Raw genomic sequence first — 63,677 nt, forward strand, 5'->3', positions numbered from 1 at the left:
TAAATTAGCAAACATTTGTAAAAACCTGTTTTTGCTTTGCCGTTATGGGGTACTGTGTGTTGATTGATGAGGGGGGAAAATAATTTAATCAATTTTAGAATAAGGCTGTAACAACAAAATGTAGAAAAGTCAAGGGGTCTGAATAGTTTCCGAATACACTGTATACAATATTCTGCCTATATGAACAAATACAATATTTCTAGCCATACTTGATTTAATGAAAAGCAGTAAACATACACATTTAATAACAGACTCATGAACACAATCACGCAATAAACATACACATTGTTTCACATTCTTTAATAAAAGACTTATAAAAAACAAACAAGCAATAGGCTACAGCTCGCTTCCGATTCCATGGCGCTTCACAGCTGCCCCAGGAAACTCAACCTACCGTAGCCTCATGCGGACGAAAGAGTAGCGAGGAAGGAATTCACTGCTGCTGCAATGTAAGCAGTAAGATACACGTTGTGGCAGTACTTTGTGATTTTTCAGACATTTGGAGCCGTAGTAGACTACTACAGTGTGAGAGTTCCATGGTTTTACAGGTGTGACTACAGTGCTTCTTGTGCGTTGTCAGTTATCTGCAATAATGTTTCCAGAGCCACTGTGGAAGTGGAATTTAATTGAATGCTGTAAGTTTTGTTTAATTTGTCTCATATGTGAGATATATGGTCAACTTTGTCATTTCTAGCTAATCATTTACTTATATTAGTGTGGTTGTGGTGGTTTTCGGCCAACAGAGGGGGCCGTTCGCTCTAGTGGTTGCTTCAGTTCACGGGCTCTCACTGCTGTAGTTCTCACGCTATGTTGTCAGTTGAATGAGTGACAAGCCAGCAGTGGCTGTACTAAGAGCAACCAGATATAAACTCATTGATTTCCAAGGTGAGTGAGTTGTAAAGCACATAATAAGAAACAAAGTTAAGAGGAGTGTAGTTATGTTACTGTTGTATTGTTTTCGTAATATTTTCATAGTTAACCCTTTGACACATACAATCACGTATTTGTGATCATTGTTGAGTGGTCCCTGCGGCGTATGATCTCAAATACGTGATTGGAACTGAAGCAACAGAACGTATGACGCAACAAATGCGTCTAAACAACATTGTTGTCTGAACAGCATCTAAATATTTTTTTGTACTGATGGAAAATAAAGGTCTTCAACTTTATTCCTCAATTTTACCATTGTAAAAGATAAATGCGAACCTCATCATCCAAGCATCACACGGAACACATCCACAGCCAAAATCATTCAGTAAACCAGTCTAAATAACAGGTTGTGCTGACAAAAAACAAAACATAAGTTAGCGACCTAACAGCTAGACTAGTTTACAATGTACCACATCTCTGGTGAGCACAAAAGACTAATGTAATGTTGTTTAGAAAATAAATGCGTATCAGCGAAGCTAACAGCAGCAACATTCTTTATGATGGCAGCCATGTTTGTTTACATTTGCGAAAACTCCATAATCACAGAATGTGAATTCACTATAATGCCGCATTCAAAACAACTGGGAAATCGGAAATCTCCAACTTCCGACTTCAGTGTATTGAAAACCACTAGGAACTCAGAAAATAATGAGCTCCGACTGGGAAAAATAGATTTGAACGGTCGTCCAACTCGGAATTACAACTCAGAGCTCTGACTTTCCGACGGGAACATCACTGATGTCATGATTTTACCTTGTATTTTTCCGATTTCCAAGTTGTTTTGAACAAATAAACAAAGTCAAAGATGGCTGCTCCCATTGCCCGGAAATATCAACTTAGTTTGGCCACTTTTCAGCATATTACAAATCTGCATGAGCTTGTTATAGCGTATGCACGAACCGGAGCACATGACTTGACAAGTTGTTTACAGTTTTTGACCAATCTCAAAGCAAAAAAATGTTATCGCCTCACAGATCATCACCCAAATACAAGCCTACTGCCTAGCCATAGCGTGAACAGGGTTGACAGATTTGGTTGAAACCATTTTAGTGGGGTTTGTGGGGGGTGTTCATTTAATTTGTGGGGGGTTTTCAGGTGCATGGGGGAGTAGAAATGGGGGAAGGTATCGTGGGAGGGATATAATGGAGGAAATATTACTATGATGGGGGATTTATCAATAAATGGGGGGCAAACACAGGATAAGTTTATAAACTAAATAAAATAAAGTATAAATATACTGTATAGTAAGTAATAATTGAAGTTTATATAAATGTAACCACGTTTTGGAAGGAGAGCGATAACTGGTCCACCCACGTAACATTCAGCCCCTTAGATGGCGCCAAAGCATAAACCTAGATAATCCTGTCTAGCTCCATAGTTTATGACAATCAATTATATCTACAACCTCGCTTCACTCATGCCATGGTCTCTGCATACAATATAGCTGATTACACACACGCAGCATTCAATCTGATCACCTGCACAAACTACCTCACTTTGTTGCTTACATTACTTTACCCACCACCCTGTTCTCATTATCCTCCGCCTCGACCAGGCTAAAACCTATCCAAGCCATAATACTCATCGCATTTGATGAGAAATATCTTCCTCGCTTGGTGACGAAGCAGTCATCTGTAGGCTACATATCCAGTGGTGATAATACATTGACATGGTGATGAAATGTAGCCACAGCTATAGCCTAGTTTTTCCAGGGGAGAATAAATTAAATTAATTTTAAAAAATGAAGAAAAGGTATTTAGGATGCCGGCCTTAGCAATGGTAGACATATGTAATATACGCTCATACCCCTCTCTCACTTTTTGTATGCCACTATTGTATCAAATACATCAGATTTCGCGCTTTAGGTTTCCCGCCCTATCTCACATGTGCAGCCCCTCAGACAGGCTAATACCAAACCCTCTTTCAGATAATAATACATGTAATATAGATGATAATAATAATTATACAATGATCAAAAATACTATAGATACTCCTACTATAGGAAGAAAGTTTTATAAAGCCTCATATGAATCAGACATTGCGGTATTGATACAATGTGGGGTGTGGAGAATAGCGACAAAATGCAACAATCAAATTCTAGAACAGAAGCATAGAATTCTGGTACCACGTGCTAAAAGAACATGGTACCAGTGACAAACTTAGTGTCACTGACATTAGAGGGGAGAGGTCTGTGCAGATTCACACAGCAGAGGTCACTATTCGGAAGGAGTCCCGTATCAGTGGGCAGATAGGGGAGGGAAGGCAGAGGGACAGGCTCTCATACACCAACCTCATGCACCAGATAAACGGGGGGCTCTGCAAGGGTCACACAGAACCAGACATCATTGAAGCAGTCATCAAAGCCATCAGCCCAGGGTTGAAGGTGAGGGACATGTTAGAGATCAAGTGTAACCTCATACTTCCAAAACTCAGAACGATCTTAAAAGGGCCCTACAATGAGGAAGACATTGTAGGGCCACAACTTCTGATCTATGTCAGAAGTTGCTTAGCATCTCCCAAGAATCCAGAGAGTCAGAACAAAACTTTCTGTTCAAGGCCATAGAACTAAAAGACAGGCTGCTATTTGCATCAAGGGAAAAGGATTGAGAGGAGCAGTACAGCCCAGATCTGATTAGGAAGAAGTTCCTGAGGTCAGGGTTGTTGTTTGGCAGTTTCAGATCAAGCCTTTCCTGGATGACCTGACAGTCAACGATGAGATGCTCATTAGAGAACAGGGGAATGAGGCTGCAAGCTTGGAGTCAGAGAAACAGAACAAGCTAAAGAAAGCAACAGTCAAGAGAACCCGAGTGAAAGAGCTATAAACTGGTTCGAAAGGCGAGCACACCCACATTCAGCAGGTGACCTCCCCAAGACCCAGCAGCCCACAGCCCACCAGAGGTGCCATTGACTGGAGAGCAGAGGAGAGACCATCAGCAGCCAACCACACACCACTGACCGAGCTCCACACCATTGTGAGGGAGCTGAAAAAGGAGATGGCTGAGATGAGGAAGATGTGGATGGCATCCATTACCACCATTGACACCAAAGAAGCCTACCAGAGACAGCCAGTGGCAGAGAGAGGGACACGGAGGAAAGGCTGCAGGACAGGCCAGGACGAGGGAAAAGGAGACAGCTGTAGACAATGCTTCAAGTGTGGCCAGACCGGTCATATATCCTGTGGGTGTCCAGCCTCCAGCCACTTGTAGGGAAACAGGAGAGGGTTGCTGTCGAGTGACCAGTTATAACCCACCCAATAAAGTCCAGTCGCTGTCACTGCTGCCTACAAGGAGAAGACAACAAGAACAGGCTGATGAAATGTAAGGGGTGCTCTGCAGCTGTGTACTGATCAAAAACATGTCAGAGGAACCACTGGGAGGAAGACCAGCCACTGTGTAGTGCAGTCAGTCATCTAGAACAAAAAGCACTAAAACACCAGACCCAAGAGGAATGTAAAGTCAACTACCTCTCCACAAAACAAAACACCAGACTTTTAAACCTAGTTGGTAAAAGGTGTATGGTGAAATGTCATTTCAACAACATACCTGTCTCAGCACTCTGGGATACAGGGGCACAGGCAAGCCTCATCAACGACGAATGGTGATGCCACTACCTGAATCACACCATCATCCGAGAGATAGATGAGCTACTAGGACCGGGATAGCTCACAGGTATGGCAGCCAATCAGACAATACCATTCATTGGTTGGATAGCTGTAGATTTCAGCTAAACAGTTCAGGTGTTTCCAGTCCCATTCTCCAAATGCCAGTTATTGTGTCCAGTAATCCTAATGTAGCAGAGGAACCTATCATAGGCTTCAATGTGATAGAGAAGGTAATCAAGGGTCAACAACAGCAGGGAACGAAATCAGACAATGTGTGCACAACCAATGTTGTAAGTGGGGCTAATGCATATCAGTCAGATAATGAGGGGGCCGTAGTGAAATATGGCAGACGGAAGACATTTCTTCCTCCAGGGCAAGCTATCACTCTTAGGTGTCGAACACACATACAGACCTACAGAGAATATGATGTTGGCCCTAATAGTAGCTCACTTCGTGTGCCTGAAGGTCTACACATAAAGGAAGTGCCGGTGTGCTAGTTTGGGAAACATACAGACTGTTAAAGTAGTGTACCCTGAAGCAGTGGAGCCAGTGGTGAAAAATCTGACACAGACACAGAAAAATTACACATACAGTACCAGTCAAACGTTTGGACACCTACTCATTCAATGCTTTTTCTTTATTTTTACTTATTTTCTACATTGTAGAATAATAGTGAAAACATCAAAACGACACATTTGAGATTCTTCAAAGTTGCCACCGTTTCTTCAAGCAGAGCCTCAAAAACCATGAAGCGCTATGATGAAACTGGCTATCATGAGGGCCGCCACAGGAAAGGAAGACCCAGAGTTACCTCTGCTGCAGAGGATATGTTCATTAGAGTTACCAGCCCAAATAAATGCTTCACAGAGTTCAGGTAACAGACATATCTCAACATCAACAGTTCAGAAGAGACTGCGTGATTCAGGGTCGAATTGCTGCAAAGAAACCACTACTAAAGGATACCACTAAGAAGAAGAGACTTGCTTGGGCCAAGAAACATGAGCAATGGACATTAGACCGACAGAAATCTGTCCTTTCGTCTGATGAGTCCAAATGTGAGATTTTTGGTTCCAACCTCCGTGTCATTGTGAGATGCAGAGTAGGTGAAGGGATGATCTCCCCATGTGTAGTTCCCACCAAGAAGCATGGAGGAGGAGTTGTGATGGTGTGGGGGTGCTTTGCTGGTGACACTGTCTGTGATGTATTTAGAATTCAAGGCACACTTAACCAGCATTTGTTTTTCAACAGGACAATGACCCAAAAGCACACCTCCAAGCTGTGTAAGGGCTATTTGACCAAAAAGAAGAGTGATGGAGTGCTGCATCAGATGACCTGGCTTCCACAATCACCTGACCTCTACCCAATTGAGATGGTTTGGGATGAGTTGGACCGCAGAGTGAAGGAAAAGCAGCCAACAAGTGCTCAGCATATGTGGGAACTCCTTCAAGACTGTTGGAAAAGCATTCCAGGTGAAGCTGGTTGAGAGAATGCCAAGAGTTTTCAAAGCTGTCATCAAGGCAAAGGGTGGCTACTTTGAAGAATCTAAAATCTAAAATATATTTTGTTTTGTTTAACACTAACACTTTTGTTTACTACATGATTCCACATGTGTTATTTCATAGTTTTGATGTCTTCATTAATATAGAAAATAGGTAAAAATTAAGAAGAACCCTTGAATGAGTAGGTGTGTCCAAACTTTTGACTGGTACTGTATTCCTTCACTCCAAATGCACATCACATTGAAAGACCCGACCCCTGTACATCTGTTCTAAAGCCAGCTCAGGATCTAATCAACAGTGGCTGTATTTTTTATTTTATCTTGGCAAGTCAGTTAAAAACAAATTCTTATTTTCAATGACAGCCTACCGGGGAGTAGTTTGTTAACTGTCTTGTTCAGGGGCAGAACAACATATTTTTACCTTGTCAGCTCGGGGATTCGATATTGCACCCTTTCGGTTATTAGTCCAAAGCTCTAACCACTAGGCTACCTGCCACCCCGTATCACAACATCAAAGTCACTCTACTCCTCACCCATTATCTGTGTCAGAAAGAAAGATGGGAGTTTAAGACTGTGCTGTGATTACAGAGAACTGAACCAGAAATCAGACTTTTCATTATACAACCTGCTTGCCGCTCCTCCCACTAACTCACCACCACTGCCTAAACCCAAAGGCTTCAAAGCAAAGGCAACAGCATCCAATGGACAGAGAAGCACCAGGATTTGTTAAACATCTTCGCCGACAGGCTGTCCAACCCTCCAATGTTAGCCTACCCAGACTTCAACCAGCTGACGCATCACAAGTAGGACTTGGGGCAGTCCTATACCAACGTCAAGAGGGCAAGATGAGAGTAATAGCCTATTGGTCCAGAACACTCACTCATCCAGAGAAGAACTACAATCTGCATTCGGGCAAGCTAGAGTTCTTGGCGCTGAGTGGGCTCTGTGAGCATTTCAGAGACTACCTATTCCATGCTCCTTCCTTTATGGTGTATACGGACAACAACCACCTCACATATGTGACCACCTCTAAGTTGAATGCAACAAGACAGAGGTGGGTTGCTGTATTGGCTGATTTCAACTTCAATGTAAAGAACAGACCTGGAAAGGCAAATGGAGGCGCAGATGGCCTATCAAGGATGCCATTGGATATGTTCATGACACAGTGTACAGAAGGAGTAAGTCAGGACACTCAGTGCCACAAAGCAGGGTATCCTAATGCAGCAGGAAGAGCCTACTCCACTGTTCAGCTCTATCACATTTAATGCCATCCAAGAGCAAGCAGAGAATGAGAGACTACTCAGCAAAGTACAGCCAATCTCCAGAGATGAAATACGGGAGGCTCAAAAGAAAAATCCAGTGATCGGAAAAGTGGAGTTCAAGATGAGAAACCAGAGACCTAGTGCAAATATCATTCATACAGAGGAGGGTGAAGTGAGAGCCTTGCTCAGAGAATGGGGAAAGCTAGAGATCAAACCAGATGGAACACTGCACAGGAGAAGTCATTACAGATGTCAACTCGTTCTTCCAAAACTCTACCATCCTCTCAGCGTCAAGGAACTGCATCAGGAAATGGGACATCTGGGCACAGAAAGAACATTGACCTTAATCAGACCCGGTTCTACTGGCCCAAAATGCAGCATGGTGTGGAACACTTCGTAAAAAATGAGTCTGAGGAAGAGGAAACCAAATAGACCAACACGAGCACACATGATGAGCATCAAAATGACTCATCTGTTTGAGTTAGGTTCTGTAGACTTCCTTCACCTGGAGACGTGCAAAGGAGGTTATGAGTACATACAGTTGAATTCTGAAGTTTACATACACTTAGGTTGGAGTCATTAAAACTCATTTTTCAACCACTCCACAAATTTCTTGTTAACCAACTATAGTTTTGGCAAGTCGGTTAGGACATCTACTTTGTGCATGACACAAGTAATTTTCCAACAATTGTTTACAGACAGATTATTTCACTTATAATTCAAGTTCAGTGGGTCAGAAGTTTACATACATTAAGTTGACTGTGCCTTTAAACAGCTTGGAAAATTCCAGAAAACGATGTCATGGCTTTAGAAGCTTCTGATTTCAAGGCCTACCTTCAAACTCAGTGCCTCTTTGCTTGACATCATGGGAAAATCAAAAGAAATCAGCCAAGACCTCAGAAAAAACATTGTAGACCTCCACAAGTCTGGTTCATCCTTGGGAGTAATTTCCAAATGCCTGAAGGTACCACGTTCATCTGTACAAACAATAGTACACAAGTATAAACAACATGGGACCACGCAGCTGTCATACCGTTCAGAGAGGAGATGTGTTCTGTCTCCTAGAGCTGAATGTACCTTGGTGCGAAAAGTGTAAATCAATCCCAGAACAACAGCAAAGGACCTTGTGAAAATGCTGGAGGAAACAGGTACAAAAGTATCTATATCCACAGTAAAACGAGTCCTATATCGACATAACCTGAAAGGCCGCTCAGCAAGGAAGCCACTCCTCCAAAACCGCCATAGAAAAAGCCAGACTACGGTTTGCAACTGCACATGGGGACAAAGATCGTACTTTTTGGAGAAATGTCCTCAGGTCTGATGAAACAAATATAGAACTGTTTGGCCATGATGACCATCGTTATGTTTGGAGGAAAAAGTGGGAGTCTTGCAAGCCGAAGAATACCATCCCAACCGTGAAGCATGGGGGTGGCAGCATCATGTTGTGGGGGTGCTTTGCTGCAGGAGGGACTGGTGCACTTCACAAAATAGATGGCATCACAAGGCAGGATAATTATGTGGATATATTGAAGCAACATCTCAAGACATCAGTCAGGAAGTTAAAGCTTGGTCGCAAAAGGGTCTTGATGAAGTATGAACCCAAGCATACTTCCAAAGTTGTGGCAAAATGGCTTAAGGACAACAAAGTCAAGGTATTGGAGTGGCCATCACAAAGCCCTGATCTCAATCCCATAGAAAATTTGTGGGCAGAACTGAAAAAGTGTGTGCGAGCAAGGAGGCCTACAAACCTGACTCAGTTACACCAGCTCTGTCAGGAGGAATGGGCTAAAATTCACCCAACTTATTGTGGGAAGTTTGTGGAAGGCTACCCGAAACGATTGACCCAAGTTAAACAATTTAAAGGCAATGCTACCAAATACTAATTTAGTTTTTTTTAAACTTCTGACCCACTGGGAATGTGATGAAAGAAATAAAAGCTGAAATAAATCATTCTCTCTACTATTATTCTGACATTTCACATTCTTAAAATAAAGTGGTGGTCCTAACTGACCTAAGACAGGGAATTTTTACTAGGATTAAATGTCAGGAATTGTGAAAAACTGAGTTTAAATGTTTTTGGCTAAGGTGTATGTAAACTTCCGACTTCAACTGTACTTGTTGTCATGGAACACTACACACGCTTTGCCCAAGCCTATGTAACCACAAAAAAGTCAGCCAAGACAGGTGCAGACAAACTGCTCAATGAAATTCTGTTTTCTTGGGAAAATATACCACGACCAGGGAAGAAAATGTGAAAAACAACTGTTACATCGACTGATCAGAGCTCTGTGGAATACGATGGTCACACACCACTCCGTTTCACCCACAGGGGAGTGGTCAAACAGAGAGATTTAATCATACCCTTCTCTCCATGCTCAGAACACTAAGAGAAAAACATAAGATTGACTAGAAAAGCTAGCCTCCACATTTCCCCATCAATCTCCTGTTTGGGATAAAAAGAGAGGACAATCCAGGCTCCTACAAGGACTATGTGGAGAAGTGGAAAAAGAGAATTACTGAGGCCTATAGAGATAGCATCCAAAAATGAAGTCAAGTCAGCTGACAGGAGAACGAAGCAGTACGACAAGAGAACCTATGGGTCAGAACTTCAAGAAGGCAGCAGGGTCCTTGTAAGGAACATGAGAGAAAGGGGAGGGCCAGGCAAAATCCACTCCTACTGGGGAGATTAAGTCTATGTCATCCAGGCCCGCAAAGGTAAAGACAGTCCAGTTTTCGAGGCCCGACAGTGGGAGAGGTAAGTTAAGAGTGCTCCATAGAAACCTGTTGTTGCCATGTGACTTTCTACCTGTAGCTGAAACCCCAGAACAACCTCAGAGCAACGACAGAGTAAAAAGACCGAGTAACGGAACAATGACACAGAACCATCAACACACAGACAGCAAGGAACATTCTGATGAGGAGTTCCAGGCAGGACTACTTACCTGGTCATCCACCGAGCCACCATGTCCACCCACACTAAACCACACAGCACATGAGTTCCATCCTCAGAGCACACCAGAAGTACAGGAGAGGTGTCAGTCGCCACAAATGGCTGAAGAGGAACAGGAGCGAACTCAGCTGGAGAAGGAGTGGGAAAGGGGAAACCTAGTCAGTTGCACAACTGAATGCATTCAACCGAAATGTGTCTTCCGCATTTAACCCAACCATAGACAAACATTGGTGGTAGAATGGCCTTACTGAACAGCTCAGTGACTTTCAACGTGGCACTGTCATAGGATGGCACTTTTCCAACAAGTCGTCTAGGAGCAATGGAGCAGTGGAAACGCGTTCTCTGGAGTGATAAATCACGTTTCACCATCTGGCAGTCCGACGGACAAATCTTGTTTTGGTGGATGCCAGGAGAACGCTACCTGTCCGAATGCATAGTGACAACTGTAAAGTTTGGTGAAGGAGGAATAATGTCTGGGCCTGTTTTTCATAGTTCGGGCTAGGCCCTTTAGTTCCAGTGAAGGAAAATCTTAACACTACAGCATACAATGACATTCTAGACGATTCTGTGCTTCCAACTATGTGGCAACAGTTTGGGGAAGGCCCTTTCTTGTATCAGCATGACAATGTCCCCGTGAACAAAGCGAGGTCCATACAGAAATGGTTTGTCGAGATCAGTGTGGGATAACTTGACTGGCCTGCACAGAGCCCTGACCTCAACCCCATTGAACATCTTTAGGATGAATTGGAACGCCAACTGCGAGCCAGGCCTAATCACCCAACATCAGTGCCCGACTTCACTAATCCTCTTGTGGCTGACTGGAAGTAAGTCCCCACAGCAACGCTCCAACATCTAGTTGAAAGCCTGCCCAGAAGAGTGGAGGCTGTTATAGCAGCAGGTGTCTACATACTTTTGGTCATGTCATTTTTATCCGATTCTATCACAAAGCTGCCTGCAAAAACTCAAGCCCCCCCCCCCCAAAATGTAATTATTATTTAAAGTATTACTTATTTACAAAATCATTCTCACTTTTACAGTCGCTTATTTCTTAAAGACATTAAACAGTGCTTTCATTTGTGATACAGCAGGCACTGCCACCTAGTGGAGAATAGCTGTATAAATGCTTCAACAGGTGGTGGTGACAGACATACAGTACATAACTAAACAGGTCAACATTCACAAGGCCGCAGGGCCAGACAGATTACCAGGACGTATACACCAAGCATGCACTGACCAACTGGCAACTGTCTTCACTGACATTTTCTACCTCTCCCTGTCTGAGTTTGTAATACCAACATGTTTCAAGCAGACCACCATAGTCCCTGTGCACAAGAACACTAAGGTAACCTGCCTAAATGATTACCGACCCGTAGCACTCACGTCTGTAGCCATGAAGTGCTTTGAAAAGCTGGTCATGGCTCACATCAACACCACTATCCCAGAAACCTTAGACCCACTCCAACTTGCATACTGCTCCAAAAGATCCACAGATGATGCAATCTCTATTGCACTCCACACTGCCCTTTCCCACCTGGACAAAAGGAAAACCTATGTGAGAATGCTATTCATTGACTACAGCTCAGCGTTCAACACCATAGTGCCCTCAAAGCTCATCACTAAGCTAAGGACCCTGGGACAAACACCTCCCTCTGCAATTGGATCCTGGACTTCCTGACGGTCCGCCCCAGGTGGTAAGGGTAGCTTACAACAAATCCGCCACGCTGATCCTCAACACGGGGGCCCCTCAGGGCTCAGTCCCCTCCTGTACTCCCTGTTCACTCATGACTGCATGGCCAGGCACGACTCCAACACCATCATTATTTTTGCCGATGACACAACAGTGGTAGGCCTGATCACCAACAACGACGAGACAGCATAAAGGGAGGAGGTCAGAAACCTGACCGTGTGGTGCCAGGATAACAACCTCTCCCTCAACGTAATCAAGACAAAGGAGATGATCGTGGACTACAGGAAAAGGTGGACCAAGCACGCCCCCATTCTCATCAACAGGGCTGTAGTGGAGCAGGTTCAGAGCTTCAAGTTCCTTGATGTCCACAACAAACTAACATGGTCCAAGCACACCAAGACAGTCGTGAAGAGGGCACGGCAAGGCCTATTCCCCCTCAGAAGACTGAACAGGTTTGGCATGGGTCCTCAGATCCTCCATCAAGAGGCCTCAGACCACTTCCCTTTTACGCTGCTGCTACTCTGTTATTATCTATGCATATATCACTTTAATAACTCTACCTACATGAATATATTACCTCAATTACCTTGACAATGTGCTGGTGCCCCAGCACATTGACTCTTTACCGGTACCCCTGTATATAGCATCGCTATTGTTATTTTACTGCTGCCCTTTAATTATTTATTTCTTATTTTTCTTTAGGTATTTTTCTTAAAACTGCATTGTTGGTTAAGGGCTTGTAAGTAAGCATTTCACTGTAAGGTCTACACCTGTTGTATTCGGCGCAAGTGACAAATAACATTTGATTTGATTTAACACCCATTTCAAATGATGCAAAAGAAGCAAACAGACCGAAATGGGGACCTACCTGAACTTGCCCAATAAGACACAGAGCGTGCTCAGGACACACAGAGTGCACCCAGAGTAGGCTATAGCGTTGTCGAATCATACAAAGTTTGTAACGGCGGTCATTTTTATATTTTTTGTTAAAATTGTACCTTTATTGAACTTGGCAAGTCAGTTAAGAACAAAATCTTATTTACAATGACGGCCTACCCCGAACAACGCTGGGCCAATTGTGCACTGCCCTATGGAACAGTGCACAATCTCTGGCACAATCTCTGGTCCATCTCTGGCACTGAGATTGAGTGTCTTAGACCACTGTACCACTCGGGAGCCCAAACAAAAGTCCAAAGTTGCTAAGCTTGCTAGATAGCCTCCAATTAATGACTATTTGGCTGATGATTATACAGATAGCAGATCAGCCCATGAATAACAAAGAGATGAAGAGAGGAAATTGTTTAAATATCAAGGTATCTTAACGGAGACCAACTGTTTAAAAAATATTTCCATATCTACTCTCATTGGCCTATCGTTTGTTGATCACACATTCTACTGAAGCTCCCACATCGGCAGCAATACCAGACATGGATTACAGAATAAAGTTAGGAATGTTCATGCAAGACAGGAGTCAGGATTTTGGGTTTCAGTGGGATTGGGACAATAGGAAATAAGCCTAGGCTCTATATAAGGCTACTACGTGAGTCAATAGATAAATAATACAATTGATTTAGGCTACATTATTGCATGCTAAGCGTTTCTGATCGGTGATAGATGAGCAAACTAATAAATTATCTACCACTTCCATTTGTCCAGCCAGAGATCAATTAACCAAATATACAGACAGAGATTCAGTGATTATCAGACAAGTCACAGGCTTTTGGTCAGGAGTAGGACATGATTGATTATCAGAGTAGGACAGGCTGAAGAGCCCCCCACAGAATCAAGTGGAGCACCAAAACATTCTGTGTGGAAGCACAGCTATCCAAATAAGGATAAAAAAAAGCTGTACAGGCAAATCCCTTGCATTAATCTGCCTAAAGATAACAAAGTCACAGGCTGACACCAAATAAGAATTTACCAAAAATATGTCCAAAAATGTGCATAACTATGTCCCAAATGACACCCTATTCCCTATATAGTGCACTACTTTAGACCAGAGGCCTATTGAACCTGGTGAAACGTACTGTACTATATAGGGCATAGTGTGCCATTTGGGACGAAGCTAGAGTGTAGGACCTTCCAGATGCAGAGGACTAAAGGGAGTCCATCCAGTGGCATAGTCTGCAGTCCATACCAGTCTCTCCTTTTCCATTACAGTATGTGCTATGGGATGAGGGGAGTTAGTGCACACAATGGGGGTCTCCCACTCTGTAAATCAGGGGCATGGAGCGGTTACGGACCATCAGAGATTGGTGTTCCCCTGAGAGGTGGAAAGATAGCAACACACACAAACATGACTTTTAGAGGTCAGTTTAAGGCCGGTATAATACAAGTAATTTCTTAAAGATAATAACAGTTCTTGTGGAACATACAGTATGTTTTGTTTTGGCGTGTTATCAGCAAACAGATTATATTCTGTGCATGAGGATGGTAAAGGATGACATGAGGTGACTTGATGTTGAATGGAGATGTTTCAGAGTTTTTAGGAAACGTCCATAGTTGAAGTCGGAAGTTTACATACACCTTAGCCAAATATATTCATTGCTCGTAAATATTCCCTGTCTTAGGTCAGTTAGGATCACTACTTTATTTTAAGAATGTGAAATGTCAGAATAATAGTAGAGAGAATGATTTATTTCAGCTTTTATTTCTTTCATCACATTCCCAGTGGGTCAGAAGTTAACAAACACTCAATTAGTATTTGGTAGCATTGCCTTTAAATTGTTTAACTTGGGTCAAAGGTTTCGGGTTGTGTGAATTTTGGTCCATTCCTCCTGACAGAGCTGGTGTAACTGAGTCAGGTTTGTAGACCTTGCTCACACATGCTTTTTCAGTTCTGCCCACAAATGTTCTATAGGATTGAGGTCAGGGCTTTGTGATGGCCACTCCAACACCTTGACTTTGTTGTCCTTAAGCCATTTTGCCACAACTTTGGAAGTATGCTTGGGGTCATTGTCCATTTGGAAGACCCGTTTACGACCAAGCAACTTCCTTAACTTCCTGACTGATGTCTTGAGATGTTGCTTCAATATATCCACATCGTTTTCCATCCTCATGATGACATCTATTTTGTGAAGTGCACCAGTCCCTCCTGCAGCAAAGCACCCCCACAACATGATGCTGCCACCCCCATGCTTCATGTTTGGGATGGTGTTCTTCGGCTTGCAAGCATCCCACTTTTTCCTCCAAACATAACGATGGTCATCATGGCCAAACAGTTCTATATTTGTTTCATCCGACCAAAGGACATTTCTCCAAAAAGTACGATCTTTGTCCTCATGTGCAGTTGCAAACCGTAGTCTGGCTTTTTTATGGCGGTTTTGGAGCAGTGGCTTCTTCCTTGCTGAGTGGCCTTTCAGCTTATGTCGATATAGGACTCGCTTTACTGTGGATATAGATACTTTTGTACCTGTTTCCTCCAGCATCTTCACAAGGTCCTTTGCTGTTGTTCTGGTATTGATTTGAACTTTTCGCACCAAGTTACATTCAGCTCTAGGAGACAGAACGCGTCTCCTTCCTGAGCGGTATGACGGCTGCGTGGTCCCATGGTGTTTCTACTTTTTGCGTACTATTGTTTGTACAGATGAACGTGGTACCTTCAGGCGTTTGGAAATTGCTCCCAAGGATGAACCAGACTTGTGGAGGTCTACAATTTTTTTTCTGAAGTCTTGGCTGATTTCTTTTGATTTTCGTATGATGTCAAGCAAAGAGGCACTGACTTTGAAGGTAGGCCTTGAAATACATCCACAGGTACACCTCCAATTGACTCAAATGATGTCAATTAGGCTTATTATCTGAAGCTTCTAAAGCCATGTCATCCTTTTCTGGAATTTTCCAAGCTGTTTAAAAGCACAGTCAACTTAGTGTATGTAAACTTCTGACCCACTGAATTATAAGTGAAAAAAATTGTGGAGTGGTTGAAAAACGAGTTTTAATGACTCCAACCTAAGTGTAAACTTCCGACTTCAACTGTAGATAGTTCAGTGATCTTGGTTCGTGAAATATCTACCATCAATATTTTGGGGCTCTATTCAATCGGATTGAATAGAGCCCCATGAACGTGAAAGAACACCTTCCTCACCTTCTCTTCGTTGCAGTCTGTATCCCTCTCTCCCTCCTTTTCTTTGCAGGCCAGCTCTTCCCCCTCCTCTTTCTCTCTTTCTGTAGATGACTCCTCCACTGAACAACTCTCCCTCCCCTTCTCCTTCTCCTCTCCTCCTCCACACCCCTGACCACAATCTTTCACCTCTTCTCCTCTAGACTCTTTTACCTCCTCTCCTTTCTGTCTCTCCTCTGCTGTCTGTCTGTCCTCCTGTCTCTCCTCTCCTGTCTGTCTCTCCTGTCTCTCCTCTCTCTGGGGCTCCAGCGTTTTTTCTGACTTTGTCTTTTCCAGTGGGTCAGTGTCTGTGGTTGAGCTGTCTGTTGTGGTAATCTGTTGCTGTGAGTTAGCAGGGATAGAGGAGCCTGTCTCTATCTTTGCTTTGGTAGACAAAGTGGTGTCTGCTCTTTTGCCATCCTTCTCTTCCACTTCCTTCTCAAACACCTCCTCCTCCTCTCCCTTCTCTTCCTCCCCAACTTTGGCCTCAGGGTCATCGGATGTAGTTAGGGGCGTCTCTTCACCCGTCGCCCCGTCTCCTTCCTCTCCGCTGGACTTCCTGTGTCGTCTCGAAGGTGGGCGTCGCCGGATGGACAGGCGGGCTCTTCCCTGGAGAGGCAGGGACACAGACCATTAAGAACAGCTATGACACAGGATATGACATAATACACATGCAGACAAACACACAGGCTTAAAGGTATGACACACACACACACACACACACACACACACACACACACACACACACACACACACACACACACACACACACACACACACACACACGTGTGCACTTACACACACACACACACACACATTTGTTTTACTAACCTTGAGGGGACCAAAAAATGTATTCCAATCCAAATCCTATTTTCCCTAACCCCTAACCCTAACCTTAACCCTAACCCCAAACCTCTAAACCTAACCCCTAACCCTAATTGCAACCGTAAACATAACCCTTAACACTAAAATAGCCTTCTTCCTTGTGGGGACTGGCAAAATAATGAATAAATTATTATTAAAAATATATATATATATATATATTAAAATTAAGAAAAAGCCTTGAAAGAGTAGGTGTGTCCATACTTTTGACCGGTACTGTGTGTATATGTATATATATATACTTTTTTTTATTTTTTATTCTACAATGTAGAAAATAGTAAAAATTAAGGAAAAGCCTTGAATGAGTAGGTGTGTCCATACTTTTGACCGGTACTGTGTGTGTGCGTGTGTGTGTGTGTGTGTGTGTTATATATATATCACACACACACACACACACACACACACACACACACACACACACACACAGTACCGGTCAAAAGTATGGACACACCTACTCATTCAAGGCTTTTCCTTAATTTTTACTATTTTCTACATTGTAGAATAATAGTGAAGACATCAAAACTATGAAATAACACATGGAATCATGTAGTAGCCAAAAAAGTGTTAAACAAATAAAAATGTATTTTATTTTTGAGAGTCTTCAAAGTAGACAGCGTTGCACAGTGCTGGCATTCTGTCAACCAGCTTCATGAGGTAGTCACCTGGAATGCATTTCAATTAACAAGTGTGCCTTGTTAAAAGTTCATTTGTGGAATTTCTTTCCTACTTAATGCGTTTGAGCCAATCAGTTGTGTTGTGGTAACAGAAGATAGCCCTATTTGGTAAAAGACCAAGTCCATATTATAGCAAGAACAGCTCAAATAAGCAAAGAGAAATGACAGTCCAGCACTACTTTAAGACATGAAGTTCAGTCAATCCGGAAAATATCAAGAACTTTTTTCAAGTGCAGTCACAAAAAACATGAAGCACTATGATGAAACTGGCTCTTATGAGCACCGCCACAGGAAAGGAAGACCCAGAGTTTCCTCTGCTGCAGAGGATAAATTCATTAGGTTTTAACTGCACCTTAGATTGCAGCCCAAATAAATGCTTCACAGAGTTCAAGTAACAGACACCAACTGATCAGAGGATTGCCCAAACTTTTGATTGGTGCTGTATGTGTGTGTGTTTTATTGTCACATACACAAGATAGGTGCAGTGAAGCGTGATCTTTTACAGGGTCAGCCATGGTAATATGGAGCAAATTAGGGTTAAGTGCCTTGCTCAATGGTACATCAACCTGATTTTTTTGCCTTTCGGTTACTGGCTCTAACCACTAGACTACCTGCCGCCCTGAAATGTTACCACTTGTCTGAATTTTCCTTGTTTTACTATCCTTGTGAGTACTTCTGATCCCCACAAGGATAGTAAAACCAAAAGCACCCACACACTTAGCAGACCTTGTTGATACTGGGCAGTAGGGATCCTTCAGTGGGTGTGGCTGGGACCTCAAAGGTGGCAGGCGTCTCTTCCTCGCTCAGCGACCGAGGGAGGGGTGCCCTGCTGACTGGGGAGGTGGGGGTTACCGTAGTAACAGGAGGGGTGGGGGAGCAGGGGGAGGTGGGGGTGAAGGAGGGGGGCAACAGTCTCAGCCCAGGGCTCTTAGGAGAGGGCAGGAGGGAACAGGGGGATAACGCCAGGTTAGCCTGGAGAGAGAGAGAGAGGGTGGGGAGAGAGGGAGAGAGAGCGCAAGGAAGAAAGAGAGAGAAAGACAGGGAGAGAGAGAGATAGTTATTGCAATGTTATTACATACTAAGATTCAGAGAGCATAGCAGGCATTTTGTGTGGGCTGTCCTCAGTGACACTGACTGGATGTTGAAGTGTGAGACACTCAGTCAGGAAATGGCTGCTCTCTCTTATTATCAACCTGTGAGACTTTACTGTAACTGATCCTCTCCATCTGACCTCCCTTCTCTTTCCTCTCTCTGCATGCACCTGCACTGCTCACTGGCATACAACAGGGAGCGGCCTTGAATGTACTGTATGTGTATATATAGCCTGTGATTGCATAGATTGCTCCTGATCTATTACACTGTACATGTTTTTGTGTTCCATGTATCATCATGTATGGTACAGCAAGAGCTTATCACTCTCCAAATCAACACGCACACAGATGCAGACAAGTACTTACACACACACACACACACACACCATGCTCACCTGCAGTTTCTCAATAAGAGCAGAGTTCCTTTTGGTTTTGGCAGGATGCAGAGACGGTGAGATGGGTTTCTGAAACACAAGTGAGAAAAACACACATGCGCACACACACACACACACACACACACACACACACACACACACACACACACACACACACACACACACACACACACACACACACACACACACACACACACACACACACACACACACACACACACACACACACACACACACACACACTTCATCACGGCATGCTTCTCTGTCTCGTCCTATATATTAACCTTATCTCAGTCTGTATTAGATACCAGGTTTAGGGTCAACTCTATTTCAACCCTAGTAGTCTTCATTCAGTGATACTAAGATACAGAACTGCACAAAACACAGCACTACCCCTCACACACACATGTACACACAGACATCAAAAGGGACATGGCATTATAGAACTGTACAACACACAATTGTCAAACAGTCCCCTCAAACACTCACAGCCACACACTCCTCTCACCTCCTCGTCCACCTGTCCCTGTGCTGTGGTCTTGGGGAGCTGTAGGGTTCGAGGGGGGCGTCTCCTAACAGGCTTACTCTGGAAGAGAAACCAACACCAAGAGGCTACTCAAACTATACCAACAGCCATAATACAATTACACATAGCACAGCACTTGCATGGCACTAGCATAGCATAGTAATCACATAATACTAACACACGCACACAGATCAAGAGACACAAGACCAGAGGCTACTAAACCAACACTGTGCCATGAACACAATGGGCCTACTAACAACATAACATACACTGAAACGTCAACATAACAGAAGACAACAGAACAACACAACTAGAACCGCTACAGACATGCAGACATACAAATCTGATACTACAACACTCACACATGCCACTGGCCAACAAGACAAACGTTCATTTTAGAGATAAACAAAAACGATCATAGTGTACTGTCACTGACATGACTCAGAGGCACACAACACAAATATCCTGTTGGGGATAGGGGGCAGTATTGACACGGCTGGATAAAAAACGTACCCGATTTAATCTGGTTACTACTCCTGCCCAGTAACTAGAATATGCATATAATTATTGGCTTTGGATAGAAAACACCCTAAAGTTTCTAAAACTGTTTGAATGGTGTCTGTGAGTATAACAGAACTCATATGGCAGGCAAAAACCTGAGAAGATTTCATGCAGGAAGTGGCCTGTCTGACAAGGTGTCGTTCTTCTTGTCTCTGTTTATTGAAGAGTGAGGATCTTAGCTGTACCGTGACACTTCCTACGGCTGCCATAGGCTCTCAGAAGGCGGCAAAATGCTGAATCGTGGCTTTGCAGGCTCTGGCTGAAACAAAGTAGCGCGTTTGGGTAGTGGCTGTTTACAGTACTGTGAGACTCAGGCTCGTGCCCGCGTCGACCGAAAGCTTTGTTTTCTTTCCTGTTTAGCTAAATGGAGATTCCCGGTCGGAATATTATCGCTTTTTTACGAGAAAAATGGCATAAAAATGGATTTTAAACAGCGGTTGACATGCTTCGAAGTACGGTAATGGAATATTTAGATTTTTTTTGTCACGAATTGCGCCATGCGCACGACCCTGATTTACCATTTCGGATAGTTTCTGGAACGCACGAACAAAACGCCGCTATTCGGATATAACGATGGATTATTTTGGACCAAACCAAAATTTGTTATTGAAGTAGCAGTCCTGGGAGTGCATTCTGACGAAGACAACAAAAGGTAATCAAACTTTTGTAATAGTAAATCTGATATTGGTGAGTGCTAAACTTGCCGGGTGTCTAAATAGCTAGCCAGTGATGGCTGGGCTATGTACTTAGAATATTGCAAAATGTGCTTTCACCAAAAAGCTATTTTAAAATCGGACATATCGAGTGCATAGAGGAGTTCTGTATCTATAATTCTTAAAATAATTGTTATGCTTTTTGTGAACGTTTATCGTGAGTAATTTAGTAAACTGTTAGTAAATTCCCCGGAAGTTTGCAGGGGGTATGCTAGTTCTGAACGTCACATGCAAATGTAAAAAGCTGTTTTTTGATATAAATATGAACTTGATTGAACAAAACATGCATGTATTGTATAACATAATGTCCTAGGGTTGTCATCTGATGAAGATCATCAAAGGTTAGTGCTGCATTTAGCTGTCTTCTGGGTTTTTGTGACATTATATGCTAGCTTGAAAAATGGGTGTCTGATTATTTCTGGCTTGGTACTCTGCTGACATAATCTAATGTTTTGCTTTCGTTGTAAAGCCTTTTTGAAATCGGACAGTGTGGTTAGATTAACGAGAGTCTTGTCTTTAAATAGCTGTAAAATAGTCATATGTTTGAGAAATTGAAGTAATAGCATTTCTAAGGTATTTGAAAATCGCGCCACGGGATTCAACTGGCTGTTGCGTAGGTGGGACGAATTCGTCCCGCCTAGCCCAGAGAGGATATACTGCTCCAAAAAATAAAGGGAACACTAAAATAACACATCCTAAATCTGAATGAATGAAATAATCTTATTAAATACTTTTTTCTTTACATAGTTGAATGTGCTGACAACAAAATCACACAAAAATAATCAATGGAAATCCAATTTATCAACCCATGGAGGTCTGGATTTGGAGTCACACTCAAAATTAAAGTGGAAAACCACACTACAGGCTGATCCAACTTTGATGTAATGTCCTTAAAACAAGTCAAAATGAGGCTCAGTAGTGTGTGTGGCCTCCACGTGCCTGTATGACCTCCCTACAATGCCTGGGCATGCTCCTGATGAGGTGGCGGATGGTCTCCTGAGGGAACTCCTCCCAGACCTGGACTAAAGTATCCGCCAACTCCTGGACAGTCTGTGGTGCAACGTGGTGTTGGTGGATGGAGCGAGACATGATGTCCCAGATGTGCTCAATTGCATTCAGGTTTGGGGAATGAGCGGGCCAGTCCATAGCATCAATGCCTTCCTCTTGCAGGAACTGCTGACACACTCCAGCCACATGAGGTCTAGCATTGTCTTGCATTAGGAGGAACCCAGGGCCAACCGCACCAGCATATGGTCTCACAAGGGGTCTGAGGATCTCATCTCGGTACCTTATGGCAGTCAGGCTACCTCTGGCGAGCACATGGAGGGCTGTGCGGCCCCCCAAAGAAATGCCACCCCACACCATGACTGACCCACTGCCAAACCGGTCATGCTGGAGGATGTTGCAGGCAGCAGAACGTTCTCCACGGCATCTCCAGACTCTGTCACGTCTGTCACATGTGCTCAGTGTGAACCTGCTTCATCTGTGAAGAGCACAGGGCGCCAGTGGCGAATTTGCCAATCTTGGTGTTCTCTGGCAAATGCCAAATGTCCTGCACGGTGTTGGGCTGTAAGCACAACCCCCACCTGTGGACATCGGGCCCTCATACCACCCTCATGGAGTCTGTTTCTGACCGTTTGAGCAGACACATGCACATTTGAGGCCTGCTGGAGGTCATTTTGCAGGGCTCTGGCAGTGCTCCTCCTGCTCCTCCTTGCACAAAGGCGGAGGTAGCGGTCCTGCTGCTGGGTTGTTGCCCTCTTACGGCCTCCTCCACGTCTCCTGATGTACTGGCCTGTCTCCTGGTAGCGCCTCCATGCTCTGGACACTACGCTGACAGACACAGCAAACCGTCTTGCCACAGCTCGCATTGACGTGCCATCCTGGATGAGCTGCACTACCTGAGCCACTTGTGTGGGTTGTAGACTCCGTCTCATGCTACCACTAGAGTGAAAGCACCGCCAGCATTCAAAAGTGACAAAAATATCAGCCAGGAAGCATAAGAACTGAGAAGTGGTCTGTGGTCACCACCTGCCAAACCACTCCTTTATTGGGGTGTCTTGCTAATTGCCTATAATTTCCACCTGTTGTCTATTCCATTTGCACAACAGCATGTGAAATTTATTGTCAATCAGTGTTGCTTCCTAAGTGGACAGTTTGATTTCACAGAATTGTGATTGACTTGGAGTTACATTGTGTTGTTTAAGTGTTCAGTTAAAAGTTTGGACACACCTACTCATTCAAGGGTTTTTCTTTATTTTTACTATTTTCTACATTGTAGAATAATAGTGAAGACATCAAAACAATGAAATAACACATATGGAATCATGTAGTAACCAAAAAAGTGTTAAACAAATCAAAATATATGTTATATTTGAGATTCTTCAAAGTAGCCATCCTTTGCATTGACGACAGCTTTGCACACTCTTGGCATTCTCTTAACCAGCTTCACCTGGAATGCTTTTCCATCAGTTTTGAAGGAGTTCCCACATATGCTGAGCACTTGTTGGCTGCTTTTCCTTCACTCTGCGGTCCAAATCATCCCAAACCATATCAATTGGGTTGAGGTTGGGTGATTGTGGAGGCCAGGTCATCTGATACAGCACTCCATCACTCTCCTTCTTGGTGAAATAGCCCTTACACAGCCTGGAGGTGTGTTGGGTCATTGTCCTGTTGAAAAACAAATGATAGTCCCACTAAGCGCAAACGATATGGGATGGCGTATCACTGCAGCATGCCGTGGTAAAGGGAACTGAATGTACTCAACTGAAATGTGTCTTCTGCATTTAACCCAACCCCTCTGAATCAGTAAGTGTGCCTTGAATTCTAAATAAATCACTGACAGTGTCAACAGCAAAGCACCCCCACACCATCACACCTCCTCCTCCATGCTTCACGGTGGGAACCACACATGCTGAGATAATCCGTTCACCTACTCTGTGTCTCACGAAGACACGGCGGTTGGAACCAAAAATCTCAAATTTGGACTCATCAGACTAAAGGACAGATTTCCGTCGGTCTAATGCGTTTTGCAGCAATTTGACCATGAAGGCCTGATTCACGCAGTCTCCTCTGAACAGTTGATGTTGAGATGTGTCTGTTACTTGAACTCTATGAAGCATTTATTGATGCTGCAATTTCTAAGGCTGGTAACTCTAATGAACTTATCCTCTGCAGCAGAGGTAACTCTGGGTCTTCCTTTCCTTTGGCGGTCCTCATGAGAGCCAGTTTCATCATAGCACTTGATGGATTTTGTGACTGCACTTGAAGAAACTTTAAAAGTTCTTGAAATTTTTCAGAATGTAGAAAATAGTAAAAATTAAGAAAAACCCTTGAATGAGTAGGTGTGTCCAAACTTTTGACTGGTACTATACATTTCATGAATGAGTGTTAACGACCGGGTGTGTGTTTAAGATCTATTTGGTCAAACAGAAATAAACACATAAAAACATCAATGAGGAGCTAATATTATTATACTGACACATTACAGTGCCCATCATTACATCAATGAATGTGGTTGTGTATTTTAAAGCAGGGCTGACACTGTGTTCACACAGAGGCACAGATATTCATAGAACCACTTCCTGCACCTCACTTCCTGTGTGTAACTTCATGTTTCACTTATCTGTGTTTTAACACGTGTAGTTGCTTCAGTACTATCTATCTGAGTGTCAGCGAGAGAAAGAAGAGAAGAGAAAAGAGAGCAAAAAGAGAGAGAGAGAAAAGGAAGTTATAATGACCTCACCCCATCAGTTCCCATTGGGATGGGAGGGGCATGAGCTTTGAACTTTCCAGCCAGCTCCGCCACTGACTTCTTAGGCGGGGCGTCGTCCTGAAACACAGGAAGTACAATATGGCTTAGTACTGCTGACACACACACAGATGAGGTGAGGTCATTGATTTGGGGGAAGCTGGGGGGGATATTGGACAGGGAATGCTTCCCAAATGGTACTCTATTCCATAAATGTTCAAATCAAATCAGATATTATTGGTCACATACACGTTTAGCAGATGTTATTTTGGGTGTAGCGAAACACTTGTGTTTCTAGCTCCAACAGTGCAGTAATATCTAACCATTCACAACTACACACAATACACACAAACCTAAAAGTAAAATAATGGAATTAAGGAATATTTTAGTATTAGGATGAGCAATGTCGGAGTGGTATAGAATAAAATACAGTAGAATAGAATACAGTATATACATATGAGATGAGCAAAGCAAAAGTATGTAAACATTATTAAAGTGACTAGTGTTCCATTATTAAAATGGCCAGTGATTTCAAGTCTATATATATAGGGCAGCAGCCTCTAAGGTGCAGGGTTATGGAACCGGGTGGAAGCCCCCTGGTGATGGCTTTTTAACAGTCTGATGGCCTTGAGATAGAAGCTGTTTTTCAGTCTTTCGGTCCCAGCTTTGATGCACCTGTACTGACCTCACCTTCTGGATGGTAATGTGGTGGACAGGCAGCGTTTCGGGTGGTTGTTGTCCTTGATTATCATTTTGGCCTTCCTGTGACATCGGGTGCTGTAGGTGTCCTGGAGGGCAGGTAGTTTGCCCCCGGTGATGCATTGGGCAGACTGAACCACCTTCTGGAAAGCCCTGCGGTTGCGGGCGTTGCAGTTGCCGTACTAGGCGGTGATGCAGCCCGACACAAAGCTCTTAATTGTGCACCTGTAAAAGTTTGTGAGGCTTTTAGGTGCAAAGCCACATTTCTTCAGCCTCTTGAGGTTGAAGAGGCGCTGTTGCGCCTTCTTCACCACACTGTCTGTGTGGGTGGACCATTTCAGTTTGTCAGTGATATGTACGCTGAGGAACTTGAAGTTTTCCATCTTGTCCCCTGCGGTCCCGTCGATGTGGATAGGTGCGCGCTACCTCTGCTGTTTCCCGAAGTCCATGATCAGCTCCTTTGTTTTCTCAACATCGGGAAGTGTGCAGTGCGATGGCGATTGCATCGTCTATGGATCTATTGGGGCGGTAAGCAAATTGAAGAGGGTCTAGGGTGTCAGGTAAGGTGGAGGTGATATGATCCTTAACTAGTCTCTCAAAGCACCTCATGATGACTGAAGCGAGTGCTACGGGGCAATAGTCATTTAGTTCAGTTACCTTTGCTTTATTGGGTACAGGAACAATGGTGGACATCTTGAAGCAAGTGGGGACAGTAGACTGGGATAGGGAGAAATTGAATATGTCCGTAAACACTCCAGCCAGCTGGCCTGCACATGCTCTGAGGATGCGGCTAGGGATGCCGTCTGGGCCGGCAGCCTTGCGAGGGTTAACACGCTTAAATGTCTAACTCACATCAGCCACGGAGAAGGAGAGCCTACAGTCCTTGGTAGTGGGCCACGTTAGTGGCACTGTGTTATCCTCAAAGCGGGCGAAGGTGTTCTAGCTTGTCCGGAAGCAAGACGTTGGTGTCCGCGACGTCAGTATAGAAACAAAATGAAGGCACAATTGAACGGCTCAGACACGAGACGTATGTGACGTTTTGCCTGTTGATTGCCTTACGAAGGGAATAACTACACTGTTTCTATTCGGCCATATTCCCAGTCACCTTGCCATGGTTAAATGTGATGGTTTGCGCTTTCAGTTTTGCGCGAATGCTGCCATCTATACACAGTTTCTGGTTAGGGTTGGTGTTAATAGTCTGTGTATTTGTCGATGTTATTCTCAGAGGCTAGCCGGAACATATCCCGCGTGATCAAAACAATCTTGAAGCGTGGATTCCGATTGGTCAAACCAGCGTTGAATATTCCTTAGCACGGGTACTTCCTGTTTGAGTTTCTACCTATAGGAAGGGAGGAGCAAATTGGAGTCGTGATCAGATTAGCAGGGAGGTCCTTGTAGGCATTTCGAAAAGTTGATTAGCCCTGGTCCAATGTTTTCTCAGAGTGAGTGCTAGTCAATGTGTTGGTAGAACTTCAGTAGTGTTTTTCTTAAATTTGCTTTGTTAAAATCGCCAGCTACAATAAATGCGGCATCAGGATATGTGGTTTCCAGTTTGCATAAAGTCCAATGACGTTCTTTGAGGGCTGTTGTGGTGTCGGTTTGAGGGGGAATATACACAGCTGTCACTATAAGCAAAGAGTATTCTCTTGGGAGGTAATACTGTCGGCATTTGATTGTGATGTATTCTACGTTGAGTGAACAAAAAGACTTGAGTTTCTGTATGTTATCACAATCACACCATGAGTAGTTAATCATAAAACATACACCGATGTACTGAGAACCCAGCTGGCTGTATGGACGGAGACAGTATATCCTGAGAGAGCCATGTTTCCATGAAACAGAGTACGTTACAATCCCTGATGTCTCTCTGGAAGGAGATTCTTGCCCTGAGCTTGTCTACTTCCAGAGACTGAACATTAGCAAGTAATATACTCGGAAGCGGTGGGTGGTGTGCACGCCTCCTGAGTCGGACTAGAAGTCTACTCCGAATACCTCTTCTCCGCTAGCAGTGTTTTGGATCAGCCTCTGGAATCAGTTGTCACGGTTGTCGAAAGGAGGAGACCAAAGTGCAGTGTGTGTGTCGTTCCACATTTTATTTATACTGTGAAAGTATGCAATACATAAATAAACTGAATGACAAAACAACAAACCGTGACGCAGAGGTGAAACATACACTACTCAAAATTAATCTCCCACAAACCCAGGTGGGACAAACAACAACTTAAATATGACCTCCAATTAGAGACAATGATGACCAGCTGCCTTTAATTGAAGATCATCCCAAACAAAGTCCAACATAGAAATACGAAACTAGAACAACCCAATATAGAAATACAAAACTAGAACATAACCACATAGAAAAAACTAAACTAGAAAACCCCCCTGTCACGCCCTGACCTACTCTACCATAGAAAATAACAGCTTACTATGATCAGGACGTGACATCAGTTAAATTGCCTTTGGGGATACGAACAAAGGATCCAATTCGGGAAAGTCGTAAAAGTTATTTCCGGCTGTATGTAGTAACACAAAAAAAATCCTGGGTTAATAGAGTAAGAATTAACACACACAAAAAACAAATACTGCAAAGTTGCTTAGGCGCTAGAAGCAGAGCTGCACTATCTGTCGGCGCCGTCTAGTGGGCATGAGCCCTGGTTAAAGGTAGCACACAAGGTAGGGAATAATGTGGCATTTGGAACACAACTTCCCCAATACTCAACCATACTGACACAACGGTACATTTACATTTATATTTTAGTCATTTAACAGACGTTCTTATCCAGAGCGACTTACAGTAGTGAGTGCAAACATTTTCGTACTTTTTCGTACTTTTCCAATTTTCCACAACAGGAAATGACCTCACACCCTCAGAATGGCTAGGGAAGGATATAGGGGGGGAATACAGCAAGGAGCATGATTAAAAGAAAACCGAGAGATGGATATAGAAATCGAACGAACAGTTGGATGTGTTTGCCTGTCTGCCATTATGTCTGTCTCTCTCCCGCTCGTCTCTCTGTATCCTGTGACCTCACCACACTTACATTTGCCACTCCCCTTTCCTTCTAGCTCTGGAACAGTCAGATTACACAGGTTACACACAAATCTCCTCTCTCTCTCTATCTCTCTCTCTATCTCTCTCTATCTCTCTCTCTCTCTCTCTCTCTCTCTCTCCTCTCTCTCTCTCTCTCTCTCTCTCTCTCTCTCTCTCTCTCTCTCTCTCTCTCTCTCTCTCTCTCTCTCTCTCTCTCTCTCTCTCTCTCTCTCTCTCTCTCTCTCTCTCTCTCTCTGGGCTACCCAGTTTTCCTAGCAAGTTTGTAGCTTTCCTCAATGCTCCTGTAAATCTAACATAGAGATAGATGAGAACCATTCTGTGTCTTATGGTAAGTAATTCTGCCATATACTGTGGCTCTTTCTACAGTCTAAGTATGACCTCACCCTGCTCTCTCTCTCACTAGGGCAAGACCCAGTTAGATCATGACTATGTCCCAAAAGGGCCTTGGTCAAAATCTGTGCACTATAAAGGGAATAGGGTGCCATTTGGGACAGAGCCCATTCCCCTCCCTCCATCCAGAGCTGAGGTCATATCCCCCCCCCGCTCTCAGCTGCTTTCCCCTTCTCTGGTCAACAAGCACTTCCCTCTCTAGATATCCCCACTGCCCACTCAAGAGAGAGTGAAGAGAGGAATAGGGAAGACAGAGAGTATTGACAATATTGATTATTATTTTTATAATGTTAATATTGGAAATCTCCAAAGTAAGCTTTGGCAATATGTACATTCTTACATCATGCCAATATAGTAAATGTAATTTAATTGAATTGAGAAAGAGAGAGAGAGTGCAACCCGTGTGTCTGTCTGTGGGTGGGTGGCTGGGGACCCGGGGACTTGGGACTGGAGGACATTACATAAAGTGGCAGTGAATAAGGTAAATGACAGGCTGGTGAAAGAGAGAAAGCACTGGCCTGAGAGATCTACTAGGGAGAGGGAGAGAGAGCGAGAGAGAGAGAGAGAATGAGAGGGAGAAAGATGAGAGATATCAATAACAGATTGAGAGTCTGCTGCCTTGACCATAAACAACCCTTACCCTCTAACCCTTACTCTGTGGTGTTTACAGATCTGAAGAAATGGGATAGGTGTGAGCAATATGTGACAATAAAGCCTAAGTGGGGCCATCACTATATTACTTAGGCCCCAGACCCCCTGTCCCCACACCCAGATGCCTGGCCCCCTTGGACCTGGACCTGAACCCAGACCCTCAAACCCAGACCCCCTGTCCTCAGACCCAGATGCCTGGCCCCCCGGACCTGGACCTGGACCCAGACCCTCATACCCAGACCCCCTGTCCTCAGACCCAGATGCCTGGATCCCCAGACCTGGACCCTCAAACCCAGACCCCCTTTCCCCTGACCCAGATGCCTGGCCCCCGCGGACCTGGAACTGGACCCAGACCCTCAAACCCAGACCCCCTGTCCTCAGACCCAGATGCCTGGATCCCCGGACCTGGACCCTCAAACCCAGACCCCCTTTCCCCTGACCCAGATGCCTGGCCCCCCGGACCTGGACCCAGACCCTCAAACCCAGACCCCCTTTCCCCTGACCCAGATGCCTGGCCCCCCGGACCTGGACCTGGACCCAGACCCTCAAACCCAGACCCTCAAACCCAGACTCCTTGTCCCCAGACCCAGATGCCTGGCCCCCCGGACCTGGACCTGGACCCAGACCCTCAAACCCAGACCCCTTGTCCCCAGACCCAGATGCCTGGCCCTGGACCTGGACCCAGACCCTCAAACCCAGACCCCACCAGGCTCTGCTTTATGGACACATCCTGAAAGGATGGATTGGATGCCAGGCATTTTTTCAACAGTTTCACTTATTCCCATGGAATTCTCTCTGGTGGTAAAAGTTTATATGAGGAAAAATGGGATGGCCCTTCTTAATGAGGTGCGTTGTTTAGGAGAGAGAGGGAGAGAGACCAGAGTTGTTGACAGTTCCAATGCTCCATTCAGGCCTGCTTCTACAGTACAAGACCTTTCTTCCTGTTTAATAAGTCCAGTTAACACATACACTCAGTATTTGGGACCCATGCAAGCAACCCACAAACCTAGGGTTGCCACTGCCAGTACTATGCTCCACATACAGTGCCTTCAGAAAGTATTCATACCCCTTGACTTAAATCTCTCAGAGCTTTCCACACCTGGATTGTGCAACATTTGCCCATTATTCTTTTCAAAATTCTTCAAGCTCTGTCAAATTGGTTGTTGATCATTGCTAGACAACTATTTTCAGATCTTGCCATAGATTTTCAAGTAGATTTAATTCAAAACTGTAACTCAGCCACTCAGAAACATTTACAGTCTTCTCGGTAAGGAACTACAGTGTAGATTTGGCCTTGTGTTTTAGGTTATTGTCCTGCTGAAAGGTGAATTCATCTCCCAGTGTCTGGTGGAAATCAGACTAAACCAGGATTTTGTCTGTGCTTAAGTCCATTCTATTTATTTTTATCTTGAAAAGCTCCCCAGTCCTTAACGACTACAAGCATGTTATGGCATAACATGATGCAGTCACCACTATGCTTTAAAATATGGAGAGTGGTAATCAGTAAGGTGTTGTATTGGATTTGACCCAAACATAACACTTAATTAATTAGTTAATTGCTCTTAGAGATTTACCCAGAAAGACTCACAGCTGTAATCACTGCCTAAGCTGCTTCTGCAAAGTATTGACTCAGGGGTGTGAATACTTATTTAAATTAGATATTTCTGTACTTAATTTTCATCTTTTGGAATATTTGTATTTGTAGCTTCCTCCTTTTCACTCTGCCAATTAGGTTAGTATTGTGGAGAAACTGTTGTTGTTCATCCATCCTCCGTTTTCTCCTATCACAGCCATTAAACACTGTAACTGTTTAAAAGTCACCATTGGCCTCATATTGAAATCCCTGAGTGGTTTCCTTCCTCTCCAGCAACTGAGTTAGGAAGGAAGCCTGTATCTTTGAAGTAACTGGGTGTATTGATACACCATCCAAAGTGTAATGTCCTGTCTTGACACATAATCATTGACACATAATCTAAATTTAATCAATTTTAAATTCAGGCTGTAACACAACAAAATGTGTTAGGCACTGTAGACTGTGTGTGTGTGTGTGTGTGTGTGTGTGTGTGTGTGTGTGTGTGTGTGTGTGTGTGTGTGTGTGTGTGTGTGTGTGTGTGTGTGTGTGTGTGTGTGTGTGTGTGTGTGTGTGTGTGTGTGTGTGTGTGTGTGTATGTTTAAGCATCACAAAGACATTCTTTGTCAGTGTGTGAATGAGACCACTAGCATGAGCATGATTCTATTAGTGGTGCTGAGAGAGAAAGAGAGAGAGAGAGAGAGAGAGAGAGGCCTATCGGATAGAATGGAACCGTCAGATTACACAAATTACAATCTGACTGTTCCATTCTGTCAGATAGACACCTCTCTCTCTCATGACATCATCATCTGGCTCTGCTTATGTGTGGTGGATATGAGGTGTTGGCAGAGACTAAACATTAAGCTCAGACAGCTTCCCAAATACACTCCGAACACACACACACTTTCAGTAAGACCATACCCAGATCTTTACTGTCCTTTACTCCCCTTCCTCTCTTACTCTCCCTCTTCCTCTGTCCCTCTTTCCTTTCTCTCTTTCTCCCCCTCTGTCTTGTATCTCCTTGTCCTTCATTATCTGCACTCACTTGAGGCAGCAGCGGCCTACACACACACACGGCTGTTGAAGTGGAGTTGATACACACTCCTCTAAATTGAAGGACTCACATTGCTGGCATTCAGCAGATAATGAAATCACATAGCCCGGAGGCCAGGCGCACGTAGGCGTACACACACTTAAATTAATTCTCATCCTTAAAGGCAGGAGACCAAGTCCATGAGTATAAAACATGTCTTTAGCATGGACTGGACCTGTTGTCAATAGGGAGCCATTTGGGATGCAGACATTCTTGATCTAACATCTCTTCTCTGGACAACTAGTCGCCCAATTAATGTCACGTTTCACATCCCACTCATGTGTAGAATTATGCAACTCCATGTGTAGAAACCTGTTGCAAAGGCAACGGTTACACCACTTCCTCTGTGTGTGGGGTGTGTTCCTGTCATACTTCCTGTTTGAGTAACGTACTGAACAACATTGATGCAGAGAAGCAGCTACAGTATAGTCAGCAAACCAGGAAGTCTTCCTGTGATAGGCTACCATCGCCATCATTCCACCACCACATGCATCGTGCATCTAACTCAAACCAAAATGCTACAACTCTATTCTAACAACAAGTGACATTCTTTCATCATAGCCTAATGCAGAGGTGTCAAACTTAATTCCTGGAGGGCTGGTTTTCGCTCTTCCCTTGTACTTGATTGATCAATGAAGTAAATTGTTCAGTTAGAAACTCCCCTCACCTGGTTGTCTGTTTGTTCTAGTCCCCAGGTCCAGAACATATTCAAGAAAACGTACAGTATTATACAGAACCATGATTGCATGGAACTCCCTTCTATTTCATATAGCACAGGTGAACAGCAAACCTGGTTTAAAAAAACAAATAAAGCAACACCTCACGGCACAACGCCTCTCCCCCATGTGACCTGATTGTTTTTTGTATGTATTGACATGTGTAACACACACACACACACACACACACACACACACACACACACACACACACACACACACATTACATGTTAATATTTTTTGTATTTTTTCAGTAATGTCTTCTTCTTTATGTCTCGGACCCCAGTAAAACTAGCTGGCACCATTGGTGTCGGCTAATGGGGATCGTAATAAAAAAAATACAACATTTTAAAAAGTATGTCTTAATTGTACACAAATTGAAAGGTCGTAACAAAAAACAGGAATAACATTTGACACCCTGGGCTTAATGCATACAAATTCAGTCATTAGGCTATATGCTTGACAGTCTCTCACACAGTGATGGCACTATGAACATGAGAGAAAGAGAATGAGAGTGAGATGTCATGACAAGTGACAACATGCATGACTAAAAGTTTAGTTCAGTGAAATGTATGGGCTAGAACTAAGCCCAGGCCTGGTTGTTATGCTCCTCTGTAATTCAAAACATGTGAATCATCTAATCTGCATGCTATCAGTTTGGTCCATACAGATCACACAGAGAGTGTCATGTCTTGTGCAGGTTATTAGACTACATAGCCGACAAAACTCAGCTCTACCATTTACGAGTTTAGTCAGCTATAGACAACATTGTACTGGACAGTACAGAATCACAGATATAATTCCATATGTAAATCAACAACTTAATAAAAACATTTTAAAACACCCCAAAACTCTGTTTACCTCCATCCTCTGCTGCAGCTGCCTTGACTGTCGTCCCGTTCGCAGCAAGTTTCAACTCCCTCTAAAAGTTTTATTTTGGGACTTGTCAAAGTTGCGCTCGGTCTCCTCTCCTCACACCCTTCTCTCCTGCCAGGCCCGTGTATGTGAGCTATGCGAGAACCCTTAGTAGGCTGTAAAGGTGGTCTCTCTCTCCCGCTCTCTCTCTGCGGTTATATTTAGAAAGCACTCTCACAACATTTCCAGAACGGGTGACTAGAGTGAGAGTGAGTGAAGCAACAGTAGCCTGTTGGTTTGTTTCAAACTGTAGTGTTGCGTTGCATGCATTTTCATGCCGAACCGATGCTGAGATTTATACAAAGTGATTGAAGTTAATTTTAGGGATGCGTATGACGCAGGTGTAGCTACCAGTGGAGGCTCCTCAGAGGAGGAATGGGAGGACGATCCTACTCAGTGAATTTCATAAAAATAAAAATAGTGCAGCATTTAAAAAATGTATCCTTTTTACTATACTAAATATATTCATGTCACCAAATAACTGATTAAAACACGTATTGCAATTAAGCCTCAGCAGTACCCTCTAGGGTAGCACCATGGTGTAGCTGGAGGACAGCTTTTTTCCATCCTCCATTAAATGTCATCTTTCTGGTGCTCCTAAATTCTGTGGTGCTTAGATTAATGTTCTTTCCTCAAATGTAACAAATCAATTTTCCGAGTATCTTTGTTGGACTGTTTTTAGCACAATCCATACAGAAAAGGCATTTTTTTATTCTAGCTATAATGATAGAAATATCTGCAGATATATCGGTGATAATTTCCACTCTAAAATCGGAATTGGTATTGGATCCAAAAAAACGTTCTCCAACCTATCAGAACTGTTGCAGGATGAACTGACATGTTGTCATTCAATCAAAGGATCCGATAATTTAATTTAGTACTGAAAGCATAAACTACAGCTAGCTAGCACTGCAGTGAAAAAAGTGTGATGAGTATTTGACTCAAAGAGAGAGAAAGGCAATTACTTAAATTCAGGAGAAGTAGCAAAGAGAGAGATAGCTAGCTATATTGTAATGTATTTTTTTTCTTCTTAGTTTATCTTTCACTTACTTTTGCCTAACACAATAACCTGACTGAAACAGAGAGGAATGATATTTATCTTATTTAGTTGGCTAAGGCTATCCAATACCGTTGTTGCCTGAACCTATCGATGTTACATTGAATTGGGTGAATTGACAGTCATCCAATATGTTGTAATAGAAATAAGGCCATTTATCATGACTCAGGATATGACCCACTATTTGCCAAGAGAGTTTTCTTCAAAATTTTTTCGTGACTGTTTATTTACCACCACAGATGGACGCTGGCACTAAGACCGCACTGAGACAGCTGTATAAGTAAACAGGAAACCGCTCACCCAGAGGTGGCACTCCTAGTGGCCGGGGACTTTAATGCAGGGAAACTTAAATCAGTTTTACCTAATTTCTATCAGCATGTTAAAATCGCAACCAGAGGTAAAACAATTCTAGATCACCTTTACTCCACACACAGAGACGCGTACAAAGCTGTCCTCGCCCTCCATTTGGCAAATCTGACAATAATTATATTCTCCTAATTCCTGCTTACAAGAAAAAATGTAAGCAGGAAGCACCAGGGACTCTGTCTATAAAAAAGTGGTCAGATGAAGCAGATGCTAAGCTACAGGACTGTTTTGCTAACACAGACTGGAATATGTTCCGCGATTCTTCCTATGGTATTGAGGAGTACGCCACATCAGTCACTGGCTTTATCAATAAGTGCATCGACGACATTATCCCCACAGTGACTGTACGTACATACCCCAACCAGAAGCCATGGATTACAGGAAACATTCGCACTGAGCTAAAAGTTAGAGCTGCCGCTTTCAAGGTGCGGGACTAACTCGGAAGCTTATAAAAAATCCTGCTATGCCCTCAGACGAACCATCAAACAAGCAAAGCAAAGTGCCAATACAGGACTAAGATTGAATCGTACTACACCGGCTCCGACGCACGTCGGATGTGGCAGGGCCTGCAAACTATTACAGACTGCAAAGGGAAGCACAGCCACGAGCTGCACAGTGACACAAGCCTACCAGACGAGCTTAATCACTTCTATCCTCGCTTCGAGGCAAGCAAAGCTGAGGCATGCATGAGAGCATCAGCTGTTCCGGACGACTGTGTGATCACGCTCTCCGTAGCCGATGTGAGAAAGATCTTTAAACAGGTCAACATTCACAAGGCCACTGAGCCAGACCGATTACCAGGATGTGAGCTCCGGGCATGTGCTGACCAACTGGCAACTGCCTTCACTGACATTTTCAACATGTCCCTGATTGAGTCTGTAATACCAACATGCTTCAAGCAGACCACCATAGTCCCTGTGCACAAGAACACTAACCTGTTAGGGCTAGGGGGCAGTATTGACACGGCTGGATAAAAAACGTTCCCTTACTACTCCTGCCCAGTAACTAGAATATGCATATAATTATTGGCTTTGGATAGAAAACACCCTAAAGTTTCTAAAACTGTTTGAATGGTGTCTGTGAGTATAACAGAACTCAAATGGCAGGTCAAAACCTGAGAAGATTCTGTACAGGAAGTACCCTGTCTGACCATTTCTTGGCCTTCTTTGCCATCTCTATCCATTACAAAGGATCTCTGCTGTTACGTGACACTTCCTACGGCTCACATGGGCTCTCAGAAGGCGGCAAAAAGCTGAATCGTGGCTTTGCAGGCTCTGGTTGAAAAAAAGTAGCGCGTTTGGGTAGTGGCTGGTTACAGTACTGTGAGACTCAGGCTCGTGCCCGCGTCGACCGAATGCTTTGTTTTCTTTCCTCTGTTTACCTAAACGGAGATTCCCGGTCAGAATATTATCGCTTTTTTACGAGAAAAATGGCATAATAATGGATTTTAAACAGCGGTTGACATGCTTCGAAGTACGGTAATGGAATATTTAGAATTTTTTTGTCACGAATTGCGCCATGCTCGTGACCCTGATTTACCATTTCGGATAGTGTCTTGAACGCACGAACAAAACGCCGCTATTTGGATATAACGATGGATTATTTTGGACCAAACCAACATTTGTTATTGAAGTAGCAGTCCTGGGAGTGCATTCTGACGAAGACAACAAAGGTAATCAAACTTTTGTAATAGTAAATCTGACTTTGGTCAGGGCTAAACTTGGTGGGTGTCTAAATGGCTAGCCGTGATGGCTGGGCTATCTACTGAGAATATTGCAAAATGTGCTTTCACCGAAAAGCTATTTTAAAATCTGACACCTCGATTGCACAAAGGAGTTCTGTATCTATAATTCTTAAAATAATTGTTATGTTTTTTGTGAACGTTTATCGTGAGTAATTTAGTAAATTGTTAGTAAATTCCCCGGAAGTTTGCGGGGGGTATGCTAGTTCTGAACGTCACATGCTAATGTAAAAAGCTGGTTTTTGATATAAATATGAACTTGATTGAACAAAACATGCATGTATTGTGTAACATAATGTCCTAGGTGTGTCATCTGATGAAGATCAAAGGTTAGTGCTGCATTTAGCTGTGGTTTGGGTTTATGTGACATTATATGCTAGCTTGAAAAATGGGTGTCTGATTATTTCTGGCTGGGTACTCTGCTGACATAATCTAATGTTTTGCTTTCGTTGTAAAGCCTTTTTGAAATCGGACAGTGTGGTTAGATTAACGAGAGTCTTGTCTTTAAAATGCTGTAAAATAGTCATATGTTTGAGAAATTGAAGTAATAGCATTTCTAAGGTATTTGAAAATCGCGCCACGGGATTCAACTGGCTGTTGCGTAGGTGGGACGAATTCGTCCCACCTAGCCCAGAGAGGCTAAGGTAACCTGCCTAAATGACTACCGACCCATAGCATTCACATCCGTAGCCATGAAGTGCTTTGAAAGGCGGGTCATGGCTCACATTAACACCATTATCCCAAAAACACTAGACCCACTCCAATTTGCATGCCGCTCAAACAGATCCACAGATGATGCAATCTCTATTGCACTCCACACTGGCCTTTCCCACCTGGACAAAAGGAACACCTATGTGACAATGCTATTCATCGACTACCGCTCAGCGTTCAACACCACAGTGCCCTCAAAGCTTATCACTAAGCTAAGGATCCTGAGACTAAACACCTCCCTCTGCATCTGGATATTGGATTTTCTGACGGGCCACCCCCAGGTGGTGAGGGTAGGTAGCAACACATCTGCCACACTGCTTTTCAACACTGGACCCTCTCAGGGGTGCACGCTCTGTCCCCTCCTGTACTCCCTGTTCACCCACGACTGCATGGCCCGGGCACGACTCCAACACCATCATTAAGTTTGCAGATGACACAACAGTGGTAGGCCTGATATCCGACAATGACGAGACAGCCTATAGGGAGGAGGTCAGAGACCTGATCGTGTGGTGCCAGGATAACAACCTCTCCCTCAACATAATCAAAACAAAGGAGATGATTGTGGACGACAGGAAAAGGAGGACCAAGCACGTCCCCATTCTCATCGACGGGGCTGTAGTGGAGCAGGTTGAGAGCTTCAAGTTCCTTGGTGTTCAAATCACCAACAAACTAGAATGGTCCAAACACACCAAGACAGTCGTGAAGAGGGCACGACAAGACCTCTTCCCCCTCAGGATAGTGAAAAGATTTGCCATGGTCCTCAGATCCTCAAAAGGTTCTACAGCTGCAACATCGAGAGCATCCTGACTGGTTGCATCACTGCCTGGTACGGCAACTGCTCGGCCTCCGATCGCAAGGCACTACAGAGGGTAGTGCGTACGGCCCAGTACATCACTAGGTCTTAGCTACCTGCCATCCAGGACCTCTATACCAGGCGGTGTCAGAGAAAGGCCCTAAAAATTGTCAAAGACCCAGCCACCCTAGTCATAGACTGTTTTCTCTGCTACCACATGGCAATCGGTGCCGGAGCACCAAGTATAGGTCCAAAAGGCTTCTCAACAGCTTTTACCTCCAAGCCAAAAGACTCCTGAACAGGTAATCAAATGGCTACCCGGACTATTTGCATTGTGTCCCGCCACTCCCCCCCAACCCCTCATTTACGCTGCTGCTACTCTCTATTTATGATCTAATCATAGTCACTTTCACTATAAATTCACATACATATTACCTCATCTAGCCCGACTAACTGGTGCCCCCGCACTTTGACTTTGTACTGGTACCACCTGTATATAGCATTGCTACTGTTATTTTCATTGTTATTTTGCTGTTTTCTTTTTATTTTGTATTTCTTTATTTATCTGTTGTTTACCTAATACCTATTTTTTACTTAAAAATTGCACTTTTGGTTAGGGCTTGTAAGTAAGCATTTCACTGTAAGGTCTGCACCTGTTGTATTCGGCGCACGTGACAGACTTTGATTTGATTTGACCCAGATGCAGACACAGGAGGCAGATAGTTTGATTCTCAGAATATTTATTATAACAAAGGGAAAGGGCAGTTCAATGGCAGGAAGAGGTTCATAATCCAAGACAGAGTCAATCAGGGACAGAACGGCAGGCAGGCTCAGGACAGGCAGAAAGGTCAAAACCAGGAAGACTAGAAAATACAACGTCAGAACAGGTGAAACACGCTGGTAAGACCTGACAAAATAAGACGAACTGGCAACAGACAAACAGAAAACGCAGGTATAAATACACAGGGGCTAACGGGGAAAAATAGGAGACACATGGTGGGGGGTGGAGACAAGCACTAGACAGGTGAAACAGATCAGGGTGTGACACCATGCTCATAAAACAATTTGAATCCTCCCTAATCTTAAAAGGCACTGGTAGCTACTGTAGGTTACAGGCCTAGGCCCTATCTGTCAAAACGTGTCAAGAGATATTGCTCCACTCCTTCCTCTGCTGGGGCAGGAGAAGGATAGTGAGACCCTATTCTGTCACGCACTGCACTGCAGACCTAATCTGGTGGGAGAGTGCAGCCATGGAGTAAACAAGTTTATTCAACTCCAATGAATCAACAGTGCATGGATGAATTATCAAACTAGCTACTTGAAAAGATTCAACAAACTAATGGCATTACAATGCAATGTCGCCAAAGTATATTTCTGCCAGGATCATAATATTTTTTTAAACACTGCTTTATTTGGGTTATTTAATTTTTCTCGACTAATCATCAAGCGGTTGATTAGTTGAAGCAGGTGTATAAGTGCTGGTCAGGAACAGAAATGTGCAGTCCATTGAGGCAGGCTTTATGACTGTGGGCCTTGGATTGCACTTTTGTGTGACGTTGGGTCGGGAGACAGGCGCAGGAATGCATAACAGAGTTTTTTATTTCTTACCCAAATTACGGCGTGCCGTGTAAAGGCTCGGGGACAAAGACCAAACAAACACTATACACAACTCAGGGTTGAAACCCAAACAAAAGAGCGAGGTGTACCTCGAATAAATGACACAAGCGCACAATGATTAACACACGGGACGAGACCCGTAATCATCTGCACAATCCACAATGGCATAAAAGCTAAAACACACAGCACAGGTACTCACACGAACCAACGGACATTGTAACAATAATCTACAGGACACTGGTAAACCAAGGGCACACTTATACAATTACTAATCACTGGGAATAGGGGCCAGGTGTGCATAATGAAAGTTCCGTAGGGATCTGTGACAATTTGGGAAGATTCCATTGGCTTCCATAGCATCAGGCAAGCTCGGTCATTTGTCTGAAAGAAAACAAACAGTATTTCAACCCAGGTGTGTAGGAACATTTGTCTCCTCTCTCTAACTGCATCTTTGCTCCTCACAGGAAGTTGAGTCAGTGAACTGCTTTCACTTCTGCTTCTTACACACTGTGAAAGTTGTGAGTCACATTCAGCAGCAGGCCCCTCGATAGAGCACACTGTCGTGTCTGGACTATCACTAAATGTGAAGACTTATTTATATCAAATCAGTTTTCTAGGTTTAATTTTTATGTGATTAATCAAGTAAACATTAATTAACTAGGAAGTCGGGGCACCATGGAAAATGTTAAGATTTACAGAGTCATCTTTTTCTGAATATAACTCTTCAGATATCTGATCAATTACAGTCTTATATTAATTAATTATTATTATTACCTCATCTGTTCTCATTACTGAACGTTTCAAATGCTTGGATATATGCATGAACACTAGTTTCCATAATGAATCAGAAATATCCAAATTGGCTTAATTTTTTATTTACTAACTAACTAAATAATCACAGAAAATGACATAACAAACAAACAGTGGACAATGGTTACTAACAATGATAGAAAAGTCCCTAGTGGGCTAAGCCAATATGACAGCTTGGTAGACAAAGGAAAGGGGTGGGGACTGAGAAAGAGCGGGAAAGACAAAAGGGATCCACTACACACAGTGGATAGTTATATTTATTGAAATGCTAATCCTTTGCACATGAGCGGCTGCTCATTCGAGAATAATTGTAATGTATATATTTATGACCGTATGTCGTTGTTGTCTCCATTGAAAACACTCGATTGTCCTGTAGAGTTGGGAGTCTGGTTAACTTTCGCAGAAGTCACAATGTCTTTCGTGGTTGTAGGTGGTTAGAACGGGTACTTCAGAGTACCATTCGGAAATGTTCTCATAGAATAGGTGATTTGGCAGTTGTCGGTATTCTCGTTCCAGACTTAAGTCATTTCTAGCTGCAGACTAGAAATGATATGTCTAAGATGTGTTCGTATTCGTATTCTGTAGTGATTGATAGTCTCAGAGTTTAACCTGATTAATCTGGTTATTACTCCTGCCCAGAAACTAGAATATGCATATAATTATTTTATTTGGATAGAAAACACCCTAAAGTTTCTATAACTGTTTGAATGGTGTCTGTGAGTATAACAGAACTCATATGGCAGGCCAAAACCTGAGAAGATTCCATACAGGAAGTGCCCTCTCTGACTATTTCTTGGCCTTCTATAGCCTGTTTATGGAAAACAGAGGATCTCTGCTGTAACGTGACATTTTCTAAGGCTCCCATAGGCTCTCAGAAGACGCCAGAATGGGGAATGATGACTCTGCAGTCCCTGGGCGGAAAACAGTAGGGGATTTGGATAGTGGTCGATCTGAGAACAATGACACGGGTGCGCGCGTGAAGACACCATTTTCTTCTTTCACTCTTTGAACGAAAACAACCTCTCCCGGTCGGAAAATTATCGCTATTTTACGAGAAAAATCGCATAAAAATTGATTTTAAACAGCATCTGACATGCTTCGAAGTACGGTAATGGAATATTTTGACATTTTTGTCACGATATGCGCCAGTGCGTCACCCTTCGGATAGTGTCTTGAACGCAAGAACAAAACGCCGCTATTTGGATATAACTATGGATTATTTGGAACCAAAACAACATTGGGTGTTGAAGTAGAAGTCCTGGGAGTGCATTCTGACGAAGAACAGCAAAGGTAATCCAAATTTTCTTATAGTAAATCTGAGTTTGGTGAGTGCCAAACTTGGTGGGTGTCAAAATAGCTAGCCATGATGGCCGGGCTATCTACTCAGAATATTGCAAAATGTGCTTTCACCGAAAAGCTATTTTAAAATCGGACACCGCGATTGCATGAAGGAGTTCTGTATCTATAATTCTTAAAATAATTGATATGTTTTTTGTGAACGTTTATCGTGAGTAATTTAGTAAATTCACCGGAAGTTTCGGTGGGTATGCTAGTTCTGAACGTCACATGCTAATGTAAAAGCTGTTTTTTGACATAAATATGAACTTGATTGAACAAAACATGCATGTATTGTATAACATAATGTCCTAGGAGTGTCATCTGATGAAGTACTCTGCTGACATAATCTAATGTTTTGCTTTCGTTGTAAAGCCTTTTTGAAATCGGACAGTGTGGTTAGATAAAGGAGAGTCTTGTCTTTAAAATGGTGTAAAATAGTCACATGTTTGAAAAATTTGAAGTTTTTGGATTTTTGAGGAGTTTGTAATTCGCGCCACGCTCTATCATTGGATATTGGCGAGGCGTTCCGCTAGCGGAACATCTAGATGTAAGAGGATAACCATTTCCAGCCATGTGGCAAAAACTACAGCTTTATGGTCTCCGATGGCCTATAGAATTGTAACCATTTCAACGTGGGAACTCTGTCCCGGCGTTCTCTGACTTAATGTACATTTTGTAGGAAGTGGGTTTTATACTCTGTGGATGATGGGGCGGTTACATGACGCCAACGTAATGTCTATGCTCACGTGGGCGTGACCACTGATTTGGTTAACTTTATATGAAAACCCATCTTTTCTCATTTAGAAGGTTAAGCATGTCACTAACGCCCGGCCTCGACAACATCCGGTGAAATTGCAGAGCGCAAAATTCAAAATACAAAATTCGTAATATTAAACATTCATGAAAATACAAGTGTAATACATCGTTTAAAAGCTTAACTTCTTGTTAATTGTCATATTTCTAAAAGGCTTTACGGCAAAAGTACACCATTCGATTATCTGAGGACAGCGCCCAGCACACAAAAGCATTACATACATTTTCCAACCAAGCAGAGGCATCACGAAAGTCAGAAATAGCGATAAAATAAATCACTTACCTTTGAAGATCTTCCTCTGGTTGCAATCACAAGGGTCCCAGCTACATAACAAATGGTCCTTTTGTTCGAAAAAGTCCTTCTTTATATCCCAAAAAAGTACGTTTCATTGGCATGCTAGACTCAGTAATCCACCAGTTTCCCTCATTCAAAATGCATACAAATGAGTCCCGGAAGTTACCAATAAACTTTGTCCAAACAACGTTTCTAATCAATCCTCAGGTACCCTAATATGTAAATAAACAATCAAATTTAAGACGGAGAATAGTATGTTCATTACCGGCGATAAATAACGAAGTGCGTGCCCTCACCGGAGTGCACAACAAACATTACAGCCAAAATGGGAGACTCTTAGAAAAACTACAAATTCTAGGTAATTTTTCAAAAAACAAGCCTGAAAACTCTTTCTAAAGACTGTCAACATCTACTGGATGCCCTAGGAACTGCAATCTGGGAGGTATTCCTTTTATATTCAGCCATAGTAATGAGTGGTGAGCCCCCCAAAAAAATTCCCCGGATGGGTTCTCTTCAGGTTTTCGCCTGCTATATCAGTTCTGTTATACTCACAGACATTATTTTAACAGTTTTGTAAATTTTAGAGTGTTTTCTATCCAATACTACCAATTATATGCATAGCCTAGCTTCTGGGCCTGAATAACAGGCAGTTTACATTGGGCACCTCATTCAAACAAACCTCCGAATACTGCCCCCTATCCATAAGAAGTTACTGTGCACATTCACAGGAAGTTTTGGGAGGCAAACATTTTCTGAACATCACGCGCCAATGTAAAATGCTGTTTTTGGATATAAATATCAACTTGATCGAACAAAACATACATGTATTGTGTAACATGATGTCCAATGACTGTCATCTGATGAAGATCGTCAAAGGTTAGTGCTTAATTTTAGCTGTATTTCTGTTGTTTTTTTACGCCTCTCCATGCTAGGAAAATGGCTGTGTGGCTTTTCTTGTTTAGGTGTTGTCCTAACATAATCTAATGTTTTGCTTTCGCTATAACCTCTCTAGGGTCGGCGGGATGAAATCGTCCCACCTACGTAACAGCCAGTGGAATCCTGTGGCGCGTTATTCAAAGACCTTAGAAATGCTATTACTTCAATTTCTCAAACATATGACTATTTTACACCATTTTAAAGACTCTCGTTAATCTAACCACACTGTCCGATTTCAAAAAGGCTTTACAACGAAAGCAAAACATTAGATTATGTCAGCAGAGTACCCAGCCAGAAATAATTAGACACCCAATTTTCAAGCTAGCATATAATGTCACATAAACCCAAACCACAGCTAAATGCAGCACTAACCTTTGATGATCTTCATCAGATGACACACCTAGGACATTATGTTATACAATACATGCATGTTTTGTTCAATCAAGTTCATATTTATATCAAAAACCAGCTTTTTACATTAGCATGTGATGTTCAGAACTAGCATACCCCCGCAAACCTCCGGTGAATTTACTAAATTACTCACGATAAACGTTCACAAAAAACATAACAATTATTTTAAGAATTATAGATACAGAACTCCTTTGTGCAATCGAGGTGTCCGATTTTAAAATAGCTTTTCGGTGAAAGCACATTTTGCAATATTCTGAGTAGATAGCCCAGCCATCACGGCTAGCCATTTAGACACCCACCAAGTTTAGCCCTGACCAAACTCCGATTTACTATTACAAAAGTTTGATTACCTTTGATGTTCTTCGTCAGAATGCACTTCCAGGACTGCTACTTCAATAACAAATGTTGGTTTGGTCCAAAATAATCCATCGTTATATCCAAATAGCGGCGTTTTGTTCGTGCGTTCAAGACACTATCCGAAGTGTAAATAAGGGTCACGATCATGGCGCAATTCGTGACAAAAAATTCAAAATATTCCATTACCGTACTTCGAAGCATGTCAACCTCTGTTTAAAATCCATTTTTATGCAATTTTTCTCGTAAAAAAGCGATAATATTCCGACCGGGAAATCGTTTATTAATACAAAGAGAGTGAAAGTAAAAGCATGCTATCCCCTCATGCACGAGCCTCAGTCTGATGGCCCTCTGATAGAGCACTTGCCAAACGCGCTAATGTGTTTCAGCCTGGGGATGGAATTACATCGTTCAGCTTTTTCCCGCCTTCTGAGAGCCCATGGGAGCCGTAGGAAGTGTCACGTCATGCCAGAGATCCCCTGTTTTGGATAGAGATAATCAAGAAGGGCAAAAAATGGTCAGACAGGCCACTTCCTGTTCAGAATCTTCTCAGGTTTTTGCCTGCCATATGAGTTCTCTTATACTCACAGACACCATTCAAACAGTTTTAGAAACGTTAGGGTGTTTTCTATCCAAAGCCAATAATTATATGCATATTCTAGTTACTGGGCAGGAGTAGTAACCAGATTAAATCGGGTATGTTTTTTATCCGGCCGTGTCAATACTGCCCCCTAGCCCTAACAGGTTAATCAAAACAGGAACATTTGGCTAGAAATTCAAAAGGAAATGATCTTAACAGAGACAAATGTCATCCTGTGTGCTACCTATATCGCCCACTAGAATCCACATTATTAAATGAAGACAGCTTCTCCATCCTGGAGGGGGAAATCAATCATTTCCAGGCCCAGGGACATGTACTAGTGTGTGGCCACCTTAATGCCAGAACCGGACAAGAACCTGACACCCTCAGCACACAGGGGGACAAACACCTGCCTGTAGGTAACAGCATTCCCCCCCTTGTGCCCCCCTAGGCACAACTATGACAACATAACCAACAAAAACGGGTCACAACTCCTGCAGCTCTGTCGCACACTATGTACATTGTCAATGGTAGGCTTCGAGTGGACTAGTATGGTAGATACACCTTTAACTCATCTCTTGGCAGTAGTACTGTAGACTACTTTATCACTGACCTCAACCCAGAGTCTCTCAGACCATTCACAGTCAGCCTACTGACACTTCTATCAGATCACAGCAAAATCACAATCTACTTGAACAGAGCAATACTCAATCATGAGGCATCAAAGCAAGTAATATTAAGAAATTATATAGATGGAAGGAATGTAGTGTGGAAACCTACCAAAAAACAATAAGGCAACAACAAATTCAATCCCTTTTAGACAACTTCCTGGACAATTTTTATTTATTTAATTTTTTTTAACCTTTATTTAACCATGTAGGCTAGTTGAGAACAAGTTCTCATTTGCAACTGCGACCTGGCCAAGATAAAGCATAGCAGTTCGACACATACAACAACACAGAGTTACACATGGAATAAACAAACATACAGTCAATAATACAGTAGAAAAAAAGGAAAACAAAAAGTCTATATACAGTGAGTACAAATGAGATAAGATAAGGGAGTTAAGGCAATAAATAGGCCATGGTGGAAAAGTAACTACAATATAGCAATTAAACACTGGAATGGTAGGATGTGCAGAAGATGAATGTGCAAGTAGAGATACTGTGGTGCAAAGGAGCAAGATAAATAAATAAATACAGTATGGGGATGAGGTAGTTGGATGGGCTGTTTACAGATTGGCTATGTACAGGTGCAGTGATCTGTGAGCTGCTCTGACAGCTGGTGCTTAAAGCTAGTGAGGGAGGTAAGAGTCTCCAGCTTCAGAGATTTCTGCAGTTCACTCCAGTCATTGGCAGTAGAGAACTGGAAGAAGAGGTGGCCAAAGGAAGAATTGGCTTTGGGGGTGACCAGTGAGATATACCTGCTGGAGCGAGTGCTACGGGTGGGTGCTGCTATGGTGACCAGTGAGCTGAGATAAGGTGGGGCTTTACCTAGCAGAGACTTGTAGATGACCTGGAGCCAGTGAGTTTGGTGACGAGTATGAAGCGAGGGCCAGCCAATGAGAGCATACAGGTCGCAGTGGTGGGTAGTATATGGGGCTTTGGTGACAAAACGGATGGCACTGTAATCGACTGCATCCAATTTGTTGAGTTGAGTGTTGGAGGCTATTTTGTAAATGACATCGCCGAAGTCGAGGATGGGTAGGATGATCAATTTTACGAGGGTATGTTTGGCAGCATGAGTGGAGGATGCTTTGTTGTGATTCTAGATTTAATTTTGGATTGGAGATGTTTAATGTGAGTCTGGAAGGAGAGTTTACAGTCTAACCAGACACCTAGGTATTTGTAGTTAACCACATATTCTAAGTCAGAACCCTCCAGAGTAGTGATGCTGGAGGGGCGGGCAGGTGCGGACAGCGATCGGTTGAAGAGCATGCATTTAGTTTTACTTGCATTTAAGAGCAGTTGGAGGCCACGGAAGGAGAGTTGTATGCCATTCAAGCACATCTGGAGGTTAACACAGTGTCCAACGAAGGGCCAGAGGTATACAGAATGGTGTCGTCTGCATAGAGGTGGATCAAAGAATCACCAGCAGCGAAAGCGACATCATTGATGTATACAGAGAAGAGAGTCGGCCCGAGATTTGAACCCTGTGGCACCCCCATTGAGACTTACAGAGGTCCGGACAACAGGCCCTCCGATTTGACACACTGAACTCTAATCGGAGAAGTAGTTGGTGAACCAAGCGAGGCAATCATTTGAGAAACCAAAGCTGTTGAGTCTGCCAATAAGAATGTGGTGATTGACAGAGTCAAAAGCCTTAGCCAGGTCGATGAATACGGCTGCACAGTAATGTCGCTTATCGATGGCGGATATGATATCGTTTAGGACCTTGAGCATGGCTGAGGTGCACCCATGACCAGCTCTGAAACCAGATTGCATAGCGGAGAAGGTACGGTGAGATTCGAAATGGTCGGTAATCTGTTTGTTAACTTGGCTTTCAAAGACCTTAGAAAGGCAGGGTAGAATAGATATTGGTCTGTAGCAATTTGGGTCTAGAGTGTCTCCCCTTTGAAGAGGGGGATGACCGCAGCAGCTTTCCAATCTATGGGAATCTCAGACAATACGAAAGAGAGGTTCAACAGGCTAGTAATAGGGGTTGCAACAATTTCGGCAGATAATTTTAGAAAGAGAGGGTCCAGATTGTCTAGCTGATTTGTATGGTTCCAGATTTTGCAGCTCTTTCAGAACATCAGCAATCTGGATTTGGGTGAAGGAGAAGTGGGGGAGGTTTGGGCGAGTTGCTGCGGGGAGCGCAGGGCTGTTGACCGGGGTAGGGGTAGCCAGGTGGAAAAGCCATGGAAAAATGCTTATTGAAATTCTCAATTATTGTGGATTTATCGGTAGTGACAGTGTTTCCTAGCCTCAGTGCAGTGGGCAGCTGGGAGGAGGTGCTCTAATTCTCCATGGACTTTACAGTGTCCCAGAACTTATTTGAGTTTGTACTACAGGATGCAAATTTCTGTTTGAAAAAGCTAGCCTTGGCTTTCCTAACTGCCTGTGTATATTGGTTCCTAACTTCCCTGAAAAGTTGCATATCACGGGGGCTATTCGATGCTAATGCAGAATGCCATTGGATGTTTTTACAATTACATTTTTGTGCTGGTCAAGGGCAGACAGGTCTGGAGTGAACCAAGGGCTATATCTATTCCTGGTTCTACATTTTTGAATGGAGCACGCTTATTTAAGATGGTGAGGAAGGCACTTTAAAGAATAACCAGGCATCCTCTACTGACGGGATAAGGTCATTGTCATTCCAGGATACCCCGGCCAGGTCGATTAGAAAGGCCTGTTCGCTCAAGTGTTTTAGGGAGCGTTTGACAGTGATTAGGGTTGGTCGTTTGACCGCAGACCCATTACGGATGCAGGCAATGAGGCAGTGATTGCTGAGATCTTGGTTGAAAACAGCAGAGGTGTATTTGGAGGGCGAGTTAGTTAGGATGATATCTATGAGTGTGCCAGTGTTTTCAGATTTGGGGTTGCACCTGGTAGGTTCATAGATAATTTGTGTGAGATTTAGGGCATCAAGCTTAGATTGTAGGATGGCCGGGGTGTTAAGCATGTCCCAGTTTAGGTCACCTAGCATCACAAGCTCAGAAGATAGATGGGGGGCAATCAATTCACATATGGTGTCCAGGGCACAGCTGGGGGCAGAGGGTGGTCTATAGCAAGCGGCAACGATGAGAGACATGTTTCTGAAAAGGTGAATTTTTAGAAGTCGAAGCTCGAATTGTTTTGGTACAGACCTGGATAGTAAGATAGATCTCTGTAGGCTATCTCTGCAGTAGATTGCAACTCCGCCCCCTATGGCAGTTCTATCTTGGCGGAAAATGTTATAGTTAGGGATGGACATTTCTGGGGTTTTGGTGGTTTTCCTAAGCCAGGATTCAGAGACGGCTAAAACAGCCAGGTTGGCATAATGTGCTAAAGCAGTGAATAAAGCAAACTTAGGGAGTAGGCTTCTAATGATAACATGCATGAAACCAATGCTTTTACCTTTACAGAAGTCAACAAATGAGAGCACCTGGGGAGTAGGAGTGGAGCTAGGCACTGCAGGTCTTGGATTAACCTTTATATCACCAGAGGAATAGAGGAGAAGTAGGATAAGGGTACGGCTAAAAATGCTATAAGAACTGGCCGTCTAGCACTTCCGGATGCTGGAGTGAGTAGTCGTGCTGTACTTTGCTCCGCGGGTAATATTACATTTCATTACATTACAACGGAACGATTTGATTAGTGTAATTTAGCTAGCTAGCTACATAGTTGTCTTTGCATCAAGGATAAAGGCGTAGCTAAAGGTGTTGCTTTGAGAAACTAACTTTCAGAAACTAACAAGGTTAGCTAGCCAGCTGTATTCGTGCGTTCGTTCACACCGTTTTCCAAACGGCGTCAACACCACAACACCACAGCCACTGCTAGCTAGCCAACTTTACCAACTAGCAGTACTGTAGAAACTAAATACATTACAACGGAACGTTTTGATTAGTGTAATGTTAGCTAGCTACATAGTTGTTGTCTCTGTATCAAAGATAAAAGGTAAAGGTTAACGCAGCCACTGCTAGCTAGCCAACTCTACCAGCTAGCAGTACTGTATCATTTTTAGTCAATAAGATTTTTGCAACGTAAGCTTAACTTTCTGAACTTTTGAGTTGTGTAGTCCACTTGTGTAGCTAGCAGGACTGACTTTGTATCAGCTAGCCAACGTTTAATTAATTCAGCGTTATGAAAGGAACTAGACACGGACACGAATGATCCATTGTTAGTTTGTTGTAACCAAGTTTTGGTGCTAACCGTGTGTTATTGGATGCTAGCATGCTAGTTAGCTACGGCATCATAGGACACGGTGCACTGGGTGGGTTTCATGGTAGAATACTGTACCAAGTTACCTAGCTGAATAAACTAAGTTTGAGCCTATTCCTGGAAACATTGAACCACTGTAGTTTACATCAATTATAATTTCTAAAGTGGAAGTTGGAAAAGTTATATTTGAGTGTTTCAGTGAATGGTTAGTGAGGGAGGCCCTGCTCTCTCGCTTCCACAGTTGTTTAGTTAATTTTCATTCCAATCTCCTTTGCATTAGCGTAGCCTCTCCTGTAGCCTGTCAACTATGTGTCTGTCTATCCCTGTTCTCTCCTCTCTGCACAGGCCACACAAATGCTTCACACCGCATGGCCGCTGCCACTCTAACCTGGTGGTCCCAGCGCGCACGACCCACGTGGAATTCCAGGTCTCCGGCAGCCTCTGGAACTGCCGGTCTGCGGCCAACAAGGCAGAGTTCATCTCAGCCTATGCTACCCTCCAGTCCCTCGACTTCTTGGTGCTGACGGAAACATGGATTACCACAGAAAACACTGCTACTCCTACTGCTCTCTCCTCGTCTGACCACGTGTTCTCGCATACCCCGAGAGCATCTGGTCAGCGGGGTGGTGGCACTGAAATCCTCATCTCTCCCAAGTGGACATTCTCTCTTTCTCCCCTGACCCATCTGTCTATCCCCTCCTTTGAATTCCATGCTGTCACAGTCACTAGCCCGTTCAAGCTTAACATCCTTATCATTTATCGCCCTCCAGGTTCCCTTGGAGAGTTCATCAATGAGCTTGACGCCTTGATAAGTTCCTTTCCTGAGGATGGCTCACCCCTCACAATTCTGGGTGACTTTAACCTCCCTACATCTACCTTTGACTCATTTCTCTCTGCCTCCTTTCCACTCCTCTCCTCTTTTGACCTCACCCTCTCACCGTCCCCCCCTACTCACAAGGCAGGCAATATGCTTGACCTCATCTTTACTAGATGCTGTTCTTCTACTAATCTCACTGCAACTCCCCTCAAAGTCTCCGACCACTACCTTGTATCCTTTTCGCTCTCGCTCTCCTCCAACACTACTCACTCTGCCCCTACTCAGATGGTACTGCGCCGTCGCAACCTTCACTCTCTCTCTCCTGCACCTCTCTCCTCTTCCATCCTATCATCTCTTCCCTCTGCTCAATCCTTCTCCAACCAATCTCCTGATTCTGCCTCCTCATTCCTCCTCTCCTCCCTTTCTGCATCCTTTGACTCTCTATGTCCCCTATCCTCCCGGCCGGTTAGGTCCTCCCCTCCTGCTCCGTGGCTTGATGACTCATTGCGAGCTCACAGAACAGGGCTCCGGGCAACCGAGCGGAAATGGAGGAAAACTAGCCTCCCTGCGGACCTGGCATCTTTTCACTCCCTCCTCTCCACATTTTCTTCCTCTGTTTCTGCTGCTAAAGCCACTTTCTACCACTCTAAATTCCAAGCATCTGCCTCTAACCCTAGGAAGCTCTTTGCCACCTTCTCCTCCCTCCTGAATCCTCCTCCCCCCCCCGCCCCCTCCTCCCTCTCTGCGGATGACTTTGTCAACCATTTTGAAAAGAAGGTTGACGACATCCGATCCTCGTTTGTTAACTTCTTTGGGATAGGGGGCAGTATTTTCACGGCCGGATACAAAATTTACCCGATTTAATCTGTTTATTACTCCTGCCCAGAAACTAGAATATGCATATATTTAGTAGATTTGGATAGAAAACACTCTAAAGTTTCTAAAACTGTTTGAATGGTGTCCGTGAGTATAACAGAACTCATATGGCAGGCCAAAACCTGAGAAGATTCCATACAGGAAGTGCCCTGTCTGACAATTTGTTGTATTTCTGTTGCATCTCTAAGGATCCCATTGGCTCTCTAAAGCCGCCAGAAAGTGTAATGGGGTGTCTGCTGTCTCTGGGCGAAGAACATCAGGAGAATTTGTGAGTGGTCAGCCTGGGGACAGTGACACCCCATTAATCTAACCACACTGTCCGATTTCAAAAAGGCTTTACAACGAAAGCAAAACATTAGATTATGTCAGCAGAGTACCCAGCCAGAAATAATCAGACACCCATTTTTCAAGCTAGCATATAATGTCACAAAAACACAGAAGACAGCTAAATGCAGCACTAACCTTTGATGATCTTCATCAGATGACACGCCTAGGACATTATGTTATACAATACATGCATGTTTTGTTCAATCAAGTTCATATTTATATCAAAAACCAGCTTTTTACATTAGCATGTGACGTTCAGAACTAACATTCCCACCGAACACTTCCGGTGAATTTACTAAATTATTCACGATAAACGTTCACAAAAAACATAACAATTATTTTAAGAATTATAGATACAGAACTCCTTTATGCAATCGAGGTGTCCGATTTTAAAATAGCTTTTCGGTGAAAGCACATTTTGCAATATTCTGAGTAGATAGCACGCCATCACAGGCTAGCTATTTTGACACCCACCAAGTTTGACCCTCACCAAACTCAGATTTACTATAAGAAAAATTTGATTACCTTTGCTGTTCTTCGTCAGATTGCACTCCCAGGACTTCTACTTCAATAACAAATGTTGGTTTGGTTCAAAATAATCCATAGTTATATCCAAATAGTGGCATTTTGTTCTTGCGTTCAAGACACTACACAAGGGTGACGAAGGGTTACGCGCCCGACGCGTTTCGTGACAAAAAAATTCTAAATATTCCATTACCGTACTTCGAAGCATGTCAACCGCTGTTTAAAATCAATTTTTATGCGATTTTTCTCGTAAAATAGCGATAATATTCCGACCGGGAGTCGTTGTTTTCGTTCAAAGACTGAAAATGTAAAATGGACTCTTCACGTGCACGTACGCCCCAGTCTCATTGTTCTCAGATCGACCACTATCCAAATGCGCTACTGTTTTTCAGCCATGGACTGCAAAGTCATCATTCAACGTTCTGGCGCCTTCTGAGAGCCTATGGGAGCCTTAGAAAGTGTCACGTTACAGCAGAGATCCTCTGTTTTCAATAAAGAGGGTATAGAAGGCCAAGAAATGGTCAGAGAGGGCACTTCCTGTTTGGAATCTTCTCAGGTTTTGGCCTGCCATATGAGTTCTGTTATACTCACAGACACCATTCAAACAGTTTTAGAAACTTTAGGGCGTTTTCTATCCAAATCAAACAATTATATGCATATTCTAGTTTCTGGGCAGGAGTAATAAACAGATTAAATCGGGTACGTTTTTTATCCGGCCGTGAAAATACTGCCCCCTATCCATAACAGGTTAACAAAGAAAAAACAGCCCCTACTGGAAAGGAAGAAGGCCTGACATGTCCTGCAGCCAGGGAATCCTGGATGTACCCTCCATAGCCTCTTGCTCGGGGCGAGAGAGGTTATACAACCGGCTACAGGGGAGAGGAGCTCCAAGCTGGAGGTCAATAGCGCAGTTGTACGGCCGATGAGGAGGCAGCAACAGGGCGTGGTGCTTGCTGAACACAGGAGCTAGATCGTGATACTCTGGAGGAACTGATGACAGGTCCGGAGGTTCTGGATTGGACTGGGGCACAGACAAGGCAACGGGCAAGGGCAGAATGTAGACAATTCGAGTGACAAAATTAACTCCAAGTGGTTACCCTACCGGCGGTCCAATCGATCTGTGGATTGTGCAGCTTTAACCAAGGATGGCCAAGAACCAGGGGAGAGTGAGGGCAGTTGATTATGTGGAGACTGATCCTTTCCTGGTGATTCCCAGAGAGACACAGGATGACAGGGATGGTTCTCTCACTGACACGGGCAAGGAGCTGTCCATTGAGAGTGTTGGCATTAAGGGGTGAATCGAGTGGAACAGTGTCCAGACCCAACTGGGTAACACCTCGGTCCAGGAAACTCTCGTCGGCACCCGAGTTGATGAGGGCAGGTAGAGGAAAAGCCTGGCTTTGCCATACAAGAGTGCCATCTAGCAAGGGTCTGGGGGAGATGGACCAATGATTTGACTCAACAGTATTTCCCCCACAACTGCCGAGCCACCCCCTTTAGCTGGCTGCAGCGAACAAGTGGAGACAAAGTGACCAACCTGGCCACAGTATAGGCAGCTCCTAGTGTTGATTCGCAGCTGCCTCTTCTCAGGAGAGAGACGGGCCCGGTCGAGCTGCATGGGTTTGGGTTCTGCCCTCTCTCTCCGATGCTCACGGAGACGGTTGTCGATGCAGATGGTGAGAGAGATGAGCTCCTCAAGTCCATCAGGCTCATCCCTGGACATCAACTCATCCTTGATGGTCTCGTTGAGAGCATTCTGGAATGCTCCCTGAAGGACCTCCTCATTCCAGCCGCTCTCAGCGGCAAGGGTGCGAAACTTGATCGCCATCTCAGCCACACTATGGGAGCCTTGACGGAGGGACAGGAGTCACTTAGCGGCATCCTTACCACAGACAGGGTGGTTGAAGCCTCTCCTCAAGTCCTCCATGAAGCTGGAGTAGGAGGAGCAGAAAGGGGACTGTTTCTCCCACACAGCCGTGGCCCAAGAAAGTGCTTCTCCACACAGGCTGCCAATCAGGAAGGAAATCTTGGCCCGTTTACTAGCATAAGCGTAGGGCTGTTTCTCGTATACCAGTGAACATCGTACCAAAGGCTCTGCAGGCTCCGGAACAAATGGCTCACGGAGCGGAGGAGAAGAACTAGGGGCTGGTTGCTAGCTCTGGACGAAGGTTCGGCACTGTAGGTCAAACAGGCTCCATCAAAACTCCTTTATGTGCTCCAGAAGGGAGCACAGGTGAACCCAAGAGCAGACTCAGACGAGGAGACTGGGATGAGGTAACCAAGGTATTTATTGAAACACGGGGGAAGATTGAGGGCAGGCCAAGGGAAGCTCATGCGGGTTGCAGGAAACCAGGTGCAGAGGCTGAGGCTGGAGCGAGAGGTGTTGGGACAGGGTAAGCAGATCCGGAGGGGAATCCAAGGGAGCCGTAGAGTGGGGGATCCAGGATAGAGTAGCAGGACTGACTAGACATAGGACTGGAGACAGGGACCGTACTCAGAGCGGGCACGGGAAACCAGGCACAACAGGACAACAGGATCTAAACAGGAACAAACGGATAGAAACATAGACTGACTGAGCAGAGATTACGATGTGGCAGGGCTGAGTACTTGTACAGGTCTTGATTATGGAACAGGTTGCAGCTGATGGGGATCTGCTCTGACTCCAGCACACATGTCTCTGCCCACACAGAGGGAGGTCACACACAGAGAGAGGTCACAGTCACATGCACACAGAGAGAGGGAAAGAGCACTGGGGGAGTGGCAGCAGGTCAAGGAGACACCGGATGAGCAGATGAGGGTGTGTAACAGCAATATGTATAGAAAATAATAGACTTACCTTCCTTGAAAATCCATCTATACCGCCAAAGATGACAATGTTGTATCTTGAAAAAAAGCATTGGAATTAAAAGTGAAATGTTCTTACATCTAGACGTTCCGCTAGCGGAACACCTGCTCCAATATCCAATGATAGGCGTGGCGCGAATTACAAATTCCTCAAAAATACAAAAACTTCAATTTTTCAAACATATGACTATTTCACAGCATTTTAAAGACAAGACTCTCCTTTATCTAACCACACTGTCCGATTTCAAAAAGGCTTTACAACGAAAGCAAAACATTAGATTATGTCAGCAGAGTATCAAGCCAGAAATAATCAGACACCCATTTTTCAAGCTAGCATATAATGTCACAAAAACCCAGAAGACAGCTAAATGCAGCACTAACCTTTGATGATCTTCATCAGATGACACACCTAGGACATTATGTTATACAATACATGCATGTTTTGTTCAATCAAGTTCATATTTATATCAAAAAACAGCTTTTTACATTAGCATGTGACGTTCAGAACTAGCAAACTTCCGGGGAATTTGCTAACAATTTACTAAATTACTCACGATAAACGTTCACAAAAAGCATAACAATTATTTTAAGAATTATAGATACAGAACTCCTCTATGCACTCGATATGTCCGATTTTAAAATAGCTTTTTGGTGAAAGCACATTTTGCAATATTCTAAGTACATAGCCCAGCCATCACGGGCTAGCTATTTAGACACCCGGCAAGTTTAGCACTCACCAATATCAGATTTACTATTATAAAAGTTTGATTACCTTTTGTTGTCTTCGTCAGAATGCACTGCTACTTCAATAACAAATGTTGGTTTGGTCCAAAATAATCCATCGTTATATCCGAATAGCGGCGTTTTGTTCGTGCGTCCCAGACACTATCCGAAATGGTAAATCAGGGTCGTGCGCATGGCGCAATTCGTGACAAAAAAATTCTAAATATTCCATTACCGTACTTCGAAGCATGTCAACCGCTGTTTAAAATCCATTTTTATGCAATTTTTCTCGTAAAAAAACGATAATATTCCGACCGGGAATGTCCATTTAGCTAAACAGATGAAAGAAAACAAAGCTTTCGGTCGACGCGGGCACGAGCCTGAGTCTCACAGTACTGTAACCAGCCACTACCCAAACGCGCTACTTTTTTTCAGCCAGAGCCTGCAAAGCCACGATTCAGCATTTTGCCGCCTTCTGAGAGCCTATGGCAGCTGTAGGAAGTGTCACGGGACAGCTAAGATCCTCACTCTTCAATAAACAGAGAAGAAGAACGACACCTTGTCAGACAGGCCACTTCCTGCATGAAATCTTCTCAGGTTTTTGCCTGCCATATAAGTTCTGTTATACTCACAGACACCATTCAAACAGTTTTAGAAACTTTAGGGTGTTTTCTATCCAAAGCCAATAATTATATGCATATTCTAGTTACTGGGCAGGAGTAGTAACCAGATTAAATCGGGTACGTTTTTTATCCAGCCGTGAAAATACTGCCCCCTAGCCATAACAGGTTAACCTATTAATCTGCTTCATTATTTATGTATTACCAGTTGATGAACAACTCCAATTTCATACATGATTGAAAATTTGTCTTGGAATAAGTAAGAATAAAAAAGTTAAAATAACTTCTTAGATTTGATAGAGACATTATACATCTTAGTACCTTCCTCAATGTATGATTTGTATCAATGTGGAAAAGAGATAGGGGAGCAGGAAAATAGTATTTTTGCCGAGCAATGCAACAAAGCTGGATCATTCTGGCAAAGATACCTGAACCATCTACACGCTGCAAAGACTCCCTAACTATTCGCCATTGTACACGATGGCCCATTGCTTGGAGACTTCCTTCTAAAGTCCACATGGGGCATCCTTGCCTTAATGGCCCTGACTTTCTGGTCTAACTCTTCATCTGACATATCAGAATAGCATTCCCTGACAGACATAGAGTTGAAGTCAGAAGTTTACATACACTTAGTTTGGAGTCATTAAAACTAGTTTTTCAACCACTCCACAAATTTCTTGTTAACTATAGTTTTGGCAAGTCGGTTAGGACATCTACTTTGTGCATGACACAAGTAATTTTACCAACAATTGTTTACAGACAGATTATTTCACTTATAATTCACTGTATCACAATTACAGTGGGTCAGAAGTTGACATACACTAAGTTGACTGTGCCTTTAAACAGCATGGAAAATTCCAGAAAATGATGCTTTAGAAGCTTCTGGCTAATTGACATCATTTGAGTCAATTGGAGGTGTACCTGGGATGTATTTCAAGGCCTACCTTCAAACTCCATGCCTCTTTGCTTGACATCATGGAAAATCAAAAGAAATCCGAAAAAAATTGTAGGCCTCCACAAGTCTGGTTCATCCTTGGGAGCAATTTATAAACGCCTGAAGGTACCACGTTCATCTGTACAAACAATAGTACGCAAGTATAAACACCATGGGACCACGCAGCCGTCATACCGCTCAGGAAGGAGACGCGTTCTGTCTCCTAGAGATGAACGTACAAAAGTATCTATATCCACAGTAAAACAAGTCCTATCTTGACATAACCTGAAAGGCCGCACAGCAAGGAAGAAGCCACTGCTCCAAAACCGCCATAAAAAAAGCCAGATTACGGTTTGCAACTGCACATGGGGACAAATATTGTACTTTTCGGAGAGATCTCCTCTGGTCTGATGAAACGAAAATGGAAGTGTTTGGCCATAATGACCATCATTATGTTTGGAGGGAAAAGGGGAGGCTTGCAAGCTAAAAAACACCATCCCAACCGTGAAGCACAGGAGTGGCAGCATCATGTTGTGCGGGTGCTTTGCTGCAGGAGAGACTGGTGCACTTCACAAAATAGATTGCATCATGAGGGAGGAAAATTATGTGGATAGATTGAAGCAACATCAAGACATCAGTCAGGAAGTTGAAGCTTGGTCGCAACTGGGTCTTCCAAATGGACAAAGACCCCAAGCATACTTCCAAAGTTGTGGCAAAATGGCTTAAGGACAACAACGTCAAGGTATTGGAGTGGCCATCACAAAGCCCTGACCTCAGTCCTATAGAACATTTGTGTGCAGGACAACAGTAGAAGACTTGTTGGAACCATTTCGGACAATCAGAGCCTTACAAGTGTGCCGCGAAAAGGCCCAACACCCTTTCCAAGGCTTTCCTGTTCACCGAGAGATCCCCGGTGAACTCAGGCATTTCACGTAAATACATTCATGATTTCTTTCTCAAAGTGGGTGGCGGTTCATGTGCAAAGTATATGGTTACTGTAGAATAGTCAGTTGATTAGATAAATAACAGCCTTCAGATTAATGTTAAAGTCAAGTCACGACACATGCATACCCCAGAAGACATGCCACCAGAGGTCTCTTCACAATCCCCAAGTCCAGAACAGACTATGGGAGGCGCACAGTACTACATAGAGCCATGACTACATGGAACTCTATTCCACATCAAGTAACTGATGCAAGCAGTAGAATCAGATTTTAAAAAACAGGTAAAAATACACCTTATGGAACAGCGGGGACTGTGAAGAGACACACACAAAGGTACAGACACACGCATATGCATACAGGCGCTACCACACGCACTCTACACACACATACATTGTAATATTGTTGTATGGTGGTATTATACATTTTGTATTGTAGATATGTAGTGGTGTAATAATGTTATATGATGTATTGTTTAATCTTTTGTTTTATATGTAATGTAAGTGCCTTAATGTGTTTGCCTTAGCAGCAGCTAATGGGGATCCCTAATAAATACACCTTTTAAAGAAGAGGTTGTGCTCTATAAAACTAAGTTAACTTGTAATTGACGTTTGTTCTTTGTTTTTGAGCTATGTCTGTTTGAAATGTGTGAGAAGATGAGCTTTAACTTGAAAATTCTCAGCAGCATTCTACAGCATTCTACAGCAGCATTCTATTCGGGTCTAAAGGGTTGCATACAACTTTTTTGATAGTATTTATACTTTTTTAAATATTAAACTCAAACTTCATCAACTTTCACAGGATTTGTTTAACATTCTAAAGCTTCCATTGTGACATCATGACTTGCAACATTCCATTCACTGTGAATGCAACTTTTGACATAAATCAGATACTTTGACCACTTTCCCCATAAAGTTACACAAAAAGTTTGAGAATATGAAATCTTCCTCTACTTCTCTTCAAATCCGAAATCGGAAAACAAAAATATCTTATACCGAGCAAACTATACAGCTGTTTTAGTAACCGTATTAACAATTTCCCCAAATGTTTTTACAAACACCTGCAATTTGAACGACTTTCCCAACAAGATTAAAATTTAGGCGGGTATGACGTCTTTGTCTACTTCCCTTTTATTCAAATCTGGAATCAGAACAGAATTATATTCTACCAATTAAATGTTACAGCTGTTTATCTGAGTTAAGAGCGACGAAAACTAGCTATTTAACGCCAGCTAACAGCTCTCTCATGGCTCGTCATTGAGCAGCCCAAACGGAGCCGTTGCTATGGATACTCAAACACGCAGAGTAGCACATTGGACAGCACAGACAACATTTATGAGGGCGATTGAATTTAGAAAAATAGTCTAATGATGATTACGAATTGTGAACTCCAAGAAAGCAGCTACAAAGAGGCAGACAAGGCAACAGCGCGTTGCATTCCTTCTCAGTATTACACACAGTGCTCTAAATAACTCAACGGGCTAGTTTTCCTGTCTCTGAAGAGAAGGGCGGGCTGGGCTGTACATTGATCCTGCTGCTCTGATTGGATAGAGCGAAACTTCATATTTCACTTCTGATCGCATGTTTCAGTCTGATCATATAAAATAGCTCAACAGTAGCTCTTGAACAGTTAAAGCTAGTGACACCAAACAAACGTTCACATGTTCAGGCTAACATCAAATTATTTCAAACTTTGATAGACTATAACTATATGTAACCGATGTGAAATGGGTAGTTAGTTAGCGGTGGTGCGCGCTAATAGCGTGTCAATCAGTGACGTCACTCGCACTGAGACGTGAATTGGTTGTTCCCCTTGCGTTGCAAGGGCCGCGGCTTTTGTGGCGCGATGGGTAACAATGCTTCGTGGGTGTCAGTTGTTGATGTGTGCAAGGGTCCCTGGTTCGAGCCCAGGTTGGGACTGAACCTACACTGTTACATATACAAAGAGCTCAAAAACATTAGGAACACCTCTTTTGCCCTTAGAACAGCCTCAATTTGTCGAAGCATTGGTGTCGAAAGCAATGCACAGAGATGCTGGCCCATGTTGACTCCAGTGCTTCCCATAGATGTGTAAAGTTGGCTGGATGTCCTTTGGGTGGTGGACCATTCTTGATACACACAGGACACTGTTGAGTGTAAAAAAAAACAGCAGTGTTGCAGTTCTTGACACAAACCGATGCTCCTGGCACCTACTACCATATTCTGTTCAAATGCACTTATATCTTTAGTCTTGCCCATTCACCCTCTGAATGGCACACAAACACAATTCATGACTCAAGGCTTAAAAATCCTTATTTTACCTGTCTCCTCAACAGGTGACATCAATAAGAGATCCTAGCTTGCACCTCGATTTACCTGGGCAGTATATGTCATGGAAGGAGCACGTGTTCCCAATGTTTTGTACATTCAGTGAAATACGTTTGCATAAATTTGTATAAAATAACTCACCAACAGTAATTCTAAAATCGTTCAAGCTAGAGACACCAAACCAACTTTCACATGTTCAGCCTATCCTACCTTCAAATTCTTAAGAACTTTTATCAACTATAACGATATACATTTGCATAAAATAAACCACCAATAGTACATCTTGAACCGTTCAAGCTTGAGAATTTTTAATTTTTTTTAAATTAACATGTTCAGGCTATCCTTGCCACAAAAGTATTGTAAAAAATCTGAGGCAAGTCACAATTTTTCTTCATGAAATATTACGATCTAGTTATTAATCTTCACAACGCTACTCCTCTTTCAATGTTTAAGCTATTAACTCCAAACCAACGTTGAGATGTTCAAACTGACCCAACTTACATTGATTGTCAAAGATATTTGATACTAAACTCAGCAAAAAAAAGAAACGGCCCTTTTTCAGGACTCTGTCTTTCAAAGATAATTCGTAAAAATCCAAATAACTTCACAGATCTTCATTGTAAAGGGTTTAAACACTGTTTCCCATGCTTGTTCAATGAACCATAAACAATTAATGAGCATGCACCTGTGGAACGGTTGTTAAGACACTAACAGCTTACAGACGGCAGGAAATTAAGGTCACATTTATGAAAACTTAGGACACTAAAGGGGCCTTTCTACTGACTCTGAAAAACACCAAAAGATGCCCAGGGTCCCTGCTCATCTGCGTGAACGTGCCTTAGGCATGCTGCAAGGAGGCATGAGGACTGCAGATGTGGCCAGAGCAATAAATTGCAATGTCCGTACTGTGAGACGCCTAAGACAGCGCTACAGGACCGACAGCTGATCGCCCTCGCAGTGACAGACCAAGTGTGATTTCACCTGCACAGGATCGGTACATCCTAACATCACACCTGTGGGACAGGTACAGGATGGCAACAACAACTGCCCAAGTTGTACCAGGAACGCACAATCCCTCCATCAGTGCTCAGACTGTCCGCAATAGGCTGAGAGAGGCTGGACTGAGGGCTTGTAGGCCTGTTGTAAGGCAGGTCCTCACCAGACATCACCGGCAACAACGTCGCCTATGGGCAGAAACTCACCGTCGCCGGACCAGACAGGACTGGCAAAAAGTGCTCTTCACTGACGAGTCGCGGTTTTGTCTCACCAGGGTTGATGGTCGGACTCGCGTTTATCGTCGAAGGAATGAGCGTTACACCGAGGCCTGTACTCTGGAGCGGGATCGATATGGAGGTGGAGGGTCCGTCATGGTCTTGGGCGGTGTGTCACAGCATCATCGGACTGAGCTTGTTGTCATTGCAGGCATTCTCAACACTGTGCGTTACAGGGAAGACATCCTCCTCCCTCATGTGGTACCCTTCCTGCAGGCTCATCCTGACATGACCCTCTAGCATGACAATGCCACGAGCCATAGTGCTCGTTCTGTGCGTGATTTACTGCAAGACAGGAATGTCAGTGTTCTGCCATGGCCAGCGAAGAGCCCGGATCTCAATCCAATTGAGCACGTCTGGGACCTGTTGGATCGGAGGGTGAGGGCTAGGGCCATTCCCCCCAGAAATGTCCAGGAACTTGCAGGTGCCTTGGTGGAAGAGTGGGGTAACATCTCACAGCAAGAACTGGCAAATCTTGTGCAGTCCATGAAGAGATGCACTGCAGTACTTAATGAAGTTGGTGGCCACACCAGATACTGACTGTTACTTTTGACCCCCCCCCCCCCCCCCCCCCACACACTTTGTTCAGGGAAACATTATTCAATTTCTGTTGGTCACATGTCTGTGGAACTTGTTCAGTTTGTCTCAGTTGTTGAATCTTATGTTCATACAAATATTTACACATGTTAAGTTTGCTGAAAATAAATGCAGTTGACAGTGAGGACGTTTTTTTTATTGAGTTTATATATACTTTTTGAACTATAACCATTTTACATTTGCATAAATTAACATGGTTTGAATGAGAACCACAGGAATACAGAGGTAGCTGTTCAAAATGGTCCTGCTCCTCGGCCAATTAAGCTACAAGACCAACTTTAAAACATTCAGGCTAACTTAACTTAAAATTCTTTAGAATCTTTATCAACTATAACTACACTGAACAAAAATAAACATAACATGCAACAATTTCAAAGGTTTGACTGAGTTACAGTTCATATAAGGAAATCAGTCAAACACGTTGATCCAGAGCATCTCACACATGCTCAATGAGTGTCATGTCTGGTGAGTATTGAGGCCATGGAAGAACTGGGACACTAAGCTTC

General features: G+C 43.4%; 1 protein-coding gene across 2 annotated transcripts; it reads right to left on the reverse strand.

Moving 5' to 3' along the window:
- Window positions 1–283: 283 nt before the first annotated feature.
- LOC106560677 (uncharacterized) lies at window positions 284–33,949 on the reverse strand. Of its 2 annotated transcripts, XM_014123784.3 has the most exons (7): window positions 33,653–33,934; window positions 24,615–24,701; window positions 19,578–19,655; window positions 19,070–19,138; window positions 18,310–18,555; window positions 16,013–16,636; window positions 284–14,191 (listed from the first exon to the last, which is right to left on the reverse strand). In XM_014123784.3, exons 1-7 carry the CDS (start codon window positions 33,656–33,658, stop codon window positions 14,174–14,176), a joined length of 1,128 nt encoding a protein of 375 aa, XP_013979259.1. In that variant the 5' UTR covers window positions 33,659–33,934; the 3' UTR covers window positions 284–14,173. The 2 variants fall into 2 exon arrangements, with proteins under 2 accessions (XP_013979259.1, XP_082813240.1); XM_082957114.1 differs by lacking the exon at window positions 24,615–24,701 and having other exon boundaries at window positions 33,653–33,949.
- Window positions 33,950–63,677: the final 29,728 nt, after the last annotated feature.

Source organism: Salmo salar, chromosome 10 (genome assembly GCF_965601325.2).
Source record: "Salmo salar chromosome 10, fSalSal1, whole genome shotgun sequence".
NCBI lineage: Eukaryota > Metazoa > Chordata > Actinopteri > Salmoniformes > Salmonidae > Salmo > Salmo salar.

What these genes read in the sequence shown, in the direction of transcription:
- LOC106560677 (XM_014123784.3), bottom strand. An exon ending in TCCCAATGGGAACTGATGGG is followed by an intron (nt 19,656 to 24,614) that starts GTGAGGTCATTA and finishes TTTCTCTTCCAG; the next exon opens with AGTAAGCCTGTTAGGAGACG. An exon ending in TACTGCCCAGTATCAACAAG is followed by an intron (nt 16,637 to 18,309) that starts GTCTGCTAAGTG and finishes CTGCCTCTCCAG; the next exon opens with GGAAGAGCCCGCCTGTCCAT.